We start from the raw sequence: 72,089 nt of genomic DNA on the forward strand, positions 1-72,089 counted from the left end.
TATCTATATAATATAATCTTCTTTAATTAAACATCAATATAGCATAGCATGGTGAAGAATCAATGCTTATTTCTCTGTTACCATGTATAATAATCTGATAGTTTTTAAATGCCGTTTCCTAAAAGAGTTTTGAGAGTTAATTCTTTTATATAACTATTTACTTAATTATCTAAATTCAACTTCTTAAAACCTATTAGGGTCTGTTTGATTGGCTATTTTTTTTCATGGAAAATGATCACTTTTCATTTAAATTTTAGCTTTTAAGGTGTTTGATTAGTTAAATTTTTCATGAAAAATATTTTTTCGCTTGTGGTCATGTGATGCTATTTTTTCACTTTTGTTGGAATGGATTTTTTCATGGGGGTAGATGCAATTTTTCATGGAAATAGAAAAATCCACCCACCGCATAGCTGGCCTTCCCCTTCCACCACTGCCCATCAATGGAGAAGAGAAGAGAATGATCGGTTAGATTTGGCAGTTGCAGTGACCATCAACGAGTAGTGAGCAGCGATGACTTGCAACGGCGGCCATCGACAACTTGCAGAACATAGGTGATGACAAAGGTGTGGGCGGTAACTAGAGAAGATGTAGGCAACAGCCATCGGTTGAGGTGTAGGCAACGATAAAGGCATGGGCAGTGACTAGAGAAGACGAACGGATGCGTTGTAGGAGGAAGACAAAAGGTTGTGATATAGAGGTGGTGATTCCACGGTGCAGTAGGCGATGGCGATGAACGATGACTCGACCGGCAGCGATGGCCAGTGACGACGATAGTGGTTGGGCGGCAACGCCGGCTATGGCTGAACTTGCTGGGCAATTAGAGACCCATTGCTTGATTATTTGATTATTTTGTGTATGTATATTTGATTTATTTTTTAAATATGTGTATATTTAATTATTTTATGTAGTTGATTATTGATTTCTGTATTTAATTATTGATTATCTATATGTATAAGTCATTATTTCTATAAAAAATAATGACAATCAAATATCAAAAGCTGAAAAAATAAAATAATTTTTAAGTAAAAAATTAAGTCAATTAAACATCTTTAATTAATATGTTTTTTAGAATTTTATTTTAAATAATTTAATTATCTAAAAAATGTTTTTTTTCATATAAATTCTATGCTTTCAATTAAAGGCACCCTTAGTTAGTTCTCTACACTTGATGGTAAAAGCATTTTGGCTACAATTCTCATGCTAAGTTAGTACTTGAAATATTGAATGTAAGGGTCATAGATAAGCATAGGCTCAGAAATGCTATTGTTCATCGTAGAAACAATCTAACAAAGTAGTCATGGCAGTAGGATTAAGAATTTGGTAATCAGTTCATGTTAAGGGCAACTCAACTCAAGTTTATAAGAAAATATATACAAAATAAATTGCACTAACTACCTTAGAGCAATGGCATAAATATTCTATTTCTAAAAAATTACTGTCAGCACCCCTTGGTTAATAACTTATAGGGAAATTCTATTCAGAACCCGTGTTTTTACTCTTTAAAACACAAACCTCATAAAATTTCACATTAATTTTAAAATTCCTATTTTACCCATCCCACAACCCATTTTCTTCTCCAATCGTCAGCCTCTGCCTCGCCTCTCTCTTTCTCTCTCGCACACAAGCATACACACACAAACACATACATATGTATATACACACACACATGCGGCCGCCATGGCCGACCCAACTGTTGGGTCGGCCGACCCCCCCAACACGCGCACACACACTCTCTCTCTCTCTCTATATATATATATATATATATATATATCAACACAGCACACACACCTATATATAAACACACTAACACATAAAAGCACACACACTTATATATATATATATATCACTCACACACACCTATACATATATATATACACACTATCACAAGCCTGGCCATGGCCATGGTAGCCGCGGCCATGGAAACCACCCCCGCACCACGAGGTGCGGGGGTCTTTTAAATTTTTTATTTTTTTATTAATGTATTTATTCTTATTTTTTTAAGTTTATGCCTTTTAAATTTTTTTACTCCTTTTTTAAAATATCATTGATTTCATATTATTCTCACACATATATTTAAAATGTGAAGTGTAAAAATATAATTAATATGAAAAATAACAAATATAATTAAATTGCCAAAGATAAATTGTCAAATAATATAAATAAATAAATTTTAAATATCTACATTTTAAGTAATTATAATTTGACTAATTTTAAATTTTAAATCATCATTGAATTTTTAAAAATGTTATTAAAATTTCTTCTCCAATATAAAAGTGTAAGTATTAAAAATTTTAAATGTATCTTTAGATTTCTTCTCCAATAAATAAATTTTAAATGTCATACTGTAAGTATTAAAAATTCAACAAGATGATTTAAAATTTAAAATTAATTAAATTATAATTACTTAAAATATAGATATTTAAAATTTATTTATTTATATTATTTGGAAATTTATATTTGGTAATTTAATTATATTTTTTATTTTTTATATTAATTATATTTTTATATTTCACATTTTAAATATGTGTGTGAGAATGAAATCAATGATATTTTAAAAAATGAGTAAAAAAATTTAAAAGGCCTAAACTTAAAAAAATAAAAAATAAATACATTAATTAAAAAAAATAAAAAATTTAAAAGACCTCCGCACCTCGTGGTGCGGAGGTTCGAGAAATCCCCGCATCTCGCAGTGCGGGGTTTGCTGAGACCCCCACGCCTCGCGGTGCGGGCGCTGCTGAAACCCCTTCACAGCGAGGTGCAGGGATTTGAGAAATCCCCGCATCGCGAGGTGCGGAGATTTTCATGGCCGCGGCTGCCATGGCCGCGGCCAGGCTTTTGTGTGTTAGTGTGTGTGATATATATATAAGTGTGTGTGCTTTTGTGTGTTAGTGTGTGTATATATATATTAGTCCAATTGATGTATTAGTCCAATTGATGTATTATTAGACCACTTTTGAATCCATGTATGTATTAGACCAATTCTAGTGATACTTGTAACCAAAATATTAGACCAATTGATGTGTTTAATGTATTGGTTGACTGAATATTTGAGCAAGTCTTGTAATTAGAATGCACAACAAGAAGCTTGTGGCTGAAAATAGAGTAAATCTTGATAAAAGCCAAAAAAAACATTTTCCTTCATGGTTTAGACAACGGTTAATTAATTAATTACTTATTTTGACTACATTCATAAGAGTATTGATTTCTCTTACTATTAAATATTCATTTGCCATTGCAGATAACACACTTATACAAGAGCTTCAGCAATCGCTCGAAAACCAACCTAAAAGCAACAAAAAGGTTATCCATAGGGACAACAGAAGCAACAACATTGGCAAGTGATTTTGACGCTACTGAATAATTTCTCATGGTAAGTCATTTGAATGCTATTTTATTCCTTTTCTTAACATAATTCTTCTTGTGAAAATATTTTGTTTTGTGATTTTTTTCTGTCTAGGTTACTGTTTAGTTCTTGTGACTTTTGATTTTTAGAGTTGTTGTGAACATAAATTTTAGTTACTGTGATTTGTTGATTTTTGTTGCTGTGAATAGATCTTTGTTGTGATTTTTTATGTTTAGGATTGCTGTGTTCAAGATTTTTGTTGAATTTGATGTGATTTGTTGTTGTGAACAGAATTTTAGAAAAATTCCTGTCAGGTATAGTTTCATATATGCCTTGCATTTTCCCTGTTTCTTGATCTTTCCGGTTGGGGCAGTTTCTTAATCTTTCCGGTTGGGGCAGTTTTTGATCTTTCCAGTTGTGTTTTTCCAGTTTCATAGAAGGGATCGAATTACTTTATTAAAAAACTTAAGGACTCCAATGAAATGCTTATATTGAAATCCCCAAGTCCAGGCCTTATTATTTCTTGAATAAGCTACATATTCTCCATACATCTTTCTGCTTAACTCCAATCTAGCTTTAGAATTTAGGAAATTTCAATACATGCATGGATTTTTATACACTAACACCTTTGATTTATATTGACTTTTGTTTTCCAGGTTCTTGCGATGCGTAAGTAGCAGAGGAAGAAAGCAATAAAGAAAGATGCTTAGAGATAAATTTTCATATTGTATCAAATTTTTAACTATTTTCATTTTAGGATTTAATATTACTATCATTACGTGAATTGGTTTTATGTACTAGCCATGTTTAAAACAATTGAAGATTGTGGCTAACATAAATTTTATTTTATGTGGTTAATTGAAAGATTTTGAAGTTATGTATTGTGTTTTAAATTTTATCTAAATTATAAGGGTTGGTGTTGGTTTAGAGAAAAATATTATTCTAAAAAAAATGGATTTTTTTTTTTTTTGCTATGAAATTAAATTTAGTTGTCGTAATGGTTTATTAGTAGTATATAGAATTAACTATGAAAATTTAAGTTTTGATTAAAAAAATATTGGTAGAGAAAATTAATTTGTTACGAAAATTGGTATTTGAAAATTAATTTGCTACAAAATTTATTATGAAAATTGGTATGTGAAAATTAATTTGCTACGAAAATAGATATGATTACCTACGATTTGTTGTAGTTAAAAATAATTATTTTATTTACGATTTGACATTCGTAGTAAAAGTTATGTTATTTGCTACGAAAATTGACATCATCAACTACGAAAATCAGCATCATCACCTACGAAAATCAATATAATTAACTACGATATATGTCGTAGTAAAAAACTAATGCTCTTTCTACGTTTACCTGATCGTAGTGAAAAGTATATTATTCTCTACGAAATCTTAAATCGTAGTTAAATACTATTAGCTATGAAGCTTTGGCTACGATTTGTGCTACGAATAAAATTTCGTAGCTAATTAGTTTTTGTTACGAAAATTAAATTTTTAACTACGAAAAATTTCGTAGAGACAAGCAAAATTTGTTGTAGTGGGTGTGTGTGTGATATATATATATATATAACTGTGTGTGGTGCTGGGTTCATGTCGTTGTGTGTGTATATATATATATAAGTGTGTATGTTGGGTTTATATATATAGAGAGTGTGTGTGTGTGTGTTCGGGGGGGTCGGCCATGGCGGCTGACCCAGCAGCTTGGTTCATGGCTGCATATGTGTGTATATATATATATATATATGTATGTGTTTGTGTGTGTATGTTTGTATGTGGGAGAGAAATAGAGAGGCAAGGCGTAGGCTGACAATTGGAAAAGAAAGTGGGTTGTGGAAGGAGTGAAATAGGAATTTTAAAATTAGTGTGGAATTTTATAAGATTTGGGTTATGAAGAGTAAAAACACGGTTATAAATAGAATTTCCCCAGCTTATATAGCTGATCCCATGCCAAATATATTTTTAAGAAAATACCTAAAATGCCCTTGACATAAAACTCTCATCCTTACTCTTTTTTGTCGGTCTGTCTGTCTGTCCTTCCATCCCTGCAGAACCCATCAAGCATTGAGCTCCAAGAAACCACGTCTTTCTCTGCCATGCCTTCGAAAACTGGAATGGCTCCTTCCAATTCACCCATCTTCAAGTACCCAGAAATCAAAGCGTTCTAACAAACTGGATCCCGCCAAGTTGGAGGCATGTCTGCATGCAACTCCTCGGCCTTCTCCAGCATTCCTGCCTGAACAAAACCCGTGATCATTGCACCATAAGACACAGCATTTTGCTCAGGCATTTGCGTAAACAACTCACCAGCTTCGTATACTCCACCGGTGCTACGAACGTAAGCTGTGATCATCGCATTTCATCGAATACCTGACGGGCTTGCTTAATTTGCTGGTTGTCCGCATATGCAGTTAGCATCGCAGTCCAAGAAACCACATTTTTTATGGCCATGCGATTGAAAATGCTCTCAGCTGCTCTGATATCACCACTTCGACCTTTTTTAGTTATCAGGGAGTTGCAGTAAACGAGAAATTTGGAGGATGGAGTGTGGGAATAACAATTCTCTGTAAAATATTGTCTCCTCGTTGCTAGAATTCGATATAAATGGGGATGAAAATAATACAAATTAGGGAAATATTTTTACTAAAACACTAAATATGCGTGAATAAAATAACTCACAAAAATAACTCTATTCTTTTTGCGAATTTATAATTTTATCCGATCATTTCAATTTTGTCAATTAGATATAAATTGGCCCAATTTTGTGCAATTTTATCTAATATGTAATATCAATTTTAAAATAATGTGGTCATGCTGACTTGACATGTTAAGTGTCATATAATAATATTTTTTGTGAAACTTACATGTATAGATAAGTAAAAAAAAAAGGAAAAAAGAAAAAAAAGAAACAACACAGACAAACCACCCCTCTAAACCCTTGAACATTGTCGATTGTTGTTCGCCCATCGCAGTTGTCCTCAGCCTCTCGTAGTCATAGTTGTCGCCAACCTCTCGCAGTTGCAGTCAACTGCATCAGTTGCCATCATCCCTTTGCAGTTGTCATAAACTACATCAGTAGCCATTTCCGATCATCACGACTGTTCTCGTGCCTTCTCCGATTATCGGTCTTCTCCGATCATAGTCTTCCCAATCAATGGTGCCTCCAACCGTTCGTCTTCTTCTTCAATCATAGCAACCAAATGTCCGTTCGACCGATTTGTCTTCCCCAACCAATGGCTCCTTTGCCTCTTCACCTTCTGCCACCGCCGATAACAGCCTCTGCACCTTTCGCCACTGCCGATGCCTTTTTCCTTATGTATTCATGTGTGTGTATAAATATTATTATTATATAACATTTGATATGTCAAGTTAGCATGAACACACTCTCTTTAAATCTATTTTATATGTTAGATAAAATTATACTCAATTGAGCTAATTTGAACTTAATTGTTAAAATTAAAAGAATTAATAAAATTGCAAATACGCGAAAGAATTTGACTTATTTTAATGATTATCTCAAATTTTGTAAAATGAAAGACCAAAACAATATATATGATCATTTTTGGTGCATTGGGTTGATTCAAAATGGGCGGCCAATCAATACATAGTTCAATAAAACAAAAGAAAATCCAAATTCAAATTCTTTAAAAGCTCTATTTATCGAATTTGAATATAAGTAAATAAATAAGAGCTAGGAGCAAAGGAAAAATAGTTCTTACTATTACTGGAGGAAGTCGTTTCTGGTGGCTCCGACGAAGGAAATGTCTTGAATAAGCGCCGTTGAGGTCAACATCCAAACTGTCAAGTTATAGCGCTAAATTTCGTAGCCATCACCTACTTAAATCACGTTGCCAGAATGAAACAAACCCGAGTTTGGGTTCGACAGGAGGCTCAAGAACAACATCAACGCTTCCTCCTACCCTCCTATCTCCGCCAAAAGGAGTCAGTCAATTTTTTCCTAAATGACAGCATCAGTATGATAATTTATTGCCATCTTATACCAATACATTGAAGAACAATAAGAGGAAATACTCCTCTCTTTAGGGAATTTCATCAAATGGTTTGCAAGCATAGACACAGTCTTGTTTTCCATTTCTCAGAAAATGATTCACAGGAAGAACTGACCATCTAGCACGAGAACCAATCATACGATTTGCAAAACAATAGGCAATATAAGAAAGAAAATCAAACATTAACGCCGCCATCAAAGGAATAATGGAGTGATAATTCTTGGGCAAATTGGGTTCCCAAACAACATCCGATCGAGGAAGTGCCACGTGAGGCTCCATTCAGCAAGGATGTCCTATATATTCTCCGGCGAATCCGAGTACACTACGACCGAGGCGAGGCCACTCTCCGTCAAGTTACACTACGACTAAGACTCGATTCCGACGATGGTGGTTTTTGTGTCGTGAAGAGAAATGAAAGCCCAGAGCCCATAAAGTCTCTGAAAGTTCTGGAAAGGAGATGATAGTGGCATGGAAGCAAGAGGAGGACGTCGGAAGACGTGGCGGCCACGACGGCGATTCTGACAGAGATGATGAATGCTGTAAAATACGAATGCTGCGAACAAAAATGACATCTTCTTAATACCCAAAAATTTGTAAGCTATTTCCATTTAATAAATGAAACATTTTCTCAAATTTTTTAGGTTCTCGAAGACTTGGGAATTTGTGAGATTCAAGGATAACTTTAGGGGACCTAACTGAAATGGACTTCAAAGTTTTATTAAAACTAACTTTGGATTCCAAAAGTTAGTAAAAGTGGCTTTGGATTTCAAAACTTAATTAAATCAAGCTTGGGACACATGGCAACCATCCATTTGCTCTTTGAAGATAAAAATCAAGAGTAATCATTGGACACCAATCTCAAGGGACATTTGTCAAGAGGAAGGGAACCTCATGATTAGGAATACAAATGGCACAAATCCATTGAGCTAAGTGGCAAGCTCTCATTGGTTTAAGATGCCTATATATACTAACCATTTGGCAAGCCTTTGGGCACCACTTTGAGGGGGGTAGGTAGCATATAAAAGAAGGGAAATTGCTGGAAAGAAGGGGAGGAAGCTCTGCTCGAGTAGAAGCCGAAATCAAGCCGCCAGAAGATTTGAACCCATCTCGAGATTCGTGCAGACCGTCACCAAATCTGTGAGGTAAGCTCAATTTTTTTTTTCTATAATCACGTAGAGGGTCGAAAGAGGAGTCTGTAGGTTCAAACGGCACTCGAATCGGAGTTAAAGTGAGTAAGTTATGCTCGTTTTAATTTTTGGGGGCTGAAATCCATGCAGCGCATGTGCCACACGCACCCAGCAGGGCTGCGAGTCCAGGCACGTGTCAGCCCCTTGTGGCCGTGCGTGTGGGCACGTGAGAGATCCTCTGGGATTGAAATTTTGTGGGTAAACTCCTATTTTTAATGACTATCTATCTATCCGAAAATATTTTAGGTTTGGTTACCAAAAAGTCTAGGTTTTTACAAAAACAGTTCACTTGGAGCGACGTTTGGCCTTAAATTTGCGCAACCGAGAAGTGAGAAGCTACGGTGAGTGGTTTATGCATCTATTTGGTACATATTGATCATGTTTTCTTACATTTGTGTGAGGTTTGTGGTTACATCTTGTAACAGTTGGGCGCCAGGCGGCACCCATGCGCGCGGCTGCACGGGCAACCTTGTCGCACTCGGCCACGCGGCCTTGCCGCGCACAAGCGCTCGGCCATGGCCGCACCACGTGGGTGGCCATGCACCACCCACCCCTTCTCCCTTGCTACCATGTGGCAGCATACGGGAGACCCCTTGGCCGCCCAATTTTTTTTCCCCTCGACCGAATTGCTCTCTCCTGGCGCCTATAAATAGCAGTGATTTCACTGCTGTAACGCTCTATAATTTTTAACGCGCCGAAACTCTGTCCGTGTGTGTACGCGAGGTATAAAAATGTTTTAAATTTATTTAATAATGCTATTTATGAATCAATCGCATGTTTAGCTAAATTAATTAGCGATGTATCAGTGATAATTAAAATTGACTGCACGTTTAATTAAATTATTTGTATTTTATAAATTATATAGGAAATTGGAACGTGAAACCAACGCGCAGCTCGAGATTAACGCGTGGTAAGGTTTAATACGGTTTGCGTGTAAATTTATTTTGGCATGGCTTGTATTAGACTGTGGGAGAAGTGTCTAGGCATGGGGCTGTAGATTTGGGCCGTGTGAGTCTCGAGATGGGGTCCTAAATGAAATCAGTGGGGCCACCAAAATTCGGATCAGGGTGAGGTGGACAAGCCTGCATGCATGATGCACTTCACATTATTCTATAATTGCCATGCATTTTAATTTACTGCAACTCATATTACCCTTACTGAGTCGCCGGGACTCACCCGTGTATTTTCCCACTAACCCAACAGGTGGCTCGGGATCCGAGAAAGGAAAGGCGGTGCTAATAAATGAGCCGCCAGTTTGCAGCGACTGTTAACCGTGGGGGTGTGGGTTATCTTATTTCAAAAAAAATATTTACTTGTAATGCTTGTTGGATCTATGATTGAATTTACCTGAACCAACAAAAAAGATGGCAATAAAATCAATAAGAAAAAGAACTTACATAAGATATATAATGCGTAGCATGCATGCTCATATCAAATTAAAAAAGTGTCATATGTTATTAATCACCAGATGAGTGAGAAAATTGGTATTATCTAATATTAATTTATTATCAAAAAAATTAATGATACATCAACAGATGAGTGAAAATTTTCTATAAGATGCATGGTTTCATTTGGACCATAAAACCATTCAATAAAAAATTGTTATATGAAAACTTGTATTCAATTATATAAAATTTTTTATTACGTAATAATATTTTGATTAGATGGCGAGTCCAGCCCACATAAATAATATAGTGAAAATTTTCTTCACGTTGCAAGTTGTTTATATCTCTTTCTACACTTGTTTTATCTAGAGTGGATAAGATTTTGAATCATATAACTCATCGAATTGACAAATTATTTTTTATTTTCTAATGCATTATTTTATACCAATTTGCTAAGTGGCTCTGATTTATATTCAGGATTTATATATATTCAACTTAACTTGGTGGAAAGATTTATATTTATTTAGTAAAAAATTTAATAAAATTTTTAATTTTATTTAATTTTTTATTTTTTAGCTACGAAAATATTTTGTCGCTAAAGAATTTGTAGCCTTGTAACATATAAAAAAAAAAAGAAGTGTAGAGAGTAAAGTTGTAGCCTTGCAACATTTCTTAAAATTAATATAGTTTTGACAATTTTTCAGTAAAATATTGTTAGTAATTTGTTTTGATCTTTAAGTCTAGCCTTAAGCGTGGGATGATGATCCAAATGACACTCTCGAGATGTTTTTTGTGTATTATAAAAATTATATTAATATTTGTTTAAATAATTTTAAATTTTAAATTTCTTAAATAATTTAATTTTTCATAATTATTTAACAGAGAAATATTTCATTGCTAAATAATTTTAATTTATTTTTATTCTTTAATTATTTAGTGGTGAAATATCCGTCACTAAATTAATATTATTTTAATTTTATTTTTTAAATTACTTAGCAATAGATTAACCTATCGCTAAATAAATTTAATTTTAATTTTAATTTTTTAAATAAATTAGCAATGGGTCTACTAGTCGCTAAATAAATTTTATTTTATTTTTTGTTTTTTTAATTATTTAGATACGAAAAATCCCATCGTTAAATAATTTTATTTTATTATTTTTAGATTATTTAGTGACAGGTTTGCTCTATCGCTAGATAAATTTTATTTTATTTTTAATATTTTAAATATTTAGTGATAATTTAATTTTATCTTTTATTTTGTTTAATTATTTGGCGACCGGTTACACCGTCGTTAAATAATTTCAGTTTATTTTTTAATTTATTTAATTATTGTTAAATAAATTTTATTTTATTTTTATTTTTTTAAATATTTAGTGATGGGTTATCCCATCGCTAAATAATTTTTTAATTTTTTTAATTATTGTTAAATAAATTTTTTTTTATTTTATTTAATTATTTAGCGACGGGTTGTCCCGTCGCTAAATAATTTTATTTTATTTTATATTTTTAAATTATTTAGTGACAGGAAAATTCGTCACTACAGAAATTTTATTTTATTTTTTATTTTTTAAATTATTTAGTGACGGATTCTACCGTCACTAAATAAATTTCATTTTATTTTTTAAATTTCTTAATTATCGCTAAATAAAGTTTATTTTATTTTTTATTTTGTTTAATTATTTAGCGTCTGGTTGTCCCGTCGCTAAATAATTTTATTTTTTATTTTGTTTAATAATTTAACGATGGGCATTCTAGTCGCTAAATAATTTCATTTTATTTTTTTTTTCAATTATTTAGTGACGGGTTGTCCCGTCACTAAATAAATTTCATTATATTTTTTAATTTTTTTAATTATCGCTAAATAAAGTTTATTTTATTTTTTATTTTATTTAATTATTTAGTGATGGGTGTCCCGTCACTAAATAATTTTATTTTATTTTTTATTTTTAAATTATTTAGTGAAGAAAAACCCATCACTACAGAAATTTCATTTTACTTTTTATTTTTTACATTATTTAGTGACGGGACCCGTCATTAAAGAAATTTCATTTTATTTTTTAATTTTTTTAATTATCACAAAATAAACTTTATTTTATTTTTTATTTTGTTTAATTATTTAGCGACGGTTGTCCCGTCGCTAAATAATTTTATTTTATTTTTTGTTTTTAAATTATTTAGTGACGGGTTTTCCCGTCACTACATAAATTTCATTTTACTTTTTATTTTTTAAATTATTTAGTGACGGGTTCTCCTGTCACTAAATAAATTTTATTTTATTTTTTAATTTTTTTAATTATCGTTAAATAAAGTTTATTTTATTTTTTATTTTGTTTAATTATTTAGCGACGGGTTTTCCCGCTAAATAATATTATTTTATTTTTTATTTTTAAATTATTTAGTGATGATTTTCCCGTCATTGCATAAATTTCATTTTACTTTTTATTTTTTAAATTATTTAGTGACGGGTTTACCCGTCACTAAATAAATTTTACTTTATTTTCTAATTTTTTTAATTATCTCTAAATAAAGTTTATTTTATTTTTTATTTTTAAATTATTTAGTGACCGATTTTCCCGTCACTACATAAATTTTATTTTATTTTTTATTTTTTAAATTATTTAGTGACGGGTTCTTCCATCACTAAATAAATTTTATTTTATTTTTGAATTTTTTTAATTATCACTAAATAAATTTTATTTTATTTTTATTTAATTTAATTATTTAGTGACGAGCGCTCCCGTTGCTAAATAATTTTATTTTATTTTTTAATTTTTAAATTATTTAGTGACGGGTTGTTCTGTCACTAAATAAATTTTATTTTATTTTTTATTTTTTTTAATTATTTAGCGACGGGTGCTAAATAAATGTTATTTTATTTTTTATTTTATAAATTAGTTAGTGACGGGTTTCCCCGTCGCTAAATAAATTTCATTTTATTTTTTTTTTAGTTAATTATTTAGCTACGGTTTGTCCCGTCGCTAATTTAAGCATTTTAATGAAAAATATTAAAAATATTTAGTGACGGAATTTTGCGTAGCTAATTCTGTCGCTAAAAATTAAAAAAATTAAAAATTTGGTCACGAAATTTTCATCACAAATCTGATGCTAAAATTTAGTGACGAAATTTCCGTCGCAAATCCGTCACTAAATCCGTCACTAATCAATGGATTTTCTATAGTGTTAAACCAGGGTATATTCTTTTGCCTTACACTGCAAAAATCACCCAACGACAATTTCCAAACAACCCCGACCAAGGGCATAATCCAAACAACATTCCACATCATCTCACATAATGCATTTAATTTGAAAAAAAAATATTAATTTACCTTAACTCATCTGGAGGAGAAATCTGGAAATGCCCACAATGGCATTGCCTCTTGAGCTGCCTGCCCTCTTTTCCCCAAATTTTCACTTTTGAGCCTTGGGCATGCTCTTTGAGCCCCAAAATAGCTTCCAGAATTTTTCCCGATTTTTCTGGAATTTTTTTTGGCATTTTTCTCCTATTTTCTCCTATTTTTTCCCTAGATTTTTCCTTATTTTTCTTTTTCTTTTCTCTTCCTTCTTATTCTTCATCACACCTTCTTCTTTGCATGTAGGTATAGTGCACCTCCTGCGCACAGCCGCCAACCATCGCCACCTGGCCCGCCGCTGTTGCCGGCGTCACCTCCACCTGTGACCTCTGGTCGCCTCACCACCGCCTCCATCGCAGCCGCCACAACTAGCCTACGGCCTGCACGCTTCCATGGCCGATCCCCACTACACCAGCCGCTACTTCAATCATCACTGAAGTAGTTTATCGATTTTTTCTTCTAGTGCTATCAGCCTTTCTAGGGCAATATTTCGTTTCTTCTGTTGAACAAGCTTAAACTGGGGATCCACATTCAGATAGTGACATATCACGTCTAGGCTGATCTTGGGCATGTCATCTGGTGTCCAAACAAAGATATCTAAGTTTTCTCGAAGAACTTTACAATCTCCTACTTTATCGGTCTTGGAAGCTGTGAGCCGACATATGTCAATTTCTCTAGATCGGTTGCACTCAAATGTATTGCTTCTAACTTTTCAACTGGTTAGGGCTTGTGGGCAGCCGCTCCTGCCAAGGACTTGTGTATGGCCTTGTCAGCGATAGATAAGGTTTTCTCAGTTCTTTTCCCTTTCGTAGATGACACATAGTAGGTGCGTGCCTTCTTTTGATCCCCTTAAACCAGTCCTACTCCTTCAAGTGTGGGGAACTTCATCAATAAATAGCAAGAGGACACAACAACCCTCATATCATTGAGCAAGGGTCAACCCAAGATCATTTTGTATGCTGCTAAAAGTGCTCCAACTACCATAAAGTTTGTTTATCGAGTCACGCTTAGGGGATTGGTAACTAAATAGACCCTGCTACTAGGACAGCTTCCCTGGTGAAGCTGTATAGGGGGAGGATACTTTCTTTAAGAGATTGCGTGATATATGCATTTACTCAAAGCAATTCCAGTAGATGAGGTTAACAAAGATGCCACTATCCACCAAGATTCTACTGATAGGGTGTTTCGCAACGATCGCTAAAATTACCATCGGATTGTCATGTGGAAGTATTATATCTCCTCTATCAGCATAATGTAATTGGATCCTCGCCATCTCTAACTTCCATCACCGAATTAACCTGGTAAGCCTGACGGCGTATGCCTTCCGCGAGACTGATATGTCTCCAGCCAGAGCTTAACTGCCCAAAATAACTTGGATGGCTTGGTGAATTGGTTCATTATCTAGAAGGGGGTCTTGTCTGTGATCCCTTACCTTCTCTTGTTGTCATGGATTTTGTCTTTCTTGCCTTTCACATCTGTCTTCCCTTCGCCAGGGATCCCTACCTTCTTCTTCCTCATTCCGTACATATCTTTGCAAATGCCTTTCCCGGATGAGCATTTCAATTTGATTTTTTAATTCTCTACCATGATCAATAGAATGTCCACGGGTCCTGTGGTACCTGTAATACTCTTCTCGATTTCTTCCCATGGGTCTATCAGCTCTAGGGGGCAACTTGAGGAGTCACACCCCCTCTATTACTGCAAGTATGGCTGATTGGGGCTGTAAAAGCCTAGTGTAGTGATTAAACTAAGGTCTAGGTTCATCTACTCCCCTAGCCCTCTCTTATCGTCGTATTGGGTCTTCTTCCCCTTCACATTCCTTTCTCTTTCGCTCCCTATCTTCATTTCCCTCCATATTTCTCATAATCTCAGTATGGAGGATATACCTGTTTGCTCTGGAACAAGTCTGCCAAGGACTCTATGGATCCAGGGAGAGCGACTCCTGAAATGAGGTTAGTCGTGTCCCTTAGAGCATGGTGGACACTGCCACTTGGACCGGCAAATCATGAATTTTGAGGGTGTCGTTTCGAAATATATCTACGAACTGACCCAGAGTTTCTTTGTTCCCCTGCCAAATGCTGAGGAAGTATGTAGCGTCTTTTTTCCTCTGACTTTTAATCACAAAGGCCTTAGTGAACTCCGTTCTAAGATGCCCAAATAAAGAGATAGAGGCCTCCGGTAAACTGTTGAACCACGTTCAGGAATGGCTCGATAGAATTAGGGAAAAGGTCTGGCACATTATATCATTGTCCCATCTGTGCAATATCATCAATGACTCGTAGTTTTGAATGTGATCGTATGGATCATCCTTTTTAGAATAGGGGGTGATTTGGGGCATCTTGAATTTCCTGGGTAATGGCTTCTCCAATATATCCGCCGTAAAAGGAAGCTTTTTGCGCTGTTGTTCCTTTGTGGCTGGGATTAATTTTTTTTGCTCAAGTACCTTTTCGACTACCCTTTTCATATCATCACATATACTTGTTGCTATTGGATTATCATATATTTCCCCTATTAGCGTACTGGCAATGGTTTCATGGTACCTCCCCCTTTGTGGGCTCCTCGCTCGGTCCTTTATTTGTGAGTTATCATTTTTTTTTGTCGCAACATGGGGATTCTTACTTGGTGGTGGCGATCTTGACCTATTCTTCTGACGAGGAGAAGACTAAGAATGAGAGTTGGGAGTGGCTTCCTAGTAGGAGTCAGCTTCCAAGTCAGGCTGAGGCTAGTGTGGCTGCATGGGCTCCGGCATGAACTTTCTCAAGGTATCAGGCAGTGTCTCTCTAGGTACCATGCCTTGGGAGTATCTTAGCCAGGTCTCGAAGTGCTTACATACCCTTAACATGTTGTTGTCTTAAGGTTTCGTACTCCTCTCATGGGACTATAGGCGATGGCTATCATGAAGTCCCAGCCTCATTGGTGGGATGTGCCTTTGAGCCGATGTTAAGCTGAGACAGGGCTAGCTGATACCCCACCTGCAGATTTAAGAGGGTAGAGTGAGCACCTCCCTACGGCTGAGAGTTTGAAGGATGAAGAAGTGCTCTCTATGGCTGAGAACCTAGAAGAGGTGGGTGCGCTCCAAGTTGCCAAGAGTCCCATGGAGGTGGGCGTGTTTCTACGCCTTGAGAGAGAGTTCATCGATGTCCACGGATATTTTCCATATCTTAAGTTAACCTTTTGTCCTTTTCCCCATAGACAGCGCTAATTGTTGTTGCCAAAATACAACAATCTATTTCTAATGTGCGAGAATTCAATTAGTGCATGGCTGATTGCAAGAGTCCTGAGTATCTTGAGAGTCTTGTGGGATCTGAGAGTTTTGAGGGCTCTAAGAGTCTTAAGAGTCACCAAAAGTGTCCTGAGAGTCTTGCGTACGCCGAGTGACGGGAGACTCTCGTGATCTTCTGAATGGGTGACCTAATGAACGAGAGAGTCCTGATGACCGAGTGGGTCCTGATGATGAACGAGAAAGTCTTGATGACCGAGTGATCCTTGGTGACCGAGTGAACCTGTAAGACGAACACACAGTTAGGGGCACGGGTGAGTGTCTCCATGCAAACCCTCTGATGTCTAAGTCAATTCTCAAGAGCAAGAGAATAAGAACGTATTCCGAATAGCAAAGTGAGAATACCTGAGGTCAGAGGCGTAGCCTTCTATTTATAGAAGAGGGAGAAAGAGACACGTAGCGGCAATCGCGGCAATCTCACGGTGCATCCCGTGGGTCTCGTAGCCCATCCGAGAGTTTCGCAACCCATTCGTGAGTTTCGCGGCTGCGATGGTGTATCCAAGGGTTGAGACGTGAGCGAGTGATTAGTGGTCAATTTTGTAAAAATTTTGTTATAATTTCACCCTTATTTTTTTATCTTAAAATGGTTTAAATTGAATATTATTATGCATTTTGTGATTACGTGCAGGTATAAAAATATTAATATAAATATATATATAATATATAAAATAAAAAAATAAATATAATATATTGATTGTAAGCCCAACACAAGGAAGGCCCAAGCCCAAAACAAGAAACGCCCAAGTCGCTTACATCATCGCTTACATCACGGGTTGGAATGATGTCATCGCTTACATCAAGTCACGAAATTTCAAGAATTACACTTTGGCCCGAACTTTTTGACTAATTAGATATTTTATTTATCTTTGTATTTTTAAATTAGGTATTTTGTTTTTCTTTAGATATTTTGTATTATTAAATTATATATTTTGTGTGGGCTCCATTGCATCTTGTGGGCTATAAATAACTCACTTGGTTGCATTTGTAATGATCCAATTTTTCATATAATAAGAGCATAGTTGTGTTATTAGAATTTATCTCTCAAATTTTTCACTTTAGTTTTTATATAGTTTCGTTCTTGGAATTTCTCTCTCAAATCTTCAAACTTTAGTTTCCATATAATTATGTTGTGTTATTCTTATTGTCTTTTAATTATACATCGCCTATATGGTCGGTTAAATATTGTCTTTCAGTTACTGTCTTTTAATTATACACCGCCTATATGGTCGGTTAAATATTGTCTTTCAATTATCGTCTCTTAATTATACACCACCTATATGGTCGGTTAAATATTGTCTTTTAAATACTATTTTTAAATTCTAGTCATTTAAATTCCTACCAATTTATTTTCAAATGAAGATGAGTAGCTAAATCCAATCTTGGGTTAAGGCAATGACAGTGTCCAACGCCAATGATTCCCAAAGAAAGTTGCGCTTCAAATATGTAATATTAATCTGATTTAATTTGAATAGTGTGCGTATAGTGTATCTTTGAGTTTGGATTGGAGCATAAGCCTAACTTAGAATTTTCATGCCACGTATGGAGATTGCTAGATTTGGAAATGTTTTCATACCCAAGCCCAAATGATTAATCTGTATCTATAAATTTTGTCTGTGGAATATAATTCAATTTATGATAATTGTTTAACTTAGAATTTTCATGCCATGTATGGAGATTGCTTAAACAAGAATTATCATTATTTTGAACTAAAATTACTGACAAATCTGCAAAACTTAATTCAGATAAATATTACTGATCTTTTCTATTAAATCGAGAATTAATTGGTTTTGACATTGAAATTGTCTTGACCCAAGCTGCTTAAATTTAGTGCTAGTTTAATTTTAATTCTTGCCTTTAGATCATCTCAATCACCTCCTAAAATCAAATATTCTGTGACTTTTATTTTCATCCATAAATAATCTCCCTGTGAACCGACTCGGACTCACAAAAATATAAATTTAAAATTGTACTACACGCACACTTGCACACTGACGAGTATAATCGCCCTACACCTGCTTTAATAAATGGATTAACTTTTGATGAATTTGGTTGTAGTTTTGATAAATAAATATGCAGGGTAGCGTAGTAGTTAGCGAGTGACACCCACTTAGTCATTTGACCGAGTGACCTAGTTCTTGAGTATTTTAGAGGGTAAGAGAGAGAGAAAGAGGATCCCCCTACCCACTCGGTCATATAATTGAGTGGGTCATGTTTTGTGGGGGAAAGAAGCTCCCCCACCCACTCAGTCATATGATCGAGTGAGTCTTCCCTCGCTTGGTCTTGAGCGGCCCATGCCATTTCATCCCATTTCTACTCTAGCTCTTAGATCTGCTCACTAACCCGATACGAGTGCAATGTTCAGGGCATATCAAATTTAATTAATTTATTCCATTACTCTTTTAAAAAATATATTTTTAATATAATTAATTAATTTTTAATTTGTATTAAAAAAATAGAAAATAGAATTTTAAAAAATAGTGGTTGGATTAGTATATAATTAATATGCGCGAGTATATAATAAGCAGGTTTTGCAGATCGAATGGCTTCCCCCGTGCACGTGCGTACAGGAGGTTCTGGGATTGAAACTCCGAGGAAGGCAGTAACTAGAAAATAATTCCAACATTGCCATGTGCGAGCGACATGGCGTACGAGTGCTCAATAGGGCATGGCTAAAAGCTATGCGCGCGTGTGCGCACCGGAAACAATGATTTAGTAGATTTTAGAAACAATGATTTAACGAATTTTAGCGACGGTTCTGAAACCGCCGCTAAATGTTACCAATCGTTGCAAAAATCTATTTTTTCGCGCGGTTCTTAAACTGCCGTAAAAATATAACTTTGCAGCGGTTACTCCAACGATTGTTGAAAATCGTCGCTAAATGTTTCGCGACGGCTGTATTTGTGGCTGTTTTAAAAATCACCCCAAAATGACTTTGAAGCGGTTAAAACGGTCGTGAAATGACAAAAAAAATCTTTGCTAAATTTTGATTTTTTTTTTTTTTGTAGTGTGTGAATAACTTTTGGTCACTAACCTTGCCTTCTTTCTTTGGATTAAACCATCCGGATTCAGCTTGACTTTGTAAACTGATTTCACTCCAATAATTTCCTTATTTAGAGATTTGTCAACAAGACTCCAAGTGTTATTCTACTCAATGGATGTGATCTCCTCTTCCATAGCCTTTCTCCAATCCTTTTCTCCATATTTTTCTTCAAAAGTTTCTAGTTCAAGGACATAAAAGTTACATTTTGCATAAACATTACTCAAACTCTTCATTTTTCCTTGGAGTTTAGGATGAAGAACTCGATCTTGGAGATGTTATATTGGACTACTTTGTGGAGTTGGATCTTCTTCATTTTCATCATCATTGGCTATATTTTCTTCTACTTTATCTTGCAAAATATTAATTTTTTCAATCTTTCTTTCATTCCAATTTTAAGAGGCATTTTCATCAAACAAATCATCTCGGCTAATAATAATTTTTTTAGTCTTCAAGCTAAACAATTTATAGCCTTTAGACTTTGAATTATAACCAACAAAAGTACACTTTTCACTTACTTCATCAAGCTGGTACCTCTTCCGTTTCGGAGTTTCGGAATTTGAGAGTAGCAAATACTTCCAAAAACTTTCAAATGCTTCACCGATGGCTTCCTTCCACTCCATGCTTTAATTGGAGTTTGATTCCGCATGGTCTTTGTAGGACTTCTATTGATCAAATACACAGTTGTATAAATAATTTCAAAAAAGTATTTGGGTAAACCTTTATCATGTAACATACTTTGACATCTCTATCATTGTTTAATTTTTTCTCTCGAACACTTCATTTTGTTGTGGTGTACAACCAACAGTCAGCTACCTTTCCATGCCTCTTTTTTCAAAAGACTCCTTAAATGCATTTGAAGTATACTCCTTGCCGTTATCACTCAAGATCTTCATGCATGTAATGACCACTTTGTTTTTCAACCAAATTTTGAACTTCTTGAAAATTGAAAACACTTTGAGACCTTTCTTTCATGAAATAAACCTAAGTCATTCTTATAAAATCATCAATGAAAAGGATAAAATATTTGTTTCCTCCATGAGAAGCTATCCTCATTGGTCCACAAAAATCAGTATGAACAACCTCTAAAATCTCCTTGGTTCTCCATGCACCTTCTTTTGTAAATGGTTTCCAATGTTACTTTTCAAGTGCACACCCTTCACAAACTTCATGATTTTCTTCAATTCTTGGCAATCCATGAGCCACACCCTTTTTGTTGAAGTAGTTTGAGGTTATGAAAATTCAAGTGACCAAGCCTTCTATGCCACAACCATGAATCTCCATTGACTTATGCCTTCAACGCATCATTTTTTGTATGGTTGAAAGAAATTGGAAAACTCTGATTCTTCATCATTTAGACTTTTGCAACAAGTTGTCCCCCATCCTTTTTGTCATAAATATAGTAATGAAAATCATCAAAATTAAGTGCATAATGATGCTCAATAAATTGCCCAAGGCTAAGCAAACTTTGGTCTAAGTCTGGGACATGTGAGACATCATGAATCAACCTTTTTTCTTTATTTGTTTGAACTCCAATAGTTCCTTTTCCTTTTATTTCCACCATGACTCTATTACCCATCTTTACTTGTGTGCGTATGGATGTATCCATTTCAACAAAAATAGATTTGTTACTTGTCATATGGTTGCTACAACTGTTGTTAATACACCACATATCATTCTTCATTTCAGCGGCACTACGACAAGCATATAACAAGTTCCCTTCACCTTGCTTCTCTTCAGAGGATTGTACTTGCTAGTTGTTCTTTAATCTGCAATCTTTCTTAATATGGTCAAATCTATTGCATCAGTACCACTTTGGTTGGTCGTTCTACCAAAAGTCTTTCTCAACATGATTGCTCTTGCCACAAATGTTCCAAGATTGAGAATTTCTAGTCTTAGTGGCTCTTTGAAAATTGTTTCTTCTTCTTCTTCTTCTTCTTCCACGGCCTTATCTACCACCTCTATGAGAGTCTTTTCCTTTTTGTTCATTACTACAAAATTCTACTTCATTAGCTTTGGGGCTAAAATTGAGTTTGGATTGGAATGCACTTTCTACTAATTTTTCAGCATGTCTAGCCAATCTTTTCTCATGAGCCTTCAAAGATCCCATCAACTCTTGAATACTTAATGAGGAGATATCTTTTGTCTTTTCAATGATAGACACCATGCCATCAAATTTTGGAGGTAGACTAAGAAGTATTTTCTCAACAATTTTGCTATCACTTACTACTTCACCAATGGCTTTCATTTCATTCAAAATTTTTGTAACCTCGGTGTAATAGTCTTGGACACTTTCAAATTCATTCATCTTGAAATTTTCAAGCTCTCTTCTAAGCAGGATCGGCTCAAGGGCTTAGGGGGCCCTAAGCCATCATTAATTTAGAGGCCCCAACCCTTTAATGAAAAATTAAGAATTTATTAATTTTATTTTAATAATAAAATTAAAATAATTATTTATTAAGCTAAAGGGGTTTGGCCATAGGCAATTGCCTCACCATCCTACCCCTTCAGCCCGCCTGCTTCTAAGAGTTTGAAGAATAATGTTTTTTTCCTTAACATTTCTTAGGAACTATTTTTGTAAACTTTTTCAAGCATCCTTTGCACGATCGGCTCCCATGATTCTTGAGAAAATATTCGGGTTCACTCCTTCCTGAATATAGGAGGGTGCTTTTGCATTTTTTCTTCTATGCTTCTTGAGACTCTTTGGCTCTTGATTGGTAAGGTTGGCCGTTGATGGAGGTTCTACATAACCTTATTCTATGTACTCCCACAAATCTTGTGACCTGAATATTGTTTTCATCTTGACATACCGATGCTTATAATATTCTCCCGTGACCAAGGGAATAGAAGGGTTATCAATGCTTGAAGTGACCATTTGTGCAAAATAAGACTTTGAGGCTCCAATTGATTTTCCCATTTCAGCCACGCATCCATGCCACTGCACTGTTTCACGGTTTTTAATTTCCTTCTTCGATTTTTTTGATTCAATCTTATGCAGCGTTTTTTCTTCACGTGGGCATTGACTGTTTGTCTCCCACATCACTTCACTTGTCTTCTTTCTTTCAGTCTGACGGCAGCAAGCAGCTGCAGTTTTTCATCGTCAACTATGGCTTTTTTGAGTTAATATATTATTATCGAGATAGTAATTAATGTTTCTCTCCAAACGAAACGGCAGTACCAATTGGCAGTACAAACCCTAACAAACAGCACTGAAATCACGAAATGGCAGTACCAACCCATTACACGAGTTCTGTCCCAATTGGCACAACTTTGGTTCCCACAGTTACTTAGCGACAATGGGTGGGAGAGATCCATCAACACCACCATTCTGCCCCTCTCCCACTAATAATAGAGCAACTTCTTCTTTTTCAGAAAAATTCCAAGCCTTTCTCATTCTCCCAAAAAAAAAAGGGTAGTCGCATGTGTCCACAAACACATCAACCCAATAATTGTGGACCCCATTCCTGCTATTTTTTTTTTTATTTCTACAATTAGAAATTCAAGTTGAGTCATGTTATTTGTGCATAAACTTCTTTATAAAAACGTTTACAGGTGCGAAAAATTAACCATTTTACCCTTATATGAAATTAACTATTTGCCCCTTTATAAAGTCTCTCTCTTCCCCCAAATATCTACAAAATGCCTAACCTCTATCTCTCACAATATCTCTCTCTCCTTCTTTCACTCTCTCATGAACAAACAACAGTCTGGTTTAAAATCAGTCAAACACACAGTTGGATTTCTGGTTTGTTGAGTTTGAGCACAAACAGCAACTCCCCAACGGGTATTAAAGGAAACAAATGCTGCTAGAACAATTGATTTATGATTTTTATATAGCAGTCTTCTCTCTCAGCTGATATTTCTTTTCATATAAATCAACTGATAGTCTCTTAATCTTAGACATATAAAAATCAACTGCATTTTTATTTACAGGAAAAAAACCCATTGAGCAGTAATAAAATTGATTCTTGTATATAGATGATCACTAATTGCTTTTTTAAATATAGGTTAATAAAAGATGAAGTTAGTGGCAAATGGAGATTGGAGGCAGATTACAGTTTTTGCAAAACAGTAAATTATGTGACTTTCAGTGGTCAGATCGCTGGATCTTCACAAGAAACGCTGACGTTTTTCTCCAAGAACGACGCTAGACTCTGTCAAGGTGAGGGGTGATGGCACTGATGCAACGGCGAGTTCGCTTCTAGTTTAAATTCGGAGCACAGTAGTCGGTGCCTTCGCCAATGGAGAACGATGGAGAAAAACTCACATACTTCTTTTACTCTTGCAAATTCCAGGTGGCGCTACCTCTCGCTGTCGGTGAAGGGGTTGTGGAGGAAGCAGCTTGAATGGTGGCTCGGTTGAGAGATGAGAGGTTTGGAAAAAGGGAAGGGTTTCCCTCTCTCAGTTTCCCTATTTTCATTTAACCCAATTTATCATCAATTTATCATCAATATATCGCGATTTTGTTGCATCAATTTATCATCAATATATCACGATATATCTCATTCTGTAAAACTTTTGTAAAATCCTTCTGTACAAACAGCATTACTCATTCAAGTTTTAGGGTTAGTTTTTGGTTTGTTATTTTTTTTTTTTTTTGGAAATTTTGTAAACAAAACCAGAATTTATGTTTGATTACCTTTTTAAAAAAAATTCAATAATATTTTGGAAATTCTATTTAATTGGGTTTTTGAAGATGAAAGAAAATTTGCAGTGGCTATCAATGGTTTAAATCAGGCTAACTTCTGAGGGCAGGCTTCCACATGTAGTGTGGCAATGATGATTGATGGGCAATGCAGAATCATCTCTAAGCTTTCTTCTTACTTTTTCCCTTTTCTATTGCTGTTTGGTGGCAATTGGGGTTGGGCATATGGAATGATGGATGGCCATGGAAAATGGCTTCCTTCAATTATTACCAATGCGTTATGCCTCGCACAAAGTTGGGTTCCCATTAATAAAGTGAGTTTGATTTTTGTTTTATATAATGAGATAAAGTGTAATTTATCTCTTTTATTAAAATTAAATATATGAATAACGAAGAATCGCGTAAGAGTAATAATTCTTAAAACGTATAAGAAGTTGAAAATAAAACATTTTTCCATACTTTTACTCTCAAATTTGTGATGACCAGAGAGAAGAATGAAACAACACAATATATATAGAAACCCACTCTCAATTGAAACTTATGAGCTCCAAAAAAAACAATAAAAGAAAAACACTGAACCAATTAAAACTTATTTAAAAAAAATAAAAAGGTAAGAGTATACTATAGCCGCCAGATGGGAGGAGTCTTGCACAGCTGCCACCCCATTAGGAATATATAAAAAGAAAGAAACCTCGAGGGCACAAACAATGCTGCAACCTCCCTGAGGGTCACGAAGAAAACAAATAGAAAAGGCGGTGGAAAAATCGACGGAAGAGAAGAAGGAAAATGGCGAGCAGCAGCAGCAGCGTGCCGGTGATTGATCTGGAAGAGGTGGCATGGGAATCCCAGAAGAGGCAGAAACTAATTATAGAGGCGTGCGAGGAATGGGGATGCTTCAGAATCATCAACCATGGCATCTCTGCCGCTTTGATGCAGGAGATGAAGTCAGTGGTGAGGGCACTCCTCGATCTTCCCATCGAAATCAAACGCCGCAACTCCGAGGTCATCGCCGGCAGCGGCTACGTTCCGCCTTCCATCAAAAACCCTCTCTACGAGGGCTTCGGCCTTTACGACTTCGCCTCTACTCAAGCTGTCGCCACTTTCTGTACGCAGCTCCACGCCTCGCCCCACCAAAGGTCCTCTCTCTCTCTCTCTCTCTCTCTCTCTCCTACCATTTTTACTTCGAAGAAGAAAGCGAAGAAAGTAAGATCAAGACCAACTTTGTGATTAAATTTTGGTGTATATGTGTTCTAAGAATTCCACAACCCGAATTCCCCTTTTTAAGTTCGAACAACTATTAGGGCTGTGGGTTGTCTAAGTTTTGATTGTATGCAAATTGAGAAAGAGGGAAAGCGTGGATTCCTGTTCTTCTAGCAACAATTGCATAATGTGGGTTGATGATCAGTTCGGATGCAAATTACATAACCAAGTATCCAGCGACGGTGAGGGCGAGGCCGGCGAGCGACGGAGTGAGAGAGTCAGAGAGAGGCAGCAAGCGAGAGCGAGGCGAGCGACCAAGGGGAGAGCCGGCGAGGGCGAGCCTCGAGCAACGACCGACCGGGGCGAGGGGAAGGCCGAGGCGGCGAGCGACGAAGCGACCGAGGAGGGCGAGCGACCTCAGCGACGGTCCGACGGAGGCATGGAGGCTGGAGCGAGTGAGAGCGAGAGACAGGCAGCCCGCAGTCGGCAGCGAGCGAGAGCGAAAGAGGGAGAAGGGCAGGGGAGGTGGGCGGCGGGCGCTTGAGCGAGAGAGGGACTGAGGGAGGGTTTTCACTTTCCAAATTTTTTATGGGCCTGTGTGTAGGCCAACATTAATGGCGGGCCAAGGCCCTCACTCGGCCTACACTGGCTCCGCCCCTGCAAGTATCTTTTTCTTGACAGTGATTGTCGTCGTGTTCACAGGGATACAATAATGAGGTACTCTCAGGCCGTGCATAGACTAACCATGGAGATTGGTTCCATGATATCCGAAAGCATGGGTGTGGCGAGCAATTTGTTCGCGGAATGGCCCTGCCAATTTAGGATAAATAAATACAGCTTCACCGCGGAAACTGTCGGATCCCCGGGCGTCCAAATCCACACAGACTCCGGCTTTCTCACCATCCTACAGGATGATGAAAACGTCGGTGGCCTTGAAGTCATGGACAAGAAGTCAGGTGAATTCGTTCCGATCGATCCCATGCCGGGTGCCCTCCTCGTCAATCTCGGCGACATCGCTACGGTTGGCAACGATTTTCTCATCTGGGTCTTGTTTGGTTTCCCTGAAAATTCACATTTTTCAGTCGTGTCTGATAAATCTATTTGATCGGGGTGTTGAAGCTGTGGAGCAATGGGAGATTTTACAACGTGAAGCATAGAGTGCAGTGCAAGGAGGCAGGAACACGCGTGTCGATTGCAGCCTTCCTGTTGGGGCCGAAGGAGGCGGCAGTGGAAGCGCCGCCGGAGCTGGTGGCCGCCGAGCACCGCAGGCTTTACGTTCCTATAACTTTTGAAGATTACAGAAAGCTCAGGCTGTCGACAGGTTTCAGGGCTGGAGAAGCACTGTCGCTGCTGAGCTCCAGTGCCTCTTCCAGATGACAGGGACAAGAAGTTTGAAACTTCATGGTATGAAACTATGAATGCCTCCAATGATTTATGGAGACACTCAAAGATGACACTTTTATTCACAGACTATATTGATATCTCCTATATATGCATTAGTGGGACGTATTTATATTGATTTAGTTTATTTCAATATAGTTTCAATATTGAAACTATATTTACTAGATTTAGTGTGACCTAATAAAATTTCCTTTGAATACTGGAAATAAAAAATAAATATAGCTAATTTAAATATTTTATGGTCAACTGAAATGAATATTTATTAGATTTTTGGTACTATATTAATTGAATACTTTTATTTATTCATTTAAAGTTTTTAACTGATAAAACTTTTCATTTTATTTGAGTTTGTTTAAACCCTTCAAATTCCTTTCAATTAAAATGGGAAAATAAAAAAAATACTTATTTAAGTTATTTAATGTAAGTTAATGAATTTAATAATGCAAATAATTTTAATGTAACTAAAGTGACTTAAATTTAATGCCATATGAATGTTCTAGTTTGAGCTTTATACATATATAGATTTTTTATGATAGTCAATTTTAAAATTATATTTTTACTATCTAATTTAAATTACTATTTTTCATTTTTTTTTATGTCTTTAAAAGTTCTTGTGGTTTTGTTTTTCTTAAAAATTTTTTAAAGATAAGTTAAAAGGAAAGAAAACAAGAAGAGAAAGAAAAGAAAAGAAGGAAGAAGGGTTTTTAGTTCTCTTTGTATACCTATGACTTTGGTGATATTTGAGGGGTGCTTGACATTGAGTATTCCTTTTTTATGTTTTCATAAGCCTCTTATCCTATCATTGTTTGACTTAATTGATAATTTAAATTTTAAATTCTAAACCCTAAACTTTTTTTGACCAACTCAACTCGGTTAACTTGACACCAAACTAATAAGTGCTTGATTTGATGTAGCAACTCGACTCACTCGAGTTAACCAAGTCAGCTCATTCAAGTTGACGCCTTATTAGCAACCTTGAAATTGCCATAGTAGTTTGATGACTTGATCACGAGTTGAGATTAACTATCGAAGTGCATTCGACTAGACTATGATGATGTTATTAGGAGGTTGGCATCCTTAGTACTCTTCCCAATCCTTGATTTTGAGTCATCCTTAATTTCTCATTCATTTCACTTCTTGATTTTATAGTCTTATTTATTTATTTATTTATTTTAACTTAATTGATTATATTTTGTTACCAATATCTTTCAAGGATATATGGTTACTTGTTTTTGCTATGATACAACATTAGTATGCTGACATAAAATTTTGTATCAAGGCACATTTGCATTTGTTAGTGTCGTTTAGCCAAGGTAGTCAGATGTTTAGGTTAGGATACTTAGGCTATTCAATTAGTTAGTGAGTTTAGTTCTTAGTTTAACTTCATTGCATGTTACTTGTAGGTTTAGAGAATTACCCAAGAAAGGGAGTATCTAGGCTAGTTGTGTTGGCAACATTGTGAGTAAACCAATTATGTTAGGACAAATGTTTCTTCATTTGCCTACCCTTGCATTGATTGTTATTGTATAGGGAAATTCCATCCTCAGCCTACATTATTGCTCTCCACAGCCCACGTTTAATATTCTTCAACTACCCTTTATTACCATCTGACAGTCACTTTTTCTTCCTTTCTTATTTACTCTTCGCAACCATTTCTCAAATCACTTGCAGCAACGACTCTCCTTACACCATGTCTCATCTCTTTCCTCGACCACGCTTGCCGTACTTAAAGATCTACCAAAAATAAAGCTGTCTAGAATCCAAAAATTGAAAATTTTAACATTTATTTTTTTTATAAATATCAGACATTTCTAAATGTCAAAAATTTTATTTAAAAAATATTTCTAAATATCATATTTTAAATAAAATTTAATTATTTTTTTAAAAATTATTCTTTTATTAAAAGAAAAATTAAAATAGGTGGCGACTACCCAAGTTGGGGGTTCCTCGAATCCCTCCTGGAGTCCTCGATCGTGGGCTGCCGGGGTCGGGGACTGCAGGATACCAAATCAATAACATGTTTTCCATGTCCTCTTAACATTGAAATGAATTGTTTAAAAACTAAGGTGGTGCTCTCTTTGTGTTTTAATTTTCAAATTTGAGTATCTATTTTGAAATTTTTGAAAACGTGTTCATTTTGTTATTTTGAAAAATTATTTCTCAAAATAAAAAATTAGAAAATACGTTTGCTTTAGAGTTTAAAAAAATTATTTTATGATATTTTATTCAATGAACAACCTAAATCAGCCACAACCATCGCCACTAGTGGTCGCCGATGACCATCGCTAGCCAAAGATTCTCACGATCAAAGCCTACTATTAGAAATGTCAAGTCAAGGGAGTTAGCATACACAAAAATGAACCAAATTTAACAGTTGAATTTTCATATGTCTAATTTTTAATTTTTGACCAAAATTGAAAAATGCACTATCAGTCGCCACCGCCCATCATTGCCGATAGTTTGTAGCGATCAGAGGCAACCACCTGACACCCTCATCCCATCGACCAACATACCAAAAAATCAGTAACATCCAACAGCCGAATTTTCATAAATCTAAGCTTAAACTTTTGGTCGAACCCAACACCAACATAAATGCACTGGCAGTCGCCATTGGCCACCGTGGCTGATGGTTTCTAGTGATCAAATGCAACCAACCGACACCCTTATCCCCATTGACCAACATACCCAAAAACTAGCAAGATCCAACGGCCGAATCTCCATAAATCTAAGTTTAAACCTCCAGCCAGGCACAAAATCAGTGATTTATAGAGGTGATGGTGGTGATGGCATTTAACAGCGGCTCGTGACAGTGATAGCAGTGTTGGGCGCGGTCGACGTTTGAGCTTTGAGAAGGAAGATAAGAGAAGATAAGAGAGAAGGCCGAGCCTCAAAACAGTTGTTTTTTGCGTTTTTAGATTTTGCACTTATTTTGGCTCAAAACAACCAATGACTTTTTGGCCTTTTGGGTTTCCTTTATAAATTTTTTTCTTGTTTTGAAAATGCATTTTGGAAAACAACAAAGTAAACACATTTTCACAATTTTTAAAAAATTAAAAACTGAAAATGACTTAAAAATAATAAAGAAAACATGTCCTTATTTTTTCCTACATGCATATAGTGTTTTCATACCACTAGACATGTAAAAAGGTGAGTTTGTAAGAATTCACATTTTCGTGAGGTTGTCACGTAATTTAAGTAAGTTTAAAATGTCGAAAAATTGGCTCGATAGCAATTATAACTATCAAATTGACTGCAGGGAATGCCTCGGAGTGAAATTGTGTAAGGAAAATGATATGGTCTCGACGAGCATTTCGAGATAGGATTTATGGTACTGAAAGAAATCAGAACCAAGATAGTGTTCGGTACAGCTAAAATACAGTTGCCATTTAGGCTGCAAAATCGAATTATTATAGCGGACTTCCAAGAAGTCAATGGAAGCCTGAGGAGGCTCTGATTTTTCGTAATGAGCAATCCTTTAGTAGTTTCGAGATGAAACAATAGCCCGGTGAGGACACTGGGGCAAAATCATCCTTTTCAAATAAGTTTTGAATTATTAATTTTGGATTTTCAGTATTGGAATGCAATCTAATTCAGCTTTTGAGGATGTAATTGCAATTAAGGAATTGTCCTAGTAAATTTAGGATAAAATGTGAAGTTTAAATGTATAAATTAGTGTAATTTATAGTTATATATATATATATATATGTATGCTCGTGTGTGAGGCCATTCATGACCATGCCCTGCAACCTTCACTCCATGTCCTGCAATGTGATGGCTAGCAGTAGGGAAGGATTTGCACGTAAAAGGTGATGGCCATGGCAGGTTTAGGGCGTTGGGTTGGCTATAAATAGGATGAGAATTGAGAGGGAAGGCAAGCAAATGGAGAAGGAAATAGAAGCCACGGTTGAGAGCTTGAGAGAGAGAGAGAGTTCAAGCTTGGGCTGGGCAATCTGAGAGAGAGAGAGAGAGCTAGAAGGGAGGTGGGCCACGGCCATGGCAGCACCGCGACAAGCAGGGGGGCTGATGAAGCAGCAACAGCAGGTGCGCGAGGCAACTTGACCAGTGGTGCGTGCGTTTGTGGAGGCCGTTGCAGAGCTTAGTGGAGGCCCTAAAAGCGGCCTGAAAGAGCGAAGCCGCGGCTATGGTCGCCATGGCCGCGAGCTCCAGCAAGTTGATGTGTCGTAGGGAGGCTGGCCGTGGCGGAGGAGGCTGTGCGGGCGGCAGCTGCGAGGTCTGGGGAGGCTGAGGTGGCTAGCGAAAGGTCGAGTGGAGGCCGATGGAGGGCCAAGGGGCGGCGGCCTCATGGCTGGTGCACTGGTGCGTTGCAGGCGAGAAGAGGAAGAAGAAGAAGAAAAGAAAAAGAAGAAAGAAAAAGAAAAGGAAAAAAAATAGAGAAAATTTTTGAAAAAATTTCAAAAATAGGAAATAAATATTTATTAATATTCCAGAGCACTACAGGAAATTTGGTCATTAGTGGCGAAACAAAATCGTCACGTATGATTAGAATTTCGTCCCAAAACTGTATTGGTGACGATTTTTTGGCGTCACAGCCATCGTCACGTTAGGTCCGTAGGGAAAAGTAATTAGTGACGTTTTTTATATTTCGTCACAAATGCATAAAGGAAAGGTGACGAAATTTTTGTTGTCACCGAAGGCATCTCCTTTAGTGACGAGTAATTTTGCCACGAAAACCAATAAAATTTCGTCATCTTAGAGTTCAAATCGTCACAAAATAACTGTGATGGGGTTTCTTATTGCGACAATTCCTATCGTCACTAAAAAATTGTGACAACTGTGACGGTAATATTGTCACTATAGTCTTTTTATATTTCGTCACTATTAGATAAAATCGTCACTAAATAGTTTGATCAAATTTGATTTGGTGACGCAAACTAAAACGTCACAAAATATCTTGTAATTGGTGACACAAAAAATCGTTGCAAAAGGCAACTTATTTTCGTCACAAATATTGATTTCGTCACTAATAAGTTGGGTCCATATGTTAATTGGTGACGCACAAATATTGTCACCTATGAAATATATTTTTTTTACAAGTTTTTTTGCCACAAAAAATAGAAAATGTTTGTCACATATAGACCTTTTCGTCACTATAGGCATGACTTTTGTAACGTTAATAAAATTGTCAAATAATAGGATAACCAATTGGTGACAATTTAAAAGCGTCTTAAATTCATACAATTATATATTATCTTTATTTAGTGACAAAAAAATAAATTGTCACCCAAATATGTATGTGTAGATAGGTGGCAAAAGTTTAATTGTCATAAATTCATAAATTAAACTTGTTAATTTGGTGACAAAAACAAGTCGTCACCCAAAATTGCACAATCTAATAAGTGACAAAAATTATTTTTGTAGCAAATTGTATAAACCTGTAAATGTTTTCTTTGACAAATATTATACTCACTATCAATTAATCCAAAATTTGAAATTAAAAATACTAAAATTATATTACACACGCAAAATGGATTGATATATGATGATCAAATCTCTGTCATAAAAAAGAAATCCCAATATGACACATCCAAAAATATAGCAGTAATTAACATCTAATTAGTATCTTAGTAAAAGTTATGAATTAACGAAGTAGATTTCACAAAACTTGTTCAAATGTGACAATACAAGTACCACCACAATGTACTTCAAACTCTTCTCTCCAATCCTTTAGTTGATTCTGCGTGCGATTCATTTGAACCTGAAATCAATCACATTTGTAATTGTGTTGTAAGGATAGAAACATGCAATATAAGATGGAAATTTGATTAAGTTGGACACATGTAAAGTTTATTTAACAATGAAGTGAATAGAAAAGTAGTTATTTTATTCTTACCTTGATTTGGGGTTAAAGGAGATAGAATCGAAGGAGGCAGTTGGGTCCCTGAACTCACCAAAAATTGTAGTAATTGGCTGTAATTGCTCATCATAGTATCCAATTTCCCTTCTAATTGAGTTGTTGTTTCAAACTTTGTTTGACAAGTTTGTAACTCATCTTGAGTCTTCTTAAGCTTCTCCTCCAACTCATAAGTCCTCGTTTCTGAAGCTTTAAATGATTTAGGTTTAGGTCCATACCCAAGTCCCTTAACATATCCACACCTAGTGCCTAGTACACTATCCACTATGTCATCTACAGACATTGGGTTCTCACTAACTATGGGTTGGTTTTGCAGCTCAACCATTTTGTCCTAGATATTGAAGGAAGAAAGCAACATCAATTAAAATGCTCAATATAAAATTTTAGTTATAAAGAGAGAATGATTTAATCTTACATAAGCTTCTTCTGCTGTAGGTGTTGTCCATCCCTTTTGTGTTGAGTAGTGTGTGGCTTTGAAAAACTCTATCCTATTAGGCTCTTCATTATCCATGCACTATTGATATTCAAACAATGTAAGTAATGAAACACAACCAATAACTTATCAAAATATGTGTAATAAAAATATTACCATCTTGTGACGACTTGCTACAAATGCCCTTGAGCCTTGGTTATGAGACCATTGTACCATTTGGCGATTATTTGCATTCTTTGCACATCTTTCCTATAATTTTAGTCAATATGTATAAATAATGAAGTGGAACATTTAATTTAAAAGAGTTAGTGACATGTGTCATGATATATATATATATATATAAATAAGAATGAATCAAATGTAATATCACATACTTGGAATTTGGAATCACTCCACATGTCACATAATTTGTCCCAATTTTCTTGACTCAAGTTAAAATTGGTAGGCTTGTTTCGACGAGCTTCTTGCACTGATGAATACTTTTTAAAGCATTGGTGGAGTCTATACCTTTGGTTTCTTGATAACTTTTGTAAAATCTTTTCAACACTGTTCTTCACATATTCGTCATCAATTTGAATTTGAAACCTAGTCTAAAATGATTAAGACATGTAACAAACAATTAATTTTCATAAGTGACATAGTTTAAACAAAAATAACTTTCAATATAAAACAATTACTTACTTCAAGTCTTTCAAATGCATGCCTTTTCTCATCCTCAGTAAAATTTTTCCACTTTTCTGGTATTGGTATGAATTGTCGAGAGATGACTCCAAGCTCCGATGATAATTTTGCAGATTGAACCTCACAAACTGGTCTTCCTTTTCCAAGCGGTATGTCAATTACCATTTTCCCATTCACCTTGAGTAGTTTCTCAAGCTCCTTACCTCGTGTGGGTCCTCTTACTCTTTTGGAAGAGTTAGAATCTGTATTTAATTTGTTTGTCATAACATGACATCAAAATGAAAATCAATATCACAATCAAAGAAATGATATTTTAGACCTCATTACTTTAAATTATTTTCTGATTATCTTGCAAGCCTTGTATAATAATAGAAAATAAAGGAGATAGTTATATATATATATATCTAACAAGTAATCAATCACTAACCAAAGAAAAAATTCATTAAACCTCATTGTTTTAAATTATTAAATTAAGTTATATTTTCGTCATCCATACTTTAATTTTCAAAAAGGATTACCTGTATTCTCTTGCGAAGATTCTAATTCCACTCTCCCATTTTGACCAGTTTGATTTGAGGCAACGATCTTCTCAACATGTTGACCACTTGGAGTTGTAGATGCCATTTGATTCGAACTAGCTGAATGTAATTGTCTATTAACCAACCTTTTCTTTGCAGTCAGTCCTGGAGCCATTATTTCCTACAAAAAGCATCTGGTAAGAGTAGTTTTAACTTTACAAAATACAATTCATTAAGAGTAGAAATCATATTTATTAAGAGTACAAATCATAAAAACACAATTGTTACCAAATCTAGCAAAAGTTCGTTATTATGAACACAAATCACAAAAGTTCATTTTTACTCCATTGGATCTGAATCACTATTAGTCGAAGTAAAATCAGTCTCTTCATTTTCTTGAGAAAAAGCGTCCATCTCTTCATCTTCCACACCATAATCAAGAAAATCATCTACATCATGTCTTGCTCCTATACTTGTCTCTAAGATATCAGTATTAACAATGTCTGGGATTACGTCATTCCTTATTAGTGGTCTGTTTTCCTCTTCCTCTAATTGAACATGTCTACTGTTCTCAGATATTTCAATGTCTTGATAAATGATCTCATTCTCAACATTAGCCAGTTCTTCTGTCTCAACTGCACTACTTGACATCTCAGGAACATCATATATGTGTCTGTGGCTAAAATTCTGGGGCACTCTCCAATCTTTTCCTAATTTTAAGTCAACCAAGTAGAAAACTTGTTTTGCTTGCAATGCCATCACAAAAGGGTCATCTTTATACCAATACTTGCTAACATTGATGCTTGTTAACCGTCCATCGTGATGGATTCCTTTCTTCTTCTTGTCAAGATCAAACCAATCACACTTGAATAATATGGCTCGATTATCTTTGATGTAGTTTAACTCAATGATGTCTGTTACAACACCATAAAAGTCAATGTCTTCATCTTCATGCATCCCTCCAACAACCACACCACTATTTTGGCTTCTGAGATTAGTTTCATGCTCTTTTGTGTGGAATCTTACACCATTAACAATGCACCCACTATACCGTCTCACTCGATTATCAGGCCCACAAGCAAGAGCATAAATTTGCTCAGTTAATTTAGATTGATCTTGACTTCGCAAAGATGTCATCTGCCAGATTAACATAAAGGAATAATTAGTTAATATTTAGATATAAATTAAATAACTATATTACTTAAGTTAATGCTTTCACTGACTTTTTCTTTAAACCACTTTGGAAATTGCTGTCGATGTTTTTCTTCTAAAAGTGTATTTCTTTGTTGTTTCAACATATCTTTATGCTGACTGCATAGCCAAGAGGGTAAGTAATTAGAACATCATACTTTTTAACACATGTAAAGGAAATAGGAGAGGAAAAAAAAAAAAAAAGAGAGATACGAATGAACTCACTTAAAATATTGTTCCACTTCATCACAGTTACTTAGTATGTACCATTGCACCTTTTCAAATTCTTCAGGTATCAATGTATCATATTTTGAAGCTCCAAATGGGCGCACATTACGGGAGAAGACTAACATTCCATCTATATCATCTTCCTTACCTTTGTCATCATTCCTTTCTTCTCGATTAAACCTAGTTTCAATCCCGGCCAAATACATTGAGCAAAATGTTAAACATTCAATTGAAATGTATGCTTCTGCAATTGATCCTTCCGGATGAGCTCTGTTACGTACAAACCCCTTATAACGACCCAATGTCCTAATAAGTAATATTTAACGGTGTCATTCAATGGAACTGAAGTTGGTGAGCTATTAGTTTGAAACAAGATTAATAAGTATGAGATTACCTTTCAATGGGAAACATCCACCTATATTGGACAGGTCCTCCAAGCATGGCTTCAAATGGTAAATGAACTGCTAAATGTACTGAAATGTCAAAAAAAGCTGGAGGAAAGATTTTTTGTAATTTACGAAGAATTATGACAATGTCTTCTTTTAAAATCTCCAAATCTTTGCGTTTCAAAGTTTTACAGCATATCATTTGGAAGAAATGGGCCAACTCATCCAATGTTGTACAAATTTCCTTTGGTAAGTATTTACGAATTCCAATAGGGAGTACTCGTTGTAATAGGACATGACAATCATGGCTTTTTAATCCAGATAATTTTTCGTCGCTAATATTTGCGCACCTTGAGATATTGGATGCATACCCGTCTGGGAACTTCACAGATTGTAGAAATTCACAAAATTCATTCCTCTCCTCCTTTGATAACGTGTAAGATGCTGGAGGCATCATAAAAGACCCATCAGGGCATTTTTGCAAGTGTAACTCCTTTCTGATTTTCAAATCTTGCAAATCTAACCTTGCCTTAAATGTGTCTTTGGTCTTTCCCTCGATATTCAACAAAGTACCTACTATATTGTCACAAATATTTTTCTCAATGTGCATAACATCGAGATTGTGTCTTAACTTTAGTTTTGACCAGTAAGGTAACTCAAATAAAATAGGCTTTCTAGTCCAATTCAATTCTTCAGGAGTATGCTTTCTTTTCTTGTTATTTGGATGCTTTCCGAACTTGCAATCTGGCAACACTTCTAACTGTTGTAACAACTCACTACCAGAAAATTGGTGAGGCTTTTCTCTTCTTTCAGGCTTCCCATCAATTTTCCTACTTTGACGCCAAATGTGGTCATGAGGAAGAAAGCGTCGATGGTCCATGTAGCAGATTTTACTCCTTAACCTTCGTGATGAAGTGTCCTTGTTACAAACAGGGCATGCCAAATACCCTTTCGTGCTCCAACCAGAAATATCACCATAGGCAGGGAAGTCATTTATTGTCCAGAGAGCAACTGCATGTAGATTGAAATTTTGTTTTGTAACTGCATCCCATGTCTGCATGCCAGTATCCCATAACTCCTTTAACTCATCTATTAAGGGTCGCAAGAACACATCTATGTCTTTCCCTGGTGTTTTTCGTCCAGGTATAAGCAATGAGAGGAATAAAAATGGCTCTTTCATGCACTTCCAAGGGGGCAAATTGTATGGAACAACAATCACAGGCCACATGCTATAAGAAGTACTCATGTTACCGAAAGGGTTGAACCCATCCGTTGCTAAACCAAGTCGAACATTTCGGGTTTCATTTCCAAACCACTCATATTCTTTATCAAAATCCTTCCATGCATTACCATCTGCTGGGTGTCTCAACACTCCATCATCAACCCGTTTCTCTTTGTGCCACCTCATATCCTCAGCTGTTTTTCTAGACATGTATAGTCGTTGAAGTCTTGGTTTTAGTGGAAAGTAACGCAAGACTTTCCAAGGGATTTGCTTGTAATGACGACCTTTATTAATTTTCCACCTAGATGTGCCACAAACTGGACAACTTTGGTAGTCCTTATACTCTTTCCAAAATATGGAACAATCATATTTACAAACATGGATTGGCTCATAACCAAGACCCAAGTCACGAAGCATGTTAATTGCCTCGTAATAAGAATTTGGAACTTTATTACCCTCAGGAAATGCCTTCTTCAACAATCCCAATAGCATATCAAATGATTTATTACTCCAACGATTATACACCTTAACATGCAAAAGCTTGACAATGAAAGATAACGTAGAGAAATTCAAACAACCAGGATAAAGTTCATCGATAACTTTTCCAAGTAGTGCACTAATCTCATCTATGTTCTCAGCTACCCTATTAGTTTCTCTTATTGTGCCATCATCCATGGCTACTCCATTTTGCAAATCTTCTAACATATCAAGCAACCCATCATCATTTTCCATTTCATTATCCCAATTTTCATTAGTCTGATTATCATTCTCATAGCCATGACTATTATTGTTAGAGGAATTAGACGGTTCACCGTGATAAACCCACTTAGTGTAGCTAATACTAATTCCGATCAACATCAAATGGTCCTCAACTTCTTCTTGACTTAAGGTGTATACATTCAAACATTCTCGACAAGGACATCGAATTTTACACTCGCCTCCCAAACTATCACGGACAAACTTCATAAATGAACGAACTCCCACTATATATTTGTTACAGAACCTATGTTCCATCATCCAGCTCTTATCCATGTTCCAATATGAATACCTAACAATTATTAAAAAAAAACAATTAAAAGAAGAAACAATTAAAAAAATACCCTTAAAAAAATAAATCTGAGCCTTGTAATGATTAAGTCATCCTACCTTTATTACATGATTCATAAAGAAAAAAGATTTAGTGTTTGTCATCATGTGGCAATGCAATTGGACAATTAATTAGTTAATAACAATACAACTTAATTAATAATAATAATAATAATAATAATAATAATAATAATAATAATAATAATAATAATAATAATACAACTCATCAGGAACCACAGGATATGCATCTTAATTAGCCATCCACTATTGCTCTTATACACTCACAAACAAGCAATTGCAATGCAATTGGCAACAAACAAATGGTATGCTGTTATGTATAGAGGCACTTAAGCATTTCGTGATTGATGATCGTGATCTATATTTAATATACACATTTTATTATGGAGAAGAGAACAACAAAAGAATAGATGGCGGAGCATAGAGAGCATGTGAATTATGGAAACACCAAAAAAACTATATATCATTTGGTTGGTCCCCAACATGTTTTATGGCCCATAAACACACACACACTGTCTATGTGCATGTAATCATAACTAAACTTGTTTACATAATTGCCCTAATTTTTTTTTCCTTTTAAATTATATTTTAACATTAAGTCAAATATGAGTGAATGTTTAAAAGAAACTAGTTATGGGTTTTTATCTATAGATTAAAGGCTATTTTGGCTTATGGGATAAAATAAGATAAATTAGTGAATAAAAAATTATCATGTCCAGGACATCTTACAGAAACATAAATAAATACATGCTCAAATCAGCTCTCATGCGATAGATATATGCATCATGATATAATATTATTGTGCATGCTCAACAAAATTTATCTAGTACTCATACACACATAGAGGTTAGTGGTCGCAAGTTCTCATCCATTCTTATAAAAAAATGAAGATATAAAACTGCCCTCTCTAATGATATTATTATCATTTCAATTGTTATAACAGTAATACAATCCGCCACATCTTCATCATTGGCACCATTGTTAATGCCCTTGTTAAGTAGAAGTAATTATACAGTTTGTTTCCATTATAATTGCACAAAATAGTTCTCATTTTCATTATTAATGTTCTGAATTATTTAAATTTAAATGCCTCTCTTATTGATTTTTGCAGCAACTGCTACCAACAACATCAATAAACCCTTGACAAACAGCTGGAATTCCACAGAGAAACAGGGATATTAAAAAACAGAGACATCCGCTTACATCCGCTTGCATCCGCTTCCGTCTCCTCCAATTCTTTTAATAATTGGCCGCCTCCATTCTCCAATTTCTCCTCCAAAAGTCTTCTCTATATATATGTGTGTGTGAAACATTAATGAACGCCAAATCATATATATATATATATATGAATGTTCATGTATTTCTTCATGACAGATGTTTGATAAAAGTCTATATATGATTTTTTTGCAGATTCACTTGTTCTGATAGAAACGTGATAACTTTTAACTGAAGAACAACAATACAAAACTAGCAATATAACAGTTTTCAAACAAGAATAACATCATACGCACATACAAGTTTTAAAACAGAAATAACATAAGACAAACATAATAGTATAAGAGAGATTCTTGAACCTGATGGAGCAACAGAGGAAGGAATGGATGTAGTGCCGATGCAATAACAGTGGCGATTCGGCTCCCTTCTCTAGTGTAACAATGGAGGAAGGCTTTAGGGCTTTTTTAATTTGTAGAAGACGTGGGGGGGGGGGGGGAATGCAGTGTTCATTCCCGCCCCTTTGCACTTATATATTGAGGTTTTTTTATAATTATTTTTGAGAAAAATATTTTCTAATTTTTTGAGGAAAATACTTTATAATTTCTGATTTTTATATACTTTAGTTTCTTTAGCTTGTTTTTTTTTTTTTTATAATTTTAGAGTTCTTTATATAATTTCTGATTTTTGGGGGAAAATAGTTCTATTTTCTTATATTTTCTGATTTTTATTTACTTTAGTTTCTTTAACTTGTTTGCAATAACATTAACCTTCATAAGTTGTAAAATTGATTTAATTTGGTTTTGATATTTGATTGGTTTTGTATTTGATTCAAAATTTAAGACACAAAATTGATTGTTTTTTTTTTCTTTTTTCTAAATAATAATGTGAAAAATATATGTTAGAATGTGAAAAAAAATATGTTTGGAAAATATTTTCTATATGTCAAATAATGAAAAATATTTTTTTATCATCTTTTCGAATAGTGTACTCATAAAAATAAATGTGGAGAATGTATTTGGTTTGTTAATTCATGTTTTTGTTTTAAATTCCAAAATCATCGACTTGTGTAAGTATTTTATTTTTTTCTTAATAAATATCTATTTCCATTCACATAACTGTTATGAATTTTAAGATAATAAAAGACAAACAATAATAACAATAATTTTACATATAAAGTACTAACTTTACATGTAATAACTGTTATTAAATATCATCAATAAAAGACTCAAATAATAATAATTGTTATTAAATGTTATCACAATGTGATCAGATTATTATTTTTACATCAAATCTTAAAAATTATTAATTTTATATATTAAATTTAAATTTTATATTAATTATAAAGTACTATGAGAGAAGTTAGAGTCCCGTTAAAATTAAACTTAAAACAAGGTAACATGACAATATGTTTATTTTTATAGTTATGGTAAAAACTCATTTTAAAACCAATCCATTTATTTGTGACACATTATTTTTCACGTAAAATTCTATGTTCATTTGTGTGATTGATGGTTTAATTGTGGTTTGTATTCAATCCAATTTTGTAAACTTTGTATACCTAAATAAATTCACCTAAAGAAGAATAAGTTATCTACAAATAGTTATCTTTTTTTATTTTGTTTGACTACTATTTTTTTTATTCATAATATAAAGTTATAAAATTGAGTTTTCTGTTTTAATATTCCAATAAAAATAAGATAAAAATAAAAGATATTCTTTATAACTAAACAGGACCTTAACTTTTTTAAAGAATTTATACATAAAATTTTCACATATTTATCTAATACAAGTGTCTAATAAATTTATATAGTTCACAAATAAAAATTAATAACTTTAAATTTTAAATCCTAAAAATAATAATTCTATTAATAAAGATAGATTCGTCTTAATCAATGAATGACCCATGGAAGTTGGGGGTCCTAGGCCATTTAAAATTTAAAGTCTTTTTAAAAATTAATAAAAGATATGAAAAAAATTATTGAGACCCCCCTTTTAGGGGGTCCTAGGCATAGGCCTCACTGGTCTATGCCTTAAGTCGACCCTCCTTAAAGAACCAAACAATTATCTAAGAGATTCATTGTTATTTTATTTCAGTTCGACAATTTTTTCATTAGTCCCAAGTAATCAAGTCTAAAAGTCTAAAAAAAAAACTTCGAGTGTCCCATCTTGTTGTCCCGTCTTGTTTCACTAATACATCTAACTCATTTTAGGTATTACATATTTATTACTCAAATTCTCCCCTAATTCGAGTGTCAAATATGAGAGTCCAAAGGTGAGAGCAAATTGAAGGAAATATCAAACAGTATAATGTTGAGTGTGACAACCAACTGTGTTTGGATAAGATTGAGAGGATAAGGTGGACTTATGGTACTATGGCCAAAGGCTTCATTAATTTTGTCGATGACCACAGGAAGTGTAATTAATTAAGCACTTGGGTGATCAGATTATCAAGTTTGGAGATTGATTAATGGATGCTTCCTAGATCAAACTAATTAAGGTTTAATTCATGTCTGTAACAACTAGAAAGGTGATGGTCCAAATAGGTAATGATGGATTATAAAATTCGGTATTATGGTGGAAGTTGGGTGGTTAAAAGAGTTTTAATGCTTTAAAACAGAGGCGTGACCAGAGAGGATGGGTTGGTTTTATAGAGCGGTCTGGCCTCGACAGCGAAGACTTCTCATGGTATACAATATAAAATAGTGTCTAATTAAAGTGTCCTATATTTATATATATATTTTTATAAAATGAAATTGGTTAAAGGACTTTTCTTTTTCAAAATATCACCACTTAATCAGGATTTCTGGAATATTAAAGCATCCACCCAACCCATTAATCAGTTTTTCGATATTGCTTTAAAAAAGGTAGTTTTGTAATATTAAAATGAATATTTCATTTTATTATACCTAATAGAGAAACTGATAATGGAATGGAATGGGAATTAAAGCCTGAATTGTTAGATGGAAGTTGGACGGACCTCAATCAAAATAAAATTTCCTTTCATAAATAAATTTAAATTTAAATTTAAAAAATAAATGTATAACTTATAACATAATCTGATAATGGACTCCAAAATTAAAATTCACTAATCGATGTTATGTTACAAATTGTGAATTTATATTTTAAAATTTTAAATAACTCTCAGAATCATCTAAAAATAAAATTTTAAACATTCATAATTTTTATTTTTTATTTACACATACAATATATTTTAATTCAAAAATACAATACGAACCGAAAATCAGGACCTTTTTTTGTAACATAACGTGAATTAAAACTCAAGTTAACAAAACGTGTTTTGTTAACTTGTACACACAACACAAAAATTATCAATAACTATTAGTGATGAAACTCAACATCACTCAATGATACTCACAAATGTGACTATTTGTAATGTGTCACAAATAAATATTTTTTCTTATGTGATGTAAATAATTATCATCACCTAATGTCTTCACCTTATGTGTCCACCTAAAAAATTACTAACAATGGGTGACAAAACTCACCGTCACCTAATACTATTCACGAATATGACAATATGTAATGTGTCACAAATAGATAGTTTTAAATACGTGACGCAATAGATCATCACTATCATGTAATATTAATTAGTGACATTTATCAAATTGTCACCAAATGCATCAAATTAAAATATTACTAAGAATGGGTGACGAAACGTAATGTCATCTAATATCATTCACAAATGTGATGATATTTAATACGTCACAAATAGGTATTATTGCATATATGACGAAAAGAAAATCGTCACCGACTCTAATACTCATTATTGACATTTCAAAAGTAGTCACCTTATGCATCAAACCACAATATACTAATAATGTGTGTCGAAACTCAACGTCACCTAATATTATTCACAAATGTGACAATATGTAATGCATCACAAATAGGTTATTCTTGTATACGTGACACAAATAATATCGTCCCCAAATGTAACACTGATTAGTGGCATTCCTAAAGTCGTCGTCTTATGCAACAAACTAAAATATTACTATCAATGAGTGACCAAAGTTAACGTCACTTAATATTATTTACAATTGTGACGATGTTCACTGCGTCACTGATGGTCATTCATTCATTTGTGACACAAATGTATCGTCACCCAATATAATATTAATATGTTGACGTTATATTTTTTGTCACCTATGTATATCAAGCGTCACGAAATCATTTTCTGCAATTGAGTGTTGGCGCTAAAAGTTGGCGCCAACTTATGCGTGACGATTTTTTGTGACGAAATCTCAAAATCATCATTAACAAATAACAGTTCACAAATTTTGGTGACGAAATGCTTATATCGTCACCAAAAGAGTATTTTTTGTGACGAAAATTCATAACGTCACTAAAAAATTGTCACTAATAGCAAAATCTGTTGTAGTGCGATTATGGGGGAGAAAACAGTTCGGCCACGCGTTTTGACGATATGACACACATACTGAGAAAGCTTGAGAGGCTAAGTTAAGATAAGTAAAATTTCTTAAAAAATTTCAGAAATTCAAAAATATTATTTTATGAATTTTCATAGTGAAATATTTGAGAAATATTTTGTAACGACCCATTATTGGGTTTATAATTTTAGAATGATATATTAACTTATTTTAGTTATTATATAAGTTGAGCAAATTTGATTCTTAATGTTGAAATAGATCTATGGGCTTGTATGTATGGGTTTAAATTAAATGGATGGGATAATGAGTTGGGCTTCAATTTATTTAAGGCAAATGGGCTAAGAGTTGGGCTTGGGCCTTTAAGGAAATAGAAGATGGGTCATTTATTTGGGCTTAAGCCCAATACAAAAAAAAAAAAAAAAAAAAAAAACATCCACCATCTACGCATCATTACTTCCCAACCCCCCTTTCTTTTTCTTCTTTCACCTTTTCTTTCACTTCTTCTTTATTGTTTTTCACTCCCTGTTTTACTTCTCCTTTCTTCTTTCACTCCTCCTTTTACTTCTTCTTTTTCCTTTTACTCCTACTTTCTTCTTTCACTTCTTTTTTTACACCTTCTTTTTCTTCCTCTTTATCTCTTTTTCTTCTTCTCCCTCCCTCCCGACTTCTTCTTCTTCTTCTTATTCTATTCTTCTTTTTCTTCTTCTTCCTCATCTAATACGCATTCTTTTTCTTCTCTACTGCTTCTATTCTGTTAAATTTTCTGTGGCAATTGGAGCTTCTGTGCGGGTGCTTCATCTTGATTTATTCATCATCAGGCAAGTATCCTTTCTTCTTCTTCTTTTATTTTTCTCCCCTTCCATGTGTAGCATCTCTATTAAATTTTTTCTATCTACATAGTATAAAATTCCTAAATATTGTGAGTCTATTTGATGTCTCAAAAGGGGTTTGATTCACCCCAATATTATTCTGTGAATGGCATTTTTCACCTCCATTATGATGGGAGTTTGTTCACCTTCATTGCTCATTGTAGTGTATTTATTGGTATATCTTATATGTGAATGATGTCTGGATAATTAATGTCTATACCCGAATGTCCCATGAAATTGTGGAAAAATATGAAGTTAATGTGTGAAAAAAATTCGGATGCTACAGTACCATATAGTACCTATACAGTATCTCAATACAGTACCTATACAGTACCTATACAGTATCTCAATATAGTACCTATACAGTATCTTGATACAGTACCTATACAGTATCTCAATACAGTACCATACAGTACCTATATAGTATCTCAATACAGTATCTCGATACAGTACCATACAGTACCTATACAGTATCTCGATACAGTATCTCGATACTGTACCATACAGTACCTATACAGTATCTCGATACAATACCATATAGTATCTCGCTATAGTATGATACCGTATTCGTACAGTATACATACAGTATCTTGCTACAGTACCATACCGTATCCGTATAGTACCCCGCTACAGTACCCATCCGAAAATTTTTATTAATATTAATTAAACATTTACTTAATGTATTAGAGCGATTGTATGGTGGAAAAATAACAATTTTTGCCATAACATTCTTCAATGGTATTAAATGTATATTGAGAACGAGAATTTAAATTTTACATTGCTGGTAAATGCATACATGATGCATACATGTACATGATGCTCATATATATATGTTCTTAGCGCACTTATTATTTTGCGCGGAAATAAAGGGTACCCTAGGAGCGCCTGACGCGGGACGAGGTGGCCATAGCCCGGCAGGTTGTGCTCGATACGTTACGTGTTGATTTACTGATATGATGATTAACGCATATTTTGCATCGTGGCTTATGAGCCTATGGGATTTATACTTATGATGTATGCACTTGTATGATTATACATGAACAAAAATTTGAAATTTATAATTCTATGAGATATGATTTCCGACTCATATAATTGAATATTGATATGAAGTCGTTGTACACTCCTCTCGGTGTCATCATGATTTCTTTTTCTTCATACTGCTCCTTTGTACTAGAACTTGTTGAGCCTTGTGGCTCACTTGATCTTCTTATGCCATTCCAGGTAAAGGTAAAGCAGTCATTAAGGGCGAGTCCAGTGGGACTACAACCCAAGGGTAGTGGTGTACAGAGGCACTCAACTCGGAGATCCTAGTTGCGTTTTGGTGAGGTAGATTGATGAGATTTTAAATTGTTGTTTTACATTAGAGCCTCATATTCGGTTTGTATGGCCTAAGAGCCTACATGTATCAACATTGGTTTGTAACGAAAGTTATTGATATTCCGCTGCGTGAAAATAGATAAATGTGTGTGTTTATTATGAGGTATTGTTCTATATCATCCTTGTGATGACCTCCTTTCGAATGTCCTATGCTAGCGGGCACATTCGGGAGTGGGCCCTTACAGTTTTGGTATCAGAGCGATTAGGTATAGGAGTGAGGAGAGTCTCTGTACACTTAGGATTGGTGGGTAGAGTAGATGTGTGTTTAGTAGTCTAGTGAGACTAAGTTAAGATGGAGTACTAAAAGGTCTTTTGGTTGTACAGGAAATGAGTGGACGTCGAGGAAGGCAGTCGACACGCGCCCAAGGCAACCGGGCAATTCTTGCTCCAGGTCCTGATCCCATTTCGGAGCCTGCACCTGTATCTAACCCTACACCACCCCCAGCATCGCCTACTCCTACAGATTCAGTGGCAGAGTTGCGCCAAGAGGTTAGTGAGTTGAGGGGCACGATGGCTTCCATGTTGAGGCATTTCGAGGAATTCATGGCCCATCAGGGCAGGCCAGGACAAGCGCTGCCGGTAGCAGGGAATGAGCCAGTCTTACAAGAAAATGTTAGTGGTCAGACGTCGAACCCAGTGCAGCAGGAGGTTGAGCCTCAGGGTATGGATGGTAATGCTGGCAGTCAGTTGGTGAGGAACTTCATGGCATTCAGGCCATCGGAATTCAGAGGGGGAAATGATGTTCTGGTTGCAGAAGAGTGGCTGATGGCAATAGAGAAACATCTGCGGACCATAGGATGCACTGATGCACAGAAGGTACAGTTGGCTACATACCTACTTCGGGGAGCAGCTGAGAGGTGGTGGGAGACGGCCAGACTGCGATTCAGGAACAGGGAGCCATCTTGGGCTGAATTTAGGGAGCTCTTCAACGCTAATTATTTTCCCGCCTGGGTTCGTAGCCAGAAGACATACGAGTTCATCGAGTTGACCCAGGGCAACATGTCAGTGGCTCAGTATGAGGAGGAGTTCACCTCCCTAGCACGCTTTGCCCCTGAGTTAGTAGACACTGATGAGAAGAAAGCGACCAAGTTCTTGAGAGGGTTGCGAGTGGAGATTCGATTTCAGCTGGCAGGTGCGCAGTTCACTGACTATTCTACACTGGTACATCGGGCATACATCATTGAGAGGGAGAGGAGCGAGCTGAGAGCAGCCCTGACAGCTACTAGGGGGTCAGGCTCAGCCCAGGGACAGGGCAATGACAGGAAGAGGAAGGGTGCACCAGGGCCTTCGAGAGGCACGCCAGACATCCCCCCATGCAAGACATGTGGAAAGAGGCATCGTGACCCATGCCGCTACGACAGAGGGGTGACATGTTACACTTGTGGTCAGGCGGGGCACGTACAGAGGGACTGCCCTCAGGGGTCAGGTAGAGCAGGCAGCCAGGAGGTGACATGTTTTAAATGTGGGCGCAAGGGCCATAAGGCCAACGTTTGTTCAGTGCCACCCCAGCGAGGAGGCCAAAGGCCGGGGTATCAGAGTGATAGATCTGGGCAGAGGCAGTCAGTGCCTAGACTTCAAGGGATGGCACCATCATTGGCACTACCATCAGGACAGAGCACCGCAGATGCTGATAGACCCCACATCCAGGGGCGAGTGTTCGCCTTGACTACAGCTGAAGCAGAGCAAGGGAAGGACACAGTGCAAGGTATCTTATCCTTATATGATATTGATGTTTGTGTTTTATTTGATACGGGATCCACACACTCTTTTGTTGCACCTCGGGTGGTATGTCATATTCCAATTTCCAGTACATTGTTACCATATTATTTGATTGTAACTACTCCGGGAGATACGAAAATGGTGGGTAGTGAGGTGTATAGGGATTGTAAAATCATAGTGCACGATAAGGAGTTTCCGGGGAATTTGGTGGTGCTAGACATAAAAGATTTTGATCTTATTTTGGGCATGGACTGGCTATCCCAACACTATGCTAAGGTTGATTGTCGGCACAAGGTAATTCATTTTGAGTTGCCTCATCAGCCAATTGTTGTGTATAGAGGCATTAAACCAATGAGCTCCACACCCTTGATTTCGGTGATAAAGGCAGAGAAATTAATGCGACATGGTTGCGAGGCATATTTGGCTTTAGTGACGACTGGTAATGAGGACAAGATGGAATTGCCAGATATTCCGGTGGTCTGTGAATTTCCCGATGTATTTCCTGAAGAGTTGCCAGGATTGCCGCCATCGAGGGAGGTTGAGTTCTCTATTGACTTAGTACCAGGTACGCAGCCAGTTTCTAGGGCTCCTTACAGAATGGCTCCAAATGAATTGAAAGAGCTAAAGGTGCAGTTGGAGGAATTGATTGAGAAGGGATTCATCCGCCCGAGTGCCTCATCTTGGGGTGCTCCAGTTTTATTCGTGAGGAAGAAGGATGGATCCATGAGATTATGCATTGACTACCGGCAGTTGAATCAGGTGACGTTGAAGAACAAGTATCCCCTCCCCCGTGTTGATGACTTGTTGGACCAGTTACGTGGAGCATCCGTCTTTTCGAAGATTGACTTGAGGTCTGGATACCATCAGGTGAGGGTCAGAGAAGAAGATGTAAAGAAGACTGCTTTTCGCACTAGGTACGGTCATTACGAGTTTGTGGTCATGCCATTTGGGTTGACTAATGCCCCGGCAGTCTTCATGGATTTGATGAACAGGGTGTTTAGAGAGTATTTGGATAGCTTTGTTATAGTGTTCATTGATGACATACTCATCTACTCGCCGAGTTTGGAGGACCATGAGACCCACCTTAGGCTGGCATTGCAGAGGCTGAGGGAGAGGCAGTTGTATGCCAAGTTCAGTAAGTGTGATTTTTGGCAGCGACAGGTTGGCTTCTTGGGACACGTAGTATCTGGTAAGGGTATTTCAGTAGACCCTGAAAAAGTGAAGGCAGTGATTGAGTGGCCACAACCGACTACAGTGACCGGCATCAGGAGCTTTTTGGGGCTAGCAGGTTACTACAGAAGATTCATTGAGGGTTTCTCTAGGCTTTCATCTCCTATGACAAAGTTGACTGGGAAGGGAGTCAAGTACGAATGGAACGAGGCTTGTGAGCGTAGCTTTGAGGAGTTGAAGAAGAGGCTAACCTCAGCACCAGTATTGGCTATTCCTAGGAGTGGAGTGACATTTTCCATCTTCAGTGATGCGTCACACTCAGGTCTCGGATGTGTATTGATGCAGGATGGACGAGTGAATGCCTATGCCTCGAGACAATTGAAGAAACATGAGGTGAACTACCCTACCCATGACTTGGAGTTAGCGGCAGTAGTGTTTGCTCTCAAGATTTGGAGGCATTACCTTTATGGAGAGAAGGTGGAGATTTATACTGACCATAAAAGTTTAAAGTACCTTTTCTCCCAGAAGGAGTTGAACATGAGGCAACGTAGGTGGATGGAGCTTTTGAAGGACTATGATTGTGAGATCTTGTACCATCCGGGGAAGGCCAACGTGGTGGCCGACGCATTGAGTCGCCGAGGGGCTTATATGGCTGCTATGAAGACCCAGGAATGGATGCTTTTGAGTCAGATGGGGGAGTTATCTATCTCTGGACCCGAAGAGAGACCTACGGGGTATTGTTCGTACCTAAGGATACAACCTGATGTGATGGAACAGATTAGGGTGCAACAATCACACGATGTGAAGTTGGCCCAGATCTTAGCAGATGTGGGGAAGTTTTCCCCAGTGGGTTTCGGCTAAAGGGGCGATGGGATGCTACTATTCCAAGATCGGATTTGTGTACCAGATGATGCGGAGATCAGGAACGAGATTTTGGCAGAGGCTCATAAGTCCCGCTATACGATTCACCCCGGCACGACGAAGATGTATCAGAATCTACGGAGGCAGTTTTGGTGGGATGGTCTGAAGAGAGATGTGGCAAGATATGTATCCCAGTGTGCAGTGTGCCAGCAGGTTAAGGCAGAACATCAAAAACCAGCAGGTCTCCTACGGTCGTTGCCCATTCCAGAGTGGAAGTGGGATAACATATCCATGGACTTCGTGTCAGGGCTACCAAGGACAACGAAGGGGTGCGATGCTATTTGGGTGATAGTAGACCGTTTGACGAAATCAGCCCATTTCCTACCGATTAAGAAGACTTACCGTTTGAACCACCTTGCGAAGTTATATGTGGAGGAAGTGGTGAGATTACATGGAGTTCCCTCTAGTATCGTGTCGGATCGGGACCCTCGATTTACTTCACACTTTTGGGGAGCGTTGCAAGATGCTTTGGGGACGAAGCTAAAGTTTAGTACCGCGTTCCACCCTCAGACAGATGGACAGTCAGAGAGGACCATCCAGACATTAGAGGACATGTTGAGGGCATGTGTGTTGGATTTCCATGGTAGTTGGGATGATCATCTGCCACTAGTAGAATTCGCTTACAACAACAGTCACCACTCTAGTATTGGTATGCCGCCTTATGAGGCACTTTACGGCAGGCCGTGTAGATCACCCATTTGTTGGGAGGAGATTGGAGACAGAGCATTATTGGGGCCAGAGATTGTTGAGCAGACATCAGAAAAGATTCGGATTATCAGGGCTAGAATGAAGGTCGCACAGGACCGACAAAAGAGCTATGCGGATAAAAGACGTCGAGACTTGGAGTTCTCAGCTGGGGACCACGTATGGCTGAGAGTGATGCCCATAAAGGGCGTACGCAGATTTGGGGTGTCGGGGAAGCTTAGTCCTCGCTATATTGGACCGTTTGAAATCTTGGAACGAGTTGGCCCTTTGGCCTATAGGTTGGCCTTGCCACCACAGTTAGCTGGCGTTCATAATGTCTTCCATGTGTCCATGTTAAGGAAGTACGTGCCGGATCCCCAGCATATCATCGACTATCAGACTATAGAAGTCAAGGAGGATGTCACATACGAGGAGAAACCTGTTAGTATTTTGGAGCGGAAAGAGAAAGTGCTACGAAATCGATCGATTCCATTTGTTAAAATTCAGTGGCAGCGTCACTCTTTAGATGAGGCTACCTGGGAGCGCGAGGAGGAGATGAGGTGTCTTTTCCCCCAGCTATTCGAGTGACCAGACAGGAATTTGGGGACCAAATTCTTTGAAGGGGGGGAGAAACTGTAACGACCCATTATTGGGTTTAGAATTTTAGAATGATATATTAACTTATTTTAGTTATTATATAAGTTGAGCAAATTTGATTCTTAATGTTGAAATAGATCTATGGGCTTGTATGTATGGGTTTAAATTAAATGGATGGGATAATGAGTTGGACTTCAATTTATTTAAGGCAAATGGGCTAAGAGTTGGGCTTGGGCCTTTAAGGAAATAGAAGATGGGTCATTTATTTGGGCTTAAGCCCAATACAAAAAAAAAAAAAAAAAAAAAAAAAAAAACATCCACCATCTACGCATCATTACTTCCCAACCCCCATTTCTTTTTCTTCTTTCACCTTTTCTTTCACTTCTTCTTTATTGTTTTTCACTCCCTGTTTTACTTCTCCTTTCTTCTTTCACTCCTCCTTTTACTTCTTCTTTTTCCTTTTACTCCTACTTTCTTCTTTCACTTCTTTTTTTACACCTTCTTTTTCTTCCTCTTTATCTCCTTTTCTTCTTCTCCCTCCCGACTTCTTCTTCTTCTTCTTATTCTATTCTTCTTCTTCTTCTTCTTCTTCCTCATCTAATACGCATTCTTTTTCTTCTCTACTGCTTCTATTCTGTTAAATTTTCTATGGCAATTGGAGCTTCTGTACGGGTGCTTCATCTTGATTTATTCATCATCAGGCAAGTATCCTTTCTTCTTCTTCTTTTATTTTTCTCCCCTTCCATGTGTAGCATCTCTATTAAATTTTTTCTATCTACATAGTATAAAATTCCTAAATATTGTGAGTCTATTTGATGTCTCAAAAGGGGTTTGATTCACCCCAATATTATTCTGTGAATGGCATTTTTCACCTCCATTATGATGGGAGTTTGTTCACCTTCATTGCTCATTGTAGTGTATTTATTGGTATATCTTATATGTGAATGATGTCTGGATAATTAATGTCTATACCCGAATGTCCCATGAAATTGTGGAAAAATATGAAGTTAATGTGTGAAAAAAATTCGGATGCTACAGTACCATATAGTACCTATACAGTATCTCAATATAGTACCTATACAGTATCTTGATACAGTACCTATACAGTATCTCAATACAGTACCATACAGTACCTATATAGTATCTCAATACAGTATCTCGATACAGTACCATACAGTACCTATACAGTACCATACAGTACCTATACAGTATCTCGATACAGTATCTCGATACAGTACCATACAGTACCTATACAGTATCTCGATACTGTACCATACAGTACCTATACAGTATCTCGATACAATACCATATAGTATCTCGCTATAGTATGATACCGTATTCGTACAGTATACATACAGTATCTTGCTACAGTACCATACCATATCCGTATAGTACCCCGCTACAGTACCCATCCGAAAATTTTTATTAATATTAATTAAACATTTACTTAATGTATTAGAGCGATTGTATGGTGGAAAAATAACAATTTTTGCCATAACATTCTTCAATGGTATTAAATGTATATTGAGAACGAGAATTTAAATTTTACATTGCTGGTAAATGCATACATGATGCATACATGTACATGATGCTCATATATATATGTTCTTAGCGCACTTATTATTTTGCGCGAAAATAAAGGGTACCCTAGGAGCGCCTGACGCGGGACGAGGTGGCCATAGCCCGGCAGGTTGTGCTCGATACGTTACGTGTTGATTTACTGATATGATGATTAACGCATATTTTGCATCGTGGCTTATGAGCCTATGGGATTTATACTTATGATGTATGCACTTGTATGATTATACATGAACAAAAATTTGAAATTTATAATTCTATGAGATATGATTTCCGACTCATATAATTGAATATTGATATGAAGTCGTTGTACACTCCTCTCGGTGTCATCATGATTTCTCTTTCTTCATACTGCTCCTTTGTACTAGAACTTGCTGAGCCTTGTGGCTCACTTGATCTTCTTATGCCATTCTAGGTAAAGGTAAAGCAGTCATTAAGGGCGAGTCCAGTGGGACTACAACCCAAGGGTAGTGGTGTACAGAGGCACTCAACTCGGAGATCCTAGTTGCGTTTTGGTGAGGTAGATTGATGAGATTTTAAATTGTTGTTTTACATTAGAGCCTCATATTCGGTTTGTATGGCCTAAAAGCCTAGATGTATCAACATTGGTTTGTAACGAAAGTTATTGATATTCCGCTGCGTGAAAATAGATAAATGTGTGTGTTTATTATGAGGTATTGTTCTATATCATCCTTGTGATGACCTCCTTTCGAATGTCCTATGCTAGCGGGCACATTCGGGAGTGGGCCCTTACATATTTAGTTTAGATTTATTGAGGAAAAATAAGTAGAAATAGAGAGAAAAATAAAGAAAATGTAAGAAATTATGGAAAAATAGGTTTTAATACTTATTTAATTAAATATGGTGATTAGGATGCTTTGAGGCTTAAAGTTGACGTGACTTGTGTGAATTTTGAGATTGACATGCAAATCGAGGTGATGCACGAATTTTGAGACAGTGCATGAATATCGAGGTAGCCCGACAAGCTTAAGAAGGTAAGTGTACTTCTACAAGTTTTGTACGGTTATAAATGATATACCCTTAAGTAGGTATTTGGTACTACGTAAGTGATTATGTTTAAAACCCGATCCTCGGGAATGTTTTCATCATATTGACATACCCTGATATGTATCCATCACGTAGACTACATACATGACGTGACTATGAAATACATATGTACACATTGATATCATTGATCACGCGCTTTGAATCCGTTGGAAGTACGAACTGGCATCGCTGCTTTACCAAGGGTACCCCATACACCCTGACTTCGAAAGATGTGGCCGTAAAATTGGTGAGTAGCATGAAGGGTGCAGTTGACCCTTACGAAGAAGTAAGACATTGCATGCATACATGATAAAATATTTTGTGCCCTTACTTAGATGATTCATTATCTAAATTGGGTTTTACTCCTGGAATATTCAAACGTTCCAGATGGAGATTGTAACAGATACAAGGATGAATGAGGCATGAAATGGCACTTAGCGAAGTGCATGATGAATTGAATGATGAATGAAATGTATGTAATGTAGCTCATGTATTTAAGTTTTACTACTTTAAATTCTAGACTTTTTGAAAAAATGATGATGTATAACCCTATTTAGAGTTAATGTTAGTTAAGGACTTATGCTTTGTATTAAGGAGCGATGAAGTAAGAATTGAATTTCGATTGATGTTAAGATATTATGTTCAATCCTTGCTTTCGCATTTGATGTGTATAATGATTCTCTTGCAAGAAAATGTATAGAAATTTTGGGATAAATTTGAGGAATGATATGATTTAGCTTTAAGCTTGAAAGAAAAAATTTATTGTCCCAATTTATAACGCGCTCGAAAAAACGGAGCGTTATAGGGTTGGTTTGAGCCTGTCTATTGGCCCTAAAATAATAGGCCAAGTGGGCTTGAGCTTAGGCTTGGTTCGTCATTGGAAACATGAGGCTTTAACTCAGAGCCACATATCTACCTAAGGCCGGTTGAGTCGAACCGACTCGTTGGGCTAATAGGCCAGGGCCCCAGCTTGCGAGTGTTGTTGTCGAAATACAATAATTGAACCAGCTCGAGCGAAAAATCAAGGTCTACTTGGAAGGGGTAACCTAAAGAGGGGGGGTCTGTGGAAGGGTGGCTCTAGAAGGAAAAAGGTCTTCGGATGCAAAATGTCGCAAAAGTACTCTGGGAGGAATTGTGTGGAAGGGTCTTCCAAAGGGGTCTTCGGGTCTTTCAATTTGCAAGACAGATGTGATGTCACGTTTTCGGAGGCCGTGATCGGCACTACCCCCTTAGAAGCCGTAGACTCCAATAGGGAATAGTAAGCCTTATGGTGAATCGTTTACCATTTATTATTTTAAACATTTCAAATTTACCACAAAAATTACCATAACTTTCATTTTGGAATTTAAGTGCTTATTGGCCGAAGTCATCATCTAACTACATTGCCACAATTATTTAGAACACAAAGAAAAGAATATAAATGTTCCCATGCACAAGTTCAATAAAATGTAGTGAACGTGCTATAGCCTGAATTGTGTTTAGGGTAAACGTAGGTAGAATCGCCTACCACGATCTTTACTGCTAGAGTCGATGCTAGCTTACAAATCTGAAAATGTTAAGGGATAAGTCTCCACTGACTTAGTAATGGGTAAAAAACATTGTAATGGGGGAAATATAGAATCAATATGTAGTAATAATAAATCATCATGCCATGACATACCAAGTAATAATCAAGACAAAGTACGAGATGTCGAATAAATATGCACATTTAGGAGTAAACATGTTAGAACCAAAATTTACATATTCCATTATCTTGGGGTGGAACGACTCTCACTCACAAGATCCACTTCGGTGGAACCATTCTCACCAGACTTAAACATAATGGCAGAACCACTCTCACCTTAATGTATACGTGGTGCACCAATGGCTAACTTTTACTGTAATTAGCAATACAAGGTTCTAACTAGTTACTCTCTTTAATACACATGTTATGCTATCATTTAATATTAACAAGTGCCACATGTAGTACAACATACACAGATCAATAAATCATATTCTCCCAAATGTAAATTAAAGGAGATACAATCAACTATAAGTGTCAATATACGCAGATTAGGCAATATAGATTCTATTTTTCCCAAATGCAATTAAAGAAATGTCATTGTGATAGTATATAAAGAATATTAGGATAATTAGAAATATAAATGTAACAATTATCACTATAATACAGTTTACTCACTCACAATGTTATATTAGGTTTGGAGATCCCTTAATTGCCTTTTGACCGAGTTGCGTCAAAATCACCTGGCAAAATTATTAAACTACATGAGAATTAAACAAATAAAAAATACAAAATCTAAAATATTCCAATGATCTAAAACACATCCTAATTGACTAACGAACCACAGATTGGACGAGTGTGAAAAACTGAGTAAGGTGAATATAACTTTAATGCTAGGCTTTTAAGAAAATTGATTGGACTTTAATGAAATATGAAGATTAGACTTTACTAATTGAATTTGAATTTTTGAAAAATAAATATATAAATAAACTTGGGCCTAATTTGAAATAAAATTGGGCTTGGCCGAAATTAGGTTTGTTTTAATTACTAAATTAAAATAGGGATTGGTTAGCCATTGGATTTGGCTAACCAAAGGTAACATACATCTATTTAAGAAGCAATTAAATCAAGGATATGATAGGCTAATTTAAATAAATCAAAAGTTAGAAGGAATATCATATGCTAGCCATTGGAATTAGTTATCACAATTATCCCTTATTAATTTGGGATTTAAATAAATCTGGATTCAACTAAATCAGGAATAGGATAACCATGGGGATTGGCTATCCATATTTCCTTTATCGATTAATCTGGAATATCTTGGAACCAATCAGGTGTAGCCTATCCATGGATTGGATTAGGCTTGGACCAACAACCAAACACCCTAAATTAGATTTTAGAGTTTGGAAGATTTCAATGAAGGTGTGCATGTTAGGGTTCGGGAAGGGATGTTGGCTAACGGTAATGGCTTTAGACCACTGACGTCAGAGCCGCCCAGCCATGGTCGATTTTTGCAAGGGTCAGGGTACATCACGAAGAAGAAGAAGAAGAAGAAGAAGAAGAAGAAGAAGAATGGGCGAAATCATATTTGGTATCTGAGAGCCCCAACAAACCTAAAAGACGAGTCCAAATTGAGGGAGCAAGGGAATCGAAACCAGAAACCAAGGTACCAACAACCTTGGCCATGGCAGAACCCCACGCAAAAATCAAAACTAATGGAATGGCAGTAAATGGCGAGCAGCGAGAGCGAGGCCGAGGCTGAGATCGAGGGCGAGCCAGTGAGCGAGAGCAAGGGCGATGGCGAGGCAGCGGGCAAGCTGTGAGAGCGAGGGCGAGGCGCGAGAGGCGAGAGAGAAAATGAGGGCGACCTGCGAGAGGCGAGAGTGAGGGCGAAGGGTGGGAAAGTGGGAGATCGAGGGAGACACAGAGAAGATGAGGGTTTTTTGGGGGGGTGGGAAAGGGGAAGGGTGGGGGAGAAGGGTTTCTGGGGGGGGGGGGGGGGCAGGGAAAGAGGCGGGGTGATTCCCGCCTCTTTGATTTAATATTTAATATTAAATAAAAATAATATAAATTATTAAAATAATTATTATTATTATTTAATTAATTTAAATTATGATAATTATTAAATAATTTAAATAATAATTTATTGTAATAGTTTAAAATGTCATAATAAAATAATTTATTATAATCGTTTATAAATAATATTTACATTAAACAAAGTAAAATTAATGAGACAAAACTTATAAAAAACATCTACAGATTAATGATAGATCTCGAGTCTCACACAAAAAAGAATGAAACAAATCTCGTAAAAAATAAAAATAAAATTAAATAGTGAAAAGAGAATAAATTTTGAAAACTAACGATGTACCATATTCATATAAAAAAGTCAAATGATTATTAACAACGAAGAGCCCGATGCACGAATATGAAATAGTTTTAATATTACTTCCATAAAAAATAAGGAGATATTTCGTGAATTTATTTTAAAAATAATTTCTCTCTAATAAAAATTGCATGTTCGAGTTAAGTTTTAAGAATCATTATTATAGGTTGAATTTACACTCTTATTGTTAAGATATAATAATGAATTTTTTTTTTATGCGAGATAATGGCTCGACCAAGATGCAAGAGAGTTATCCCTTAACGTCTCCGAGAGGCTTGCAAAGAGAAAAATAAGTTAATGGAAAAACCCATCTGATCAACAAAGTGGGTTTCAGATTGTTGAATTTCATCTAGTTGTTTATTATGAATGACTTAATTATACATTTAATTGTATTATAATATTTACATATTAGACAGTAACATATGATATTGTTATAAAGTATAAGATACAACGTCATCCATATATTATGGTTTTTAAACTTTTAACCTAGCGAAAAATTCTCTTATTTATAGAGGGAAAGATATTGACAAGATAACTCTTAGACTCATTTCCATATAATATAATCCCTCAATATTGTTTTATTTTTATAATTTTTAAAATTTAAAATAATGAAAATTTACATTTAATAATTAATTACCATACATTTTGTACACATTTAATAAATATTATAAATAATTAATTATTATACATTTATTATATTTTTTATTTTATGCACATGAAATATATTAATTGATATATTTAAAATTTAATAATATTATGGTTTTTAAACTTAATATATTTATTTAAATTTTATAAATTAATTTTTTTATATTCATCTCAAGTTTAAATGTATATTTAATTTTTTAAATATTCATCTCAAATTTAAATATTTATAAATTAATTGAATAAAAAATTAAAATTAAAATTTTTAAAAATTAACATTAGCGACGGATTAAATATTTCGTCGCTAAATCAGCAACGGATTTTCAAAATTTGCCGCTAACTTTAATTTTTAATTTTTTATTATTTAAATTAATATTAAATTTAAAATTTATTATTATTAAAATTTAGCGATGAAAATTTATTTTTGTCGCTAAATTTTAATAATAAAAAAAAATTAAAATTAAAATTTATTTTTTATTGATGGAAATAATTTTTCGTCATTAAAATTAGTGATAGAATATTCAATCCGTCGCTAAAATTAATTTTTATTTTTTTGTTATTTAAGCTAATATTTAAATTAACTTTTTTATTTTAAAATTTGGCAATTGAATTTATTTTTCGTTGCCAATATTTGCGACGGAATATAAATTCCGTCGCTATATAAAAAATTAAATTTTATTTTTTTATTATTAAAATTTCGCAACGAAAATAATTATCCGTCACTAATTTTAGAGACAGATTATTTTTTTTCATTGCTAAAAAATTAATTTTTTTATTTTTTAGAACGAAATTTTTTTCGGTCGCTAAATTCCGTTCCTAATCCTCACAAATTTTTTTTTTCATAATCTGTCGCAATTCCGTCGCAAAATAGCAAGGAAAATTTTCGTTGCTAAAAATCCATCTCTAAATCTAGATTTTCCTATAGTTGTACATCGGTCCATATGAAATCCTGAAAAGAATTGGATTTGTGGCTTATAAAATAGTACTACCGGTAGCTTTATCCAATATCCATAATGTGTTTCACGTGTCTCAGTTGAGGGATATGAGCTGGATCCTATGCAAGTCCTTTGGAACGAAACTATTGAGATCTAAAATGACTTAACCTACCTGGAAGAACCTGTTCTAGTCTTGGATCGAAGAGAACAAGTACTAAGGAACAAAGTCATTCCTTTGGTAAAAGTATTATGGATAAATCATAGAGAAGAAGAAACCACATGGGAACGTGAAGAAGAGATAAAAACTTCTTATCCATATCTATTTAGTTCTAGGAATGAATGATTTTGAGGACAAAATTTCTCTTTAGAGGGAGAGGATGTAATACCCAGAATTTTATATCAAAAGTATTTTAGAAATCTTTTGGGTTTACATGCAGTTTATTATACTTTCGGGCTAATGTGTAAATTTCAAAACATGAATGAAAAGGTAAGTGACCTCATCAAAACGAAACTTGGAGGGTGTTGTTACCAAAATACAACAATTAAAATTTGTGATGTGGGGTCCACTCGAGCTTGTTGTCGGGTGAGGTTAGGTTACCGTAAGAGAAGTTGCCTCAAGAGAGTTCACCGCTAGGATGCTCGTTGCAAGGATTTCGCCACTAGCTCTCGCCACAAGGTTTCGCCATTAGCTCTTCGCTGTAAGGCCTCGCCACTAGCTCTCGCCACAAGGTTTTGCCACTAGCTCTTTCGCCACAAGATTTCGCCACTAGCTCTTTCGCTACAAGGCTTCGCCACTAGCTCTTCCGCCACAAGGCTTCGCCACTAGCTCTCGCCATAAGGTTTCGCCACAAGGCTTCGCCACTAGCTCTTTCACCATAAGGCTTCGTTACTAGCTCTTCTGCCACAAGGCTTCGCCACTAGCTCTCGCCACAAGGTTTCGCCACTAGCGCTCGCCACAAGGTTTCACCACTAACGCTTTCGCCACAATGCTTCGCTACTAGCTCTTCAGCCATAACTATAAGGCTTTGCTACTAACTCTTGCTACAAGGTTCTGCCTTCGCCACTAGGTCTCGCCACACGGCTTTGCCTTCGCCACATGGTTCGCTGCAAGGTTTTTCCTTCGCCGCTAGGTTTTACCTTTGTCACTAGGTTCGTCGCAAGGTTTGGCCTTCGCCGCTAGGTTTGTTGCAAGGATTTGGCCTTGTTGATGCTCCAAAAAATTGGTTAGAAGGTTCGCGAGAATTTTCTCCCGTGAAGACCCTCCGATGCCAAAGTCAGTCTTAAATCCCAATGACTATTCACGAAAGTAGTAAATGTGCATTCAAAGTGTCTAGATTTTACCAAAATTGGAAGTCCCCATTAATGTTCTGTAGCTGGGTATTTATAGGGCACGATTCTCAAGGATGACGGGTGTTGACACGTGTCGATTACTGAATGGGTCAATTAACAAAATATAGGTGAAATAGCCACGAAGCTACCGCGAGGTAGCTGGGCCTCGCGGCAAGCTACCGCGGGGAAGTTGGGCCTCGCGGCAAAGGCTACCGCGAGGCAGCTGCGCCTCGCGGCAAAGGCTGACGCGAGGCAGTTGGGCCTTACGGCAAGGCTGTCGCGAGGCAGCCCAGAGGCTGGCTGGCACGCGGCTAGCCTTTACGGCTATCATTTAGCCGCCTAACGACTATTAGCTCGAGACGAAACGAATTCTCGGTGAGCCGTAAATTTTCTCATTTCCCCCATTTTTTTCCTTTGAATTTTCCATGGCACAACAGAGGGTAAAAATGTCCAAAAAGTCAGGGGTTCTCAAAAATCAAGAGACTCGAGGAAATTTAGGATCAAATGTGACATTAAGGGTATTCGGGCCAAAGTGCAAAATCTAGAATTTGATCAAAGATGGTCAAAATGAGCTTTTTCCTAAACTTTTGGGGGTGTATCAAGACATCCTAAACATATGGGGTCTAGTGGAATAAGTGGAAAATCAAGGGTTTGAGAGATAAGGGTAGAAACGTGAAATATCAAAAGTTGATGGGGGTGAAAGTGCAAATAACGAAAAATATGTGTAAAACCTGCAAATCACCGACCAACTTTGCGGCGCCCATCGGGGAGGCTTCCAAGGGGGTTAGGATTGCTCTCCAGGCCATCATGACTTGATTGGATACTGGTATTAGCCGAGATCAACGGTGATTAGACGAAAAATCAATTTTGAAATAATTGAAAATCTAACCAGAATTTTAAAGGGTTTTTCATCGTCGTTTAGCTCGATTCGAGGCTTGTAATGATTAGATTCGAAGCTTAGGGTATAGGAAAGCTTATGTATGGTCGAAATTTTGGTGAAAAACGGGTATAAATAGGGCTCAAAAGGCTGAGGGTTTCATTTAAAATCAAAGGCAAAATTGGGGAGTTTTAGCGATAATCGAGCGTTGAGAGCATAGGGCTTTTATTCCTTAAGTTCTTAGGAGGATTTGGTGCAGGATTTAAAGGGTTTCGGAGAGGTCGCCGAAAAATCGGGCTCTCCGGAACTGGACCCTGTAAACGACCATTAAGGGCATTTTCGGTGGTGTTTTACGACGTTTAGGGGCACCCCTAGGATCGCCCTGAGGAGAGCCACAAGGCGGTATAATTAGTTTGGCCATCAGAGATCGTCACAGTAGGTCGTCGTAGGAGAAGACAACCGGAGAAGATGAGGCGCGTGTGTTGAGCACGCGGACCCCACTCGTAGGCTACTCTCTTGGTGCGTGAAGGCGCATGAGATATGGGAAAATTTTGAAATTAATTTTAAAATTTTTAGAAATAGTAGTGCACAAATATTTGGTGAAAATACATGTTATGTACTTATTACAAATTTTGAAAGAGTAGGGAAGTTATTGAAAATAGGGAAAAAGTAAGAAAAATTGAGGAAATTATGGAGAAAATTAGGAAAACAATAAATATTGATTTCCTTGGATAATTATTGGCCAGGAAAGACCATTACAAGTTTTTCGGTTTTACATGCTAATCGAGGTCGACACATTTTTCGAGGAACGCGTCAATTTACTGTCCAAGGTGAGTGAACAGTCTCTTCAAAACTTAGTGTGATTTATGTAGGTGGTTCGGCCCAAGGTTCGCTCTATGATTTCACTTAGGGGTGGTTGTTTCATGTGGAAGTATTGCCTATTTGTTTTTAAGCATACTGTGCATATCAAGTTGTTTTTCATGTGATGCATCAATTGGATATGATTGTGAAAATGCATGGCAAGTGGTTTTCGTTGCATTGTTATATTGAAATCATGTCATAGTCTGATGGGATGAGATGGAGTCTTCTTGAGAATGGGGCAAAGTTAATCTCTGTTGTTTTGGTGATGATGTTGCGCACCTTGAGGTTAAGTATACCGCGACAAGGTCAATCCCAACGATATGATGTGGAATGAATTTTCTGTGAGAGGTTGAGTATGCTAGGGAGATTTCTCAAGGCTGACGTGTCTTATTATTTTGTATATGCCATGCTTATGTTCATTTCATGCATTCTATAAAACTGTTTATATGCCATCACTTAGATCATTCAACATCTAATCTAGGTTCTGCCCTTGAAACATTCAAACCCAAACAAGGGTCGCAACAGGGATGAGGACGTGATCAGATAGAGTTGAGGAAGTACGAGCAGATTAGATGATATTTATGTTTTTTTCAGTTATGTAATCCTTATTTTGTTTGGAAGACGATTTGTATGAACAGTTGTAATATCCTATGATATCAAGTTTTGTTATTTCTGTTGCGTGAGGTTATGCCTTGTTTAGCTTAGATCTGTTGGTCTTGATAATATAAAAGGCTAGACTAGGGTTCTGGGATTTTGTTAGCATGTGAAGATTGTTCATTGGAAACACTGCGCGTGTAAGAATCTTATGTATTGACTAAAATCCCTATAACTCCTTATAGTGGCACGCCCGATGAGGCGGGGTGTTACACCTTTGCACATGGGCTTTGGTGTTTGGATGATAAGGCCCAGGAGTCGGGCCTTACAATCTTACCTTCTTATTGAAAAGTTTGTCCTCAAATTTGTCTATAACCTAAGTGTCGAACAGATGGGGGTACCTCTCATTTATGATGACTTTTGATTCCCATGTGACCTTGTCTTCCAAGTGGTTTTGCCAAATTGCCTGTTGTTCTATAGAATTGTCAAGCGTCCACCTAGGAATGTTTTTAATAAATTAATATGAGTGGGCGTAATTTTTTCAACGATAAATCATGAATAAATATCAAGAAAATGATTAATAATGTTAATTATCATGGTTTGGAGGGCAAAATTGTATAAGAGAAAAAGTGGCACATTCCCCTATAAATAACACAATAAAATGAGCAAAAAGGACTTTTGGCATGGTTCCCAAGAATTGGGATTTTCTCTTATGAAGGCTAGAATTTCTTCTCGAGAGAACATTGTTTCTTTCTAGATAACTTGTCTTTCTTCTTGATAGAATTTCTTTTTTTTCCTGAGAAACTCTTCCCGAACTCTCCCGAGACAGCTTCTTTCTAGAGTCACATTCTTTCTGGACTCAACTTCTTTCAGTAGTCACATTCTCTCTGCAGTCAATTTCTTTCAGGAGACAACTTCTTCTTAGACTCTCCCAAGACAACTTCTTTCCGAAGTTACATTCTTTTTGAACTCAGCTTCTTTCAGGAGTCACATTCTCTTCGCGGACAATTGAAGACCGGAGTCACCCATTGCATATTTCCACGAGCAAACACCTGCTAGTTGTTCGTCTTGCTCCACCATGACTGTAGCATTCCCGCATCATAAATCTCAATTGTTGTATTTTGGCAACAACACCACTTTTACGGAGACAATATCCTTGTTTCAAAGTCTTTTTACTTGCTTATCGATGATGCGCTTTAGTTAATCGTCATAATTTAGATTTTTATCTATTTACATTATCTCGATGGTCGGTGGTGAAAAGACTTGGAATGAATTGGAGCATATTGATCCGTGGAACATGTGGTGTATATTCCCAAACTTAGGAGAAAGGCCCAATCAATATGCTACGACACCTACATGGTCTAAAATCTCAAATGGACTAATGTACCTTAGGCTAAACTTACCATTCTTGTCGAACCTCATCACCCCTTTCATGGGTGACACCTTAAGATACACTTTATCTTTGATAGCAAATTCTAAAGGACGTCTACGACGATCCATATAGGACTTTTGTTGACTCTAAGCCACCAATAATCTCTCTAATCAACCGAATGTGCTCCATAGTCTCATGGACATTAGCACTGGCCCAACCAGTTGGACCTCGCCTACCTTGAACCATCCTACTTGAGTCCTACATCGCTCACCATATAGTACCTCATAAGGGGCCATCTGGTTACTAGAGTGATAGTTGTTGAAATCCATGACACACGCTCTAATCATGTCCTCCAAAGTTTGAATAGTCTGCTGAGATTACCCATCAGTCTGAGGGTGGAATATTGTGTTAAAGTTCAATTCAGTTCCTAACGCCTTTTGAAACTCACGCCAAAACTGAATAGTAAATTGAGGCTCTCGATCGGAGATAATGGATAACGGAACACCGTGCAACCTAACTACGTAATCCAGGTATTTTTGGACATATTGAGGCACAATATAGTTGGTGTTTATAGGTATAAACATAACACTCTTGGTCAATCTATCTACAACCACCCATATGGAGTTACTACCATTCCTAGACATCGGCAATCCTATGACAAAATCCATGGTAAGTCTCTCCTACTTCCACTCAGGGATTGGTATCCTTTGAATCTCCCTACTTGGTTTATGATATTTAGCTTTCACTTGTTTACACACCGCACGTCGACTCACGAACTTTGCCATATCCTTATTCAATTCATTCCACCAATATAATGTTTTTATGTCCCAACACATCCAAAGTGGAATGAAGTTGGAGATGAGCCAAGACCACGTTCGTGTCTCCCAACTCGAAGCACATGCCATTTGCCTCCCAAACTATGTATCTCACATACTAACCTTGACAATATGGGCTCTATTCGTCGGCCTCCTACTTAGGGTGTCAACTACTACATTAGTCTTGCCTAGGTGGTACAATATTGTGCAATCGTAATCCTTGAGGAGCTCCATTCATCTTCTCTATCTTAAGTTTAAGTCTTTATGTTCAAATATGTATTTCAAACTCTTGTGGTCCATATAGATCTCACAAGTCTCGCCATATAGGTAGTGTCACCATAGCTAAGAGCAAACACCACCGTCGACATCTCTAAATCGTGGGTAAGGTAGTTTTGTCTTAACTCATTATAAAAATCTTTTGTTATATTTTTATCATCATTAAAATGAAATAAAAAACAACCAAAGTTGTTGGAAAGTACCACCACAAGACCAAATCGATGCCATAATCGACTTGCAATAGACCTCAGCATCGAGAACAACAAACTCTTGTCAACTAAATAGCCAATTAGAATGTTGCGCCAATGCTTCAATCCTTCTTCAATCACCTTATCTGAAAAACGCATCATAGGAATTTCACCAGGAAAATTCATGGGAGGGTAGAGACCCAATTTTTTGAGCATACGATTACCCCTTGGCTCGACCAAACCGGCCCATGTATTTTTAATTCTCCCACCCTCCTTGGATATAGAAGAACCTAGTTGTTGTTCACCTAATTCCCCCCTTCCATCCACTCGCTGATTAGGCCCTATAGGAAATCGGCCCACCCCCTGTTACCCATGCCATCACGACCTTGCCGAGCCTGTCCATGGGCCTCACCCAAATTTTCCAGACCTGCAGATCCAACCACACCCGTCCCATTTGTCCCATGCACACCTCGGCTCCCTCGACCAGCTTCTTGCCCACTTAAATTAATCCATGAAGAGCATCCCCTACCATGCTCCATCTAACTGGCTTATTGCCTACTGGACTGGACCTCTTTTGAATGCTCTCTGCTGAGGCCCGCTATACCTAAATCATTATGGGCTTTCCCCTTACCTCCTTCTCCATAAAAGCCCAGCCCATTACTCCTTGGGCCATCCTTCATGCTTACATTATATGGCCCAATCCAATCACCAGCCTGCCCATTTATGTGAACTACATTTCTTGTTGAGACACTTCTTCTGTCATGTGCCTATTAATTAAAGATTAATTATGTCAAATTAAATTAAATTTAACTAAAAGTAAAAAAATAAAGTATCAAAAATAAATACAAATAAGAAAATCCATCGTCCATAATTTAAAACCCATTGCTAATGGTTCCGATCTCTGATGAACCATCAACGATGGGCTTTGGCCAGGGGAAACCTATTGTTGATGGGTTCTATCTTTGAGAGAGAGAGAGAGAGAGAAGAGAAGAAGAAGAAGAAGAAGAAACTATCCGTCTAATTGAAAGTGGCGATAATACTAGCTAGCTAGATTGGCGACTAGGTCTTTGCAGCAGTGAGAACAACACAAAGTCAATCTCTAGCTAGCGTGTGATCAGAATTAGTCATTACTTCTCTTTTTCATTGATTTTTGTTTGCATTAATCTATATGCCTACTGGACCCTCTGTATGTTTTGTCTTCTCCACCATCACAATCATTCAATTTGTGGGGTCATCAAGGAAGAAATGTAATGGTCATAAATTATATTTTACTCGATAATAAATAAATAAAATTTTGTTAATACTATATATGTATCATGCGCATGGATGCTCACATGGGCAAGCTTTCACATGGAAGAATGAAACAAGTCTACCCAAAGCCAAAGTCTTTAAGTAAAGAATTTCAACAATTATGGTTTCACAACGAAATTATGATCCGAATGCCAAACAAGTTTGCCATTCGGGAGACTATGAAAGTCATGAGTCAAGAACCTTCCAATGTCAATCTCAATGGATAAACAATCAAATTTGAACCTTCCGAGAAGCTCATTCTATACACCTTTTTTTTTCGTTATCTCAATGGATATAAAAGTTAAATGTTTTCTGGTGTATCACGAGAAAAAATATTAAAAAATAAATAATAAAAAGTGGGTCAACCCAAATTAACTAGGTTAGCCCCGTGGCAAAGGATTGTGAGAGAGAAGGCCGCCTATGACAGGTGGTCATAGCAAGTCATGGGCCTCAAAGACGATCGTAGGGTTCCCCCGGGCGAAGCACCTCTTGCGGGCCAATCATGACGGCCGTTGGGTGCCCCCATGGGATGCACCCCTTCAGTGCCGGCCCAACCATTAAACCATTTATGAAATGGCATAAGGCGCCCAAATTTAAAAGACCCCAAATTTTAAAAAATTATAATATATATTTTATTAATAATAATATTTTTTTAACTAACTTAGATAATCAAATAAAAAATATATTTTTTATTCAACACATATTTGTAAAATGAAAAATTACTTATTATTGGTGAATTTTATTTTTTAATATTATTAATTTAATATTTTATTTTAATTTCTTCTATAAGAGAATCATGAATGTCTTAGAATTTTAAGAAAAAATAGTTTTATTTTTCTTTGTTTATTGTAGTAAAAGATTATTGTATTTTATAGTTAATTGAATTTTAATTTTTTTAATAAAATAATAAAATATTTGTGTAAAAAAATGTATTATTTATTTTATATAAAAAAAATTAATATTTGAAGGTCTCAACGAACCTTTTCGCCTAAAGCCCCCAACTTTGTTGGGCCGGCTCTACACCCCTTGTTGGCCAACCCATGGTGGTTGCAAGGGGCTCCTGCGGAGGGCAGCCTCTATAAGCAAGGGGGCAACCCCTTACCTTACTAAGGTCGTCATAGGCCAACCATAACCCAAGGCCATAGTGAGTCGGCCACGATCCAAGAACTAACCCCCCGATGAGGGGGGCAATCTCTAATGGTGGAGTTAGAAATTTTAGGCAGAGTGGGCAAAAATTAAACCTAAACTCTAAACTCTATTTAAAATTAAATAATATAACAAAATTAAAATAATATAATATTAAAAAATATATATCAATAAATTATACAACCGGCATATTTTAATATTTTAATAACATTGCATAATAATATCATTATCAATTTTATTAAATATCTATTTTTGAATATACATAACAAAATTGTCGTTCAATCATTAATCTCCAATTTGATTGTGTAGCCGAATCTTGATAAAGTTAATAATAGACTGTCGTTCAATTATTGATCTCTAATTCAATTATATAACCGAATCTTGACAAACTTCATGACATAAAATATATTTTTTATTATAGTTTCAAATATGTAATTGATAAATTTATAACAAAAAATGAAAAAAATTAATCCTTTTAATTGAAACATAGTTAAAAAAAGGTCAAAAGAGATTAACATACACAAAAGAAAAGTGGGTCAAATTTTCATATATCTTAGTTTTAATTTTCGTCTAATACTGAAAAAAGCACTGGTAGTCACCACCAACTACCATGACCGATGATTTTTTACGATCAGAGGCAACCACTCGTAACCCTTATTCTCATCAACCAACATACTCAAAAACCAATAAAATCTAATAGCCAAATTTCGTAGATTTAAACTTAAACTTCTGATCAAACCCAATATACGTAAACGCATTGGCAATTGCCACCGGCCAAAGTGGCCGGTGGTTTTCGACAATCAGAGGCAATCACCGAACACTCTTATCCTCATTTACCAATATACCCAAAATCTAGAATTTTTTTTAAAAATTCAAGGTGGGCATTTAGAAAAAAAAATTAAAAAAAATTAAATTATTATATATAATAATTTTTTTTAAGAATCCAGGGTAGGCAATTGCCCACCCTTGGTTGTACGTGGCTCTGCCACTGGCGGTCTCACCCCCTAGGGGTGACTTTGTTACCAAAACATCCCCCCAAGTACCGAGGGGGCCTACACAATGCTCAAACTAAGAAAACTTTGACTTTTGAAAGTTCCTCTAAGAGGATAAACATCTTTTATAAGAGACGAACATTATCTGTAAGAATTCAAATTCTAGAGTACTTGAGATTACTTTATACCCCTCTATAAATAAATAGATGCCCATTCTAGAAAAGATACGTCTCTGATATTGATGAAAATTTTACTCTACAATTTTTAGTATTCCCAGTGTTTGAGTTAAGCATTGAAGTGTTTGCGACATCCCCACGCCCTTTGACTATTTTTTTTCTTACAGGCTCAGGTGACCTGACGATGACGTTCCCAGCCGAATAAATTCATTGTTGTATCTCAACAACAACAATTGATGTCGTCTATAGGAAGTGTATGAAAAGCCAACAAATTAGTTTGCAATGGCCAAACGAGAAGCTCCACCAACCTATAGCGTTAAGAAAGAGTGGGGGCTTAGTCTTTGAGGCATCCAGTTGTGGCATGAGACGTTCTTTCACACCCCATGGGATTGTCATAGGATAACCTATTTCATACCACTCAAGATTCTTAGCCTCAAGCCCAACCTAAGTTTTACCCCAGGGCTAGTTGGGAGTTCACTCTCAAGACCAGCTGGGAATTGATCCTTAGGGCTTATTGAGAATTCACCCCTAGGGCCAGCTAGGAGTTCACTCTCAAGACCAAATGAGAATTCACCACTAAGGCTAGATGGGAGTTCACTCTGAAGACTAGTTGGGAATTCATTCTCAAGGTTAATTGCGAATTCACCTCTAGGGCAACTAGGAGTTCACTCTCAAGACTAGATGGGAATTCATCTTTAGGGCTAGTTGGGAGTTCACTCTCAAGACCAGATGAAAATTTACCCCCAAGGGCAGTGAGAAACTTGTCCCACCAGACTCATAGACCTAATCGAATAGGCTCTTCCCATGGTGCCACGGGTGGAGTATGACGCCTTGTGATGCCAACATGAAGAAGGAATGTGGGCACTCCGAGAATTTACTAGGTTATTGCAAAATATTGCCCCATGTGTGGCATAGCCGTCAACCCTAAGGAAGTTTGTGTCCATCTCAATCCCTCTCTAAGGAGTATAGGAAGAGAGCTCTGAGACTATACTGGAACCACAAATAACTCAATCACAACCTATTCCTCCTAGAAGAACTCATGCCCAAGACCTTTTTCCTCCCCGAATTCGAGATAAAGAAAGGGATGGGGCACCGAAAAGGCATAATGGGACCCAAAGCGTCCTGATACTTACATACTTTGTTTATGCAAACATTGCCATAACAATATTTATGAGAAGTGAGAAGTTGTGGCTGAGCATATATATTCTTATATATGGTTTTGACATTACTTACACAAGATGTGTTAGACTTTAGTTTAGGATTGAAAACCATCAAACGCATAAACAAACACAAAAGATTTTCATGGAAAAGCAAAATTGGGAAAAACCACGAGCAGAAAGAACAAAATATCACTATGATGATATTGGTACCTATTTATAAATCTACCACTCATCTATAAATATATATAAAACATGATTTAAACAAATCTATAATTTAAGTAGAAGATAAGTCACGAAGAAGATAAAATTTGTTGAGTCATGAAGATATTCTTCAATTGTAGATGTATCCCAATCACAATCAATTTGAATTCTAGATCACAATTATCACAAACTCCACCTTGACGAAATTCAAATATAAAATTATTCTTAATTAATTCTTTTTTTCAACAAAATTACGAAGAACTAATCTCCTTGATGAATACCAACTAAATCCACACAACGCTCATTGCAATCGATATCTTTAGCCACACTTAAAACACAAACAACAAGATTTGCCTTAGTATACTTTTGAAGGGGTTCGATATTTCTTTTGGGTCTATTTTTTGCAATACAATATTCTAATGTATCGACACTTTCTTGTTGACTTGATTTAGGGCTTGACTTAATCTAAGATGAGCACTTAAATATATGACTATTATCAATTTCAAGCTCCACCTAAATGTTAGAGCTCACTACAAAAAAAATGATTTTTAGCGGAGGTTTTTTAGCGGCAGTTTCTAAAACCGCCGCAAAAAATGAAATTTTGCAGCGGTTTGCAAACCGCCGCAAAATACTATTTTAGCGGAGGTTTTTTTTACATTTTGCGGCGGTTTTCAAAAAATCGTCGCTAAATTTAGAAAATAATTAAATAATTAAAAAATAAAATTTAATTTAGCGGCGGTTTCTGAAAAACCGCCGCTAAATTCAAAAATTATTAAATAATTTAAAATTAAAATTAAATTAATATTTGCCGCAGTTTTAAAAACCGCCGTAAAATTCATTAAAAAATGTAATTTAGCGGCAGTTTCTGAAAAACCGCCACTAAATTCAAAAATTATTAAATAATTTAAAATTAAAATTAAATTAATATCGCAAAATTCATTAAAAAAATTAATTTAGCGGCGGTTTCTGAAAAATCGCCGCTAAATTCAAAAATTATTAAATAATTTAAAAATAAAATTAAATTAATATTTGCGACGGTTTTCAAAATCGCCGCAAAATTCATTAAAAAAATTAATTTAGCGGCGGTTTCTGAAAAACTGCCGCTAAATTCAAAAATTATTAAATAATTTAAAATTAAAATTAAATTAATATTTGCAGCAGTTTTCAAAACCGCCGCAAAATTCATTAAAAAAATTAATTTAGCGGCGGTTTCTGAAAAACCACCGCTAAATTCAAAAATAATTAAATAATTTATAATTAAAATTAAATTAATATTTGCAGCGATTT

At 36.0% G+C, this 72,089-nt stretch overlaps 4 protein-coding genes across 4 annotated transcripts; 2 read left to right on the forward strand and 2 right to left on the reverse strand.

Moving 5' to 3' along the window:
• The first annotated feature begins 24,776 nt into the window (after positions 1 to 24,776).
• LOC127810881 (2-oxoglutarate-dependent dioxygenase DAO-like) lies at positions 24,777 to 27,013 on the forward strand. The gene is made up of 3 exons (XM_052350461.1): positions 24,777 to 25,378; positions 26,145 to 26,463; positions 26,562 to 27,013. Exons 1-3 carry the CDS (start codon positions 25,029 to 25,031, stop codon positions 26,817 to 26,819), a joined length of 927 nt encoding a protein of 308 aa, XP_052206421.1. The 5' UTR covers positions 24,777 to 25,028; the 3' UTR covers positions 26,820 to 27,013.
• Positions 27,014 to 33,494: 6,481 nt separating this feature from the next.
• Positions 33,495 to 35,611, reverse strand: LOC127810882 (uncharacterized). The gene is made up of 2 exons (XM_052350462.1): positions 34,348 to 35,611; positions 33,495 to 34,071 (listed from the first exon to the last, which is right to left on the reverse strand). The coding sequence occupies exon 1, from the start codon at positions 35,497 to 35,499 to the stop codon at positions 34,687 to 34,689; it is 813 nt and encodes a 270-aa protein (XP_052206422.1). The 5' UTR covers positions 35,500 to 35,611; the 3' UTR covers positions 33,495 to 34,071; positions 34,348 to 34,686.
• A 545-nt stretch (positions 35,612 to 36,156) lies between these two features.
• Positions 36,157 to 38,406, reverse strand: LOC127811075 (uncharacterized). Its single transcript, XM_052350787.1, has one exon. The coding sequence runs from the start codon at positions 38,404 to 38,406 to the stop codon at positions 36,157 to 36,159; it is 2,250 nt and encodes a 749-aa protein (XP_052206747.1).
• An 8,266-nt stretch (positions 38,407 to 46,672) lies between these two features.
• On the forward strand, positions 46,673 to 51,573 carry LOC127811076 (uncharacterized). The gene is made up of 3 exons (XM_052350788.1): positions 46,673 to 48,734; positions 48,948 to 49,865; positions 50,619 to 51,573. Exons 1-3 carry the CDS (start codon positions 46,673 to 46,675, stop codon positions 51,425 to 51,427), a joined length of 3,789 nt encoding a protein of 1,262 aa, XP_052206748.1. The 3' UTR covers positions 51,428 to 51,573.
• Positions 51,574 to 72,089: the final 20,516 nt, after the last annotated feature.

This window comes from Diospyros lotus, chromosome 10, assembly GCF_014633365.1.
Source record: "Diospyros lotus cultivar Yz01 chromosome 10, ASM1463336v1, whole genome shotgun sequence".
Classification (NCBI taxonomy): domain Eukaryota; kingdom Viridiplantae; phylum Streptophyta; class Magnoliopsida; order Ericales; family Ebenaceae; genus Diospyros; species Diospyros lotus.

Bases quoted from the DNA above. Each gene is read 5' to 3' on its own strand.
- LOC127811076 (XM_052350788.1), top strand. From the start codon at position 46,673: ATGAGTGGACGTCGAGGAAGGCAGTCGACACGCGCCCAAGGCAACCGG. The intron at 48,735-48,947 runs GTGCCTCATCTT...GGGTCAGAGAAG, and splicing joins GAAGGGATTCATCCGCCCGA to AAGATGTAAAGAAGACTGCT. The intron at 49,866-50,618 runs GTCGCCGAGGGG...GAGCGTTGCAAG, and splicing joins CGTGGTGGCCGACGCATTGA to ATGCTTTGGGGACGAAGCTA.
- LOC127811075 (XM_052350787.1), bottom strand. From the start codon at position 38,406: ATGGATAAGAGCTGGATGATGGAACATAGGTTCTGTAACAAATATATA.
- LOC127810881 (XM_052350461.1), top strand. From the start codon at position 25,029: ATGGCGAGCAGCAGCAGCAGCGTGCCGGTGATTGATCTGGAAGAGGTG. The intron at 25,379-26,144 runs GTCCTCTCTCTC...TCGTGTTCACAG, and splicing joins CACGCCTCGCCCCACCAAAG to GGATACAATAATGAGGTACT. The intron at 26,464-26,561 runs GTTGGCAACGAT...GGGGTGTTGAAG, and splicing joins ATCTCGGCGACATCGCTACG to CTGTGGAGCAATGGGAGATT.
- LOC127810882 (XM_052350462.1), bottom strand. From the start codon at position 35,499: ATGTTAATCTGGCAGATGACATCTTTGCGAAGTCAAGATCAATCTAAA.